The sequence below is a fragment of the Miniopterus natalensis genome, chromosome X (genome assembly GCF_054644295.1).
Source record: "Miniopterus natalensis isolate mMinNat1 chromosome X, mMinNat1.hap1, whole genome shotgun sequence".
Lineage (NCBI taxonomy): Eukaryota > Metazoa > Chordata > Mammalia > Chiroptera > Miniopteridae > Miniopterus > Miniopterus natalensis.
This window is the reverse complement of record NC_142103.1, coordinates 85,121,803-85,193,891: the sequence shown is the minus strand read 5'-3', so window position 1 is coordinate 85,193,891 and position 72,089 is coordinate 85,121,803. Positions and strand designations below refer to the sequence as shown.

General features: G+C 37.8%; 1 pseudogene; it reads right to left on the bottom strand.

The window, feature by feature from the left end:
• Positions 1-36,565: 36,565 nt before the first annotated feature.
• Positions 36,566-39,403, bottom strand: LOC107524973 (pre-mRNA-splicing regulator WTAP-like; annotated as a pseudogene).
• Positions 39,404-72,089: the final 32,686 nt, after the last annotated feature.

Here is a 72,089-nt window from a genome sequence, read left to right as displayed (position 1 = left end):
GGATTAGGATTAGCAAAGGGATGTGACAAGAATTTTTGGAGCCTGAGCCAGTGTCCACTGAGGGAAGGCCTGGATCGGGTATCATTCTATAACCCTTGGGAAGGCATCTGGAGCCAAATGAACACTGAATAACTGAAGAGGTGAGAAACCCAGAAATAGAGGTTGACCAGGAACATCTAGCATGTAGCCTGTCTCTCAGTTTTGCCCAGCCCTGGCCCTTTCTCTCCATCTCATTAGCACAATTTCTAGTCCTTTCTGTTCTCTTTTCTTAACACCCTGCAGTGATCTAAGATTTGGACCCAGATAGAAACCAATAGGTAATGGGAAATTCTTTTTAAAAATCACTCAAAACTAGTTTGGAATTATTCCTTGCACCACAGTTCAGCTTAACACCAAATGGCCATCAGCTACTAAAGCTGAGGAGGCTATTTTTTCTTTGAAATTCAGGTCTCTTTATTTGACCTTAGAAGCTGTCCTTTTTTCTTTCAAATGTCTTTGACTTTCCAATCTAAATTTCTCTTATTTCCAGAAATGGACAAATAGCCCAATAGAAGATAGAAAGACATGGACAAGATATAAAGACATGGACAGGCCTTCACAGAAGAGGAAACATAGGAGGAAAATGTGAAAAAATGTTCAGCCCCATTACTGACCAGAGAAATACAAATCAATGCCAGAATAAGATGTCATTTTGTACCCATTTTATTGGTGAAAATAAGAAATCTTATAATACCAAGTGGATAATACCAAGTGTTGGGGAACATCTGGATTGCTGTTATTTCTTTGATGTTGTGGGAGGAAGTATAAACTAGTACAGAGTCTCTGAAAAATAGTTGGCAGTGTCTTGTGGAGATGAACATTCATATACCTTATCACTTGGCAATTTCTCTACTAGTGATATACCAGAAGAAACTCCTGCACATACTACATGCCTGTCTCATTCCCAACTCCCTAAAAATGTGTTGTACCTCCCCTATAGATTTCCAGGGCCCCAGATGCCCAGGGAGATCTGTCTCATCATGCCAATCCCTGCAGGCTAAAGTAATCCAATCTATAAAGGAGTGAGTACCTTGAGCACCAAGCAGGTGCTGCCAGAGGGCAGGATATGTGATGATGTTGTTCATTTTCTCTGTCTCCTGCCTGGACAGAGAAATGTTATTGACTTGTCCCCACCACCATCCGTCTCACAGCTACACTAACCATGCCTGGACACTTACCATCTTGCCCTCCCACCTTGTCTGTCAGCTCCAAAGCTAGCAAAATAGTGGAAAACTGCATGTCTTTCTCTAACCTCAGTTCTTCTTCCAACTTTCTAACTTAAGCTTCAGCCTCTAGTTGGGCATCAGTGGCTAGCCTAGCTGTCCACGGTAAAGGCCAGTCCACTGTGCAGCCATTGTTTTCCCTTCCTTGCTGCAGTGAACTATGTGCAGTTCCTTAAACAAGTGAATTAGACTAGCTAGTGTTTTTGGAGTGTCCCTGTACTCATGCAGTGGTCCACAAGCACCTAAAATATGGGCCACCCCTCTTCATATACAGGTGTATGGCCAACTTGAAATCTCCCCTGCACATGCCTCTTTCCAAGGCCCATTTCTTCTGTCTCCTGGCTGGCTCACCAATTGTTAGCTCACAAACTGTCCCCCATACATGGAGCGCAAGAAGAAGGTGAAAGACAAGTCAGGCCACCCAAGATTGGTAAGTGGTAGGTTCAATAAATGAAGGAACTCACCAGTAGTTGGCTTTTCCTGGGCAACTGCAAGACAAGTACATCTTCATATCTGCCCACTAGAATCTTAAAGTTTATATAGAGACTTTAATGGGGCTCAGTCACATATTCAGCACAGGTGGTCTCAACAGCACCTTACTCTATCAAGGCTGTCTCCTTGGGAGAGCTTCTAATGTGGGGAAGGCAAGTGGAACACACATTCCAAGGACACGGGAAGGGATGTGGAGCTTCCTATTGCCCAGTTCCAGCTCTTGGGTCAAGAAGTAGTCATGCCCTCTGCAAGACCTCTTTCAACAGCACGTCATCTTTCAAGCAAATAACTGTCAATCCTGAATTCTAGAGCTAGTGAAACTCTCTTCAGGAATGAAGTGGAATGAAAGACTTTATCAGACTAAGGAAAACTAAAAGAATGTGTTGCTTTCAGACCAATTCTTAAAGAATATCTAAAGGGAAACTTTTTAACATAAAGGGAATAATAAAATAAGGAAATTGGAGCATCTAGCAGAATGTAAAAAAAATACAATAAAAAGAGATGAAATATGAATCTAATAGATTATTCTTCTCCTCATGGCATTTATAAATCATACTTGACTGAAGTAAAGTTATAATAACCTCTGATATTCACTGATATTTAAAAGTAAGGAAAATAAAGAGATCCAAATGAAAGCGAAATTTGCATGCTTCATGCAGAGTGGTAATATGTTTATATGAATAGTCTGTTTTAAGTCACATATATATTGCAATAAACAGAATAACAGCTAAGAAAACTACATTAAAAAATGTTATAATAAATCAAGATGAAGTCCTAAAAAAAAATGCAAGTAAACCATCAGAAAGCAAAACGTAACAATTTTAAATGTGTATGTGCCAGAAAGCCTCAAAACGCATGAAGCAAAAATGATAGATCTAAAAGAAAAAATAGACAAATCTGCATTTATAGTTAAGAATTCAACACCTCCCTCTCAGCAACTGATAAAGCTAGAAAGAATATCAGCAAATCCTATAACCACTAAAGAATTTGAATTTGTTATTTAAAGGCTCCTGAAAAAGAAATTTCCAGGCCCACATGGCTTCACTAAAGAAGTTTTCAAAAGTTTTAAAGAATAATTAACACAAACTTGATATTATTTCTTCCAGATAATAGAAAAGTGGAAACACTTAGCAAAGAACAAGATTACCCTGATACCCAAACCTGAAAAACACAGTACAAAAAACCTGCAGTCTAATATCTCTCATGATCTTAGATGCCAAAAACCTCAACAAAATATTACTAAGCTGAATCCAAAAATGTCTGAAAAGAATGACATTTAATGGTCTAGTGGATCTTATTTTAGACATGCAAGGCTGGTTGGCTCATCATTTGAACATCAACAGGCTGAAAATAAAAGCATTTGAGAGTAAGAAAGAAAAGAGGGAAGGAAGAAGGAAAGAAGGGCGAGGCATGGGGAAGGAGAGAGGAGAAAATTTTAATTACATTAATTTAAGAAGGAACATTTAAGGGAAACTTCAGATAACTTTAAACCTAAGGGTGAAAGGCTGAATGCTTTACACTCCCAAGATTGGGAATAAGGCAAGGATGTTTGCTTTCATAACTCGTTATTAAACATAATACTGGAAATTCTAGCCACTTTGATAAAGCAAGTAAAAGATATAAAAGTCTTACATATTGGAAAGGAAGAAATAAAATTATCCCTATTTGCAAGTAACCTGATTTTATATGACAAACATCCCAAGGAATCTACAAAATAAATTCTAGAACTAATAAGCATGTTCAAAAAGGTCACAGGATACTAGATCAACACACAGAAATAAGTTATATTTCTATATACTAACAATGAGTTGTGAAAACCAAAATTAAATATACAAGACCATTCATAATCACTTCAAAAAAACGAAATATTGAGTATGAAGTCAACAAAACATGTACAGAATCTGCATACTGAAAATTACTAAATGTCGATGAAAAAAATTAAAGAAAACCTAAATAAATGGAGAGACACTGTGTCCATGAATTAAAAGTCTCACATAGTAAAGATGTCAATTTTCTCCAAATTGATCTATAGGTTTAACGCAATTTTTATCAAAATCGTAACAAGTTTTTTGCAGACATAAGCAAGCTTATTTTGGAAATCAGTTTAGCAGTTTCTTAAGAACAACAAAAGACTAATCATGCAGCTACCATATGACCCAGCAATTGTACATTTAGACATTTATCCCAGAGAAATAAAAATTTATATTCACACAAAAAATCAATGGGTGAATGGTTAAATAAACTGTGGAGAATACACACCATGGAATAATACACAGTAATAAAACAGAATACACTATTGATAAATACAGTAACTTGGATGACTCTCTAGGGAATTATATTGGGTGAATTACATTGAGTGAAAAAACCAATCCTAAAAGAATACATACTGTATAATTCCATTTACATAATACTTTTTTAAAAGGTTAAATTTTAGCAATAGAGAAGAGATTACTGGTTGTTAAGGATTGGGAACCAGGGGATGGGGAGAGGTGAGCTTGATTATAAAAGTAAAAAGGCAACAAAAGGAATCCTCAGGGCAGTGGAACTGTGTTGTATCTTGTCTGTGTTGGATACATGGACCTCCACTTGACACAAAATTGCTTGGAACTAAATACACACAGAGAAATGAGTAAAACACTACAACAATCCAGTGGTTGATGGTGCATTTGAACAAGCATATAGTACAAATTACAATTCATGCAATTTTCCTAAGAAACAGAAATTCAGCACTTAGTTTTTCATTAAACACAAACTTTCTTCATCAGCTCGCTGTTGCTAAGAGAATTTATTGAAAATAAAAACACATGAATGTATTGCTGAATAGACATTTCTCCAAAGAGGACATACAAATGGCCAAGAGTCATATGAAAAATGTTCAATGTTACTAATTATCAGAGAGATGCAAATTAAAATGACAATGAGGTACCATCTCACACCTGTCAGAATGGCTCCATCAACAAACCAACAAATGGCAAGTGCTTTCCAGGGTGTGGAGAAAAAGGAACCCTAGTGCACTGCTGGTGGGAATGCAGACTGGTGCAACCACTATGGAAAACAGTGTGGAGTTTTTTCAAAAAATTAAAAATGGAAATGCCATTTGATCCAGTGATTCCACTCCTAAGAATATATTCTAAGAATCCTGAAACACTAATCAGAAAGGATATATGTACCCTTGCATTCATAACAGCGTTATTATTTACAATAGCTAAGATCTGGAAACAGCCCAAGTGCCCATCAGTAGATGAGTGGGTAAAAAGCTGTGGGACATTCACACCATGGAATACTATGCAGCTGTAAAGAAGGAGGATCTCTTACCCTTTGGCACAGCTTGGAGGGACCTGGAGAGTATTATGCTAAGTGAAATAAAGCAGTTGGAGAAAGACAAGTACCACATGATCTCGCTTATATGTGGAATCTAATGAACGAAATGAACTGATGAGCAAAAAAAAAAGATCCAGAGGCATTGAAGCATGCAACAGATTGTCATATTTCAGAGGGAAGGAGGGTGGGAAGAAATTAAACAATGAACTTATATGCATTCATGCATAACCCATGGACAAACAATAGTGCAAGGAAGGCCTGGGGAGGGGGCGGGAACAGGGTGGAGGGGGTCAATGGGGAGAAAAAAAGGAACAGGAATATCTGTAATACTTTCAACAATAAAGATAAATTAAAAGAAAAAAAGAAAAAAACTACATTATCAAACAAAGTAAATAGTTTGTAGGCTTTACAATAGATAATAACACCACTGTAACAAGAGAATTCATACAATAATCTGTATACTTCATACTAGGACTTCTCAGCCTTTATATGCTACACACATTTCATGTCTATTTGACTTGGAATTTCTTTGTGTATCACTGCCCCAATCTCCTGATGGCTTTGTAGAGTTAGACTACAACTCAGCCATAACACAAGTGGGTACACCACTGAATAGCAGCTTCGAATATTATTTCTACCAACTCCTGAGGCCTAATGGAGGCATTCATTCCCATAAAAATTCCAGTTTGGGTGCACTTTGTTTGATCAGAGAGGACTCTGTGTTCTGTCCTTGAAGGGTGGTAGGTGTTAATTATACTTTTCCTGAAAAGGCCAGCACTTACAGAAATGTTCACCCTTTCTAATTAAAAAAGAAATAAAAGAAACCAAGAAATGACCACATCAGCTGACAACATGTGGCTTTTGGCAAAAGGGTGGCAGTTGGCACATTTTTGTTTCTTGTTTGTTTGTTGTTTCCTTAATAGTGTATCTCTGACTTAAACTCCCTGACTTAAAATTTTAGTAATATTCTGACAGGTTTTAACATAAATATCAAGCCACACATATAAGAGGCCACCAAAATAGGTTCATTGAAAATATTAAAATTATATGAGGAGATTGGACTTAATGATCTCAAAATTCAGTACTAATTTTTCTACCCTCTGTCTCTAAAAATGATGATTCAATCATAAATGGATTTCTTTCCGATGTGTTTATAATCTGGCTCAGTACCCAGGTCATTTTCTAAAGTTATTTAGCATCCTATTGTATCCGAAGTACAATACCAAAAAATCCTAACATCATATGAAATATTACACTTGGAAAAATGGTTTTGGAATTCCATGTTGGAAATCCAGGCATATATCTACATCATCTACAACAGGTAGGAATTTACAAGTGATTAAGGATAAGAAAGTTTAGAACCTTGTTAGTCAAAGTGAGGTCTGCACACCAGCAGGATGAGCACCACCTGGGAGCTTGTTAGAAATGAAGAATCTCAGTCTCCACCCCAGATTTACTGAATCGGAATCTGCATTTTAAGAAGATTTTCAAGTGAATTCTATACATACTAAAGTTTGAGAAGCACTAGCATAAAAGTGGGGCCTCATCTGGTTAAACCTACTTCCCTCTCTTCTAACTGGCTTCCTAAATACCTGGTTTTTATTTCGTCAACTATTTCCAATTAATGATCTCCTGTCCCATTTCCCTGAGCCATCAGTAGTTGTACATTATAAAGTTTTTCTTCTTAACCTTGGGCCTCTATAAACAGAATATTATCTTATATTTTTTTTCTCCTCTTAAATCTAAAGGAATCATAGAGCATGTGGGAGTTTTTCTGAAGGTTTACTTTTAGCTACAGTGGAAAAGCGCAATAAAGAAGCAACTTCCTAGGTCTTCAACCCACCCTTTAATTCCTTCTTCAATTTTCATCTCCCTCCTTCCTTCCCTCTCTCTTTCCCTCTCTCTCTCTCCCTCCCTTCTTTCCTTCCTGCCTCCAAAACTTAAATTTGAAGAAGCCATTGTAAAAGCTTGACTGTTATTTGTATACTTTTGGGAATGAAAATACTGAACTATAATTCATTGACATTTAGAAAAAAAGATGGATTAATTAATTTCTAGCATTGAATTGTAAGACACACAGAACATTTTTAGAAGGGTCCTTGGGGTAAGAAATGGGAGTAGGAAGCAAGGAGAGACTCCTGAGTCTGTTGGCTGTCTCTAGACCAGCAAAACAGAACAACCCATTTCTCTCACCTCTCCCATTTCCCTTCACCATCACTACATGTTATCCTGAAGCCATCACTCTAGGCTAACCCTGAGGTGTGATAAAAAGCTGGACCTGTGAGAAAGATGGGACACTCCCTCAGGAAATAAAGGACTCGGAAGTATGAGAAATGTATAGCATCATGAAAACTGGTGCTAGCTGTGTATGAAAGGGAAAAAAGTCCCTATGAAGAGAGACTTCGAGTTATCTGTCTGTTTCCGTGTGATTTATTCAAAGTCCATCAGTTGATCTAAGAAGGTCTATTTATTACCATGAACAATAAACCTCTCCTGGCATGGAACATTTTGGAAACAGTGCTTTGCAATGGGCCGTTCAGAGGCCAGAAGTAATTTTCCAGCAGGGATCCTAAAGCATCCGCAGTTGCTGCCTGAGCGAACTTACATCTACTACAGATTCCCATCATTTAAAAATTATATTTCTAAACTAGAGACTCAAGCACAATGTGTCAGCTCTTTTTAGGTTTAGTTTGGAAATTATTTTGTTTTGTACATTTGAATAAGTATAAACAAAATACGGGTTCAAATCTAGTTAAAACGAGGTCAAGTAAACCGGTTGGCTTTTGGTTTTTGAATTTGCGGGTTTAGTACACAGTTCCAAAATATTTCCAGAGTTCAGCAAATTATTGTGGTCCGTTCCAGTTTTGATTCATGTTTCAGTACAATTATAGCTCCGGTTTAATACCCAGGGGTGGCAGTATATTGTAGAGGGTGGTTTATTTTTGTTACTTAGGTTTGGCATACATTCTAATCTCTAACATATGAAACCATGTTTTTCCTTCTTAGTAGCCTCCTGTTTAATCCAAACTGTCTAAACAGAAACCCAAAGTTCCTTGTGCTTGCCAAAACAAGGTACAATCTTACATTTGTCAGGTCTTTAAAAGGCCAAGTAACAAAATGTCAAAAATTGGCATAATGTTTGGATTTTTTTCCTTTTTGTGTCCACCCCCCTCCAACCCCCACCCATGAGATTCCATAAGGCAGACATTCCCAAATTGAAGTTGTCAGATGTTCAAAGCTTCAAATGTCATTTTTGAGTGGTGGAGACCTAAATGTGTAGAGCAAATACCTACATGTGTCTTAGTAAATACCAGTCACATAAGTGCATCTGGACCCACTTTATTGGCTTGTTATGTAGTCGCCTTTCCTCCTTTTAAACTCCTGGCAACTCTCATTTGATTTTGTCTTTAAACTCTAGTGTTTGCTTTCACCTGCTCAGACCTAATTTCTGCTGGACTTGGTTTAATGTGTTACATCAATCAGTCCTTCCCAAAGGTGTGCCTTTATCATATGCATTGCATTATGTGTGAGGTCATGGCATTCTCTTCTTTAAAAATTTATCTTTATTGTTGAAAGTATTACAGATGTCTCCTTTTTCCCCTCATTGATCCCCTCCACCCAGTATCCTTCCCTGCCTTCCCCTAGGCTTCTCCACACTATCGTATGTGTCCATAAGTCATGCCTATATGCATATAAGTTCTTTGATTAATCTCTGACCCCCCCCCACCCCCACTTTCTCCCCTGAAATTCCTCCCAGTGCTCCAGGCTTCTATAGCTCTGTATCTATTTTGTTCATCAGTTAATTTTGTTCATTAGATTCTACACTCTTAAGCTTTTTACCCTTCCCCAACGTCAGACTCAATACTTAGGTCTCTGTAGTGCTCTCTCAACAATTTTTTTTCTTACTTGACCAGCTTGCTTAATCTTCAGATCTCTACATAATTCCAACTCTTCAGAGAAGGTTTTTCTAACTCTTTCTCAACTGGATAAGGTACTTTGCTATGTGTTCCAACATTATACAGAAATATCCATACTTAGTCTCTTATAACACAGATTAATAATCACAAGTATGTCCAGCCGGCGTGGCTCAGTGGTTGAGCTTTGACCTATGAACCGGGAAGTCACAGTTCTATTCTGGGTCAGGGCACATGCTGGGGTTGCAGGTTCAATCCCCAGTAGGGGGTAGGCACGAGGCAGCTGATCAATAATTCTCTCTCATCATTGATGTTTCTCTCTCTCTCTTTCACCCTTCCTCTCTCTGAAACCAATAAAAACATATTTAAAAAATAATCACAGGTACTATGATTGCATCTGAAAGGTTCTTAAATAATGAAACTCTCATCATTTACCATCCTACCCTCAGACCATAATATAGTGGTTTTTATTATTTTATTTTATTTTTAAAAAATATATCTTTATTGATTTCAGAGAGAGGAAAGGAAAGGGAGAGAGAGAGAAGAAACATCAATGATGAGAGAGTCATTGATCTGCTGCCCCCTGCACCCCCCCCCAACGGGGGGTCGAGCCCACAACCCCAGCATGTGCCCTGACCTGGAATCGAACCCCAGTCGCTTGGATCCTAAGTCAACGCTCAACCACTGAGCCTCACCAGGCCGGGCAATATAGTGGTTTTTAAATTATGGTTCCCAGACCAATAGCAAAGCATTATTTGAAGAAATGAGAGTGAGTCATTGTTAGAAGATTAATACATTTTAGTTGAAAGACTAAAGGATGAAGTTTGGTATTAGGATGTAAAACCCCTGTTTGCTCCTGTAAATAACTGGGCAATGAGACCTGTAGCCAGTATATGAAGAGAAGCAAAGAGAGGGAGCCTTGAACAAAAGGGAAATAATAATGGTCCTCTGAATATTGTTCAAAGATACATAATAAAGAAAATATGGATTAATTAGAGGTGGAACAGGTCAATACTGGATGTGTAAAACAAAGAGAGACAAAGTTTGGCAATGATTATCCAAGCTCTATCCAAGGAAGGCACCATTTTGGCCAATGAACATGAGCCATTAAATTCCCATCGGAGAGTCTATGACATTTGCTGACTAGCTCCAAGTGATGCAAGCCATTAACTATTCATAGTATGTAACTGCCGTTTTGTGTTCTGATAATTTTCTGGTCTGATAACTTTTTATTCATCTTCTAGTGCATGTCTATGCACTGGGGACCCATCTCTCAGGCTTCTGCTTCTTCTGCCTAGACTGGGTAAACGAAAGCTTGTTCTCCCTATTCTTCTGAGTTGTACTCTTAGGAGCTTCTTTGTCATATTTATCTTCATAAAAATCCTATGAGACAAGTACTGTTATTACCTCTGTGTATGAGTACATTGAGATTCAAGAGGGTAAGTAATACGTCCAAGCTACACAGAAAAAAAGGGGGAGACTCTGGACTTGAACATAGGCCAAGAAAAAAATGGGACTCATGAGTGATGAAGAAGTGAAACGGGCAGGAATGAACATAAGTTAGAAATGTCACTGAATTTAGGAAGGTGAAACAGGAACTTAAGACATGTAAAGACAACATTAGAGCAAGAGAAACCGGTATGTTGAACAATTTGTTATATTCAAAGTGGACCATAGTCTTCTGAGATACTTTCTTGTTCAAATTTTAAACCTAAGTTGACCTTTAGTTGTCCAGAATGTCTTCATTTGAAACAAAAGGAAAGCTATATCAGCAACTTCCAATGGTAGTGCTATCACCTGGAGGAAGTGTCTGGGAAATGTTAAATGACATTTTTGTTGCCAGAGTGATTGAAAGGCACAGTTGGTATTTAGTGGGAGAAATCATCAATGCTATACACCGGGCAGCCCTATACAACAAAAGCTTCTCACTTTTTCTACATGACTTTCAATTATCTCCCTGGGTATTCTTGCAGGTAAAAATCCAGTCTCTGGCTCTGAGTATAGAACTTAATATAACTTTCATCAAAGGAATATTGTGCTCAGTGGTTCACTATTTTCAAAGAATTATGTCATCCAAAAATATAGCAATCATAATTTACTCAGCCAAACAGCACAACTGTTTCAGAAAACGTTTGTATACACAGAGATTCTCAGTCTAAGAATAAGTATCCTGCTACAGTTGTTAGGTCTTCCAGTCTGGTTGCACTAAGGAAAGAAACACAATATTTTTATTATGAGCGTATTTATCTATTTATGTTATACTTTGGGTACTAACATACATACACAATTATGATAAAAGTAGATTCTATTACCTAAGAATGCTATTTTAAGGTGAAAAAAATAAGTGTTCTAAAATTGAGACAGTAGTTCTGATGGGGCTAGAAACTTATCTGTGAGATACTCTAATAAATATCATTACATCCAGAAAATGTTTTTACATAATTTTGATTGTTCAATCATAATTTTAAACAAATAATACAAGAAAAAAGGTCACACTGAAAAATAAAACAAACATTTCTATATAAAGACATAAAGTTATATCATCTAGTATTTGTTGCTCAAAAATTCACTTTGGAATTGAGGTGTGTATTTGTGAGGATTAGAATAATTTTTCCTATATTTCAAATTCAGTCCATAAGTACTTTGAAGAAAATTTTAATCTGGCAACTCACCAATACCCAAGACTAATAGCTTTACATGAATCATATCCACTTACACTCTCAGAATTACCATGTGCATATTTCCAAAACACAGAGGTTTTCATTTTTCTGCAGGCCTCCATTTAGCAAAGTGAAGTCAAAGTAGTCTTTGGATGGTAAAAGACAAATTATGATGTGTGAGGGAGAATTCCGCTCTTTAGATCTTCAGAATCTCAAACTGCAGGCTCAAGTATGATTCTCTGATGAACTTGACAGGATAGCCTTTTTCCAGGCATCAGAAGCAAAGGGAAGATTTAGCTCATGTCTTGACTTCCTGATGAAAATGACTTAGTTTCTTTTTTGTGCATATTTATTACCCTTCAGCTCACTGCTTTGTAGTGCCAACATATGATTCTGCCACAGCACAGGGCACAGAAAATTCTTGTTCTGAAACAGATGATTAGAAAAAAATCAGACAGCCTTTGAAACAAGAACATGAAGATGAACAAGACCTTCTGAAATGACATATCACAGAAAGCAGAGAAAAATAACACCAACGCTACTGATTTCTGAGGGGGTAATTATGTCAGATAGGATGAACACCCAGGAGAAAGAAAGAAAGTGAAATGCAGCAAAACATTTCTGGGAAGTTCTGTAAGTCTGAGTTCTCAAAGCTGACTGCATGGTAGAGTCACCTGGGGACCTTTGAAAACTACGAATACCTGATCCCCAATCTGAGACTTCTGATATTAGTACTCTGATGTAGGGCTCAGCTGTCAGTATAAGCTCCTTAGGTGGCTCTAAAGTTTAGCCAGGTTTAAGAACCACTGACAAGCCAATTTATCAGTATCCTTGCCAGAATGCACCTATGGGAAATTACTACTAATTGGAGAATTTACTTTAATGCAGCTATACCTTTTGCTGCACACCTTGGAGTTATGTAAACATTTTTTCCAATAGCGATAGTATTCTCTCCCTCCCTCCTCTCTTTCCTTCCTTCCTCCCTCCCTTCCTTCCTTCCTTCCTTCCTTCCTTCCTTCCTTCCTTCCTTCCTTCCTTCCTCCCTCCCTCCCTCCCTCCCTCCCTCCCTTCCTTCCTTCCTTCCTTCCTTCCTTCCTTCCTTCCTTCCTTCCTTCCTTCCTTCCTTCCTTCCTTCCTCTAATATTTACTGAGTGTTTTGCTGTTGTTGTTACTATGTCAATCACTGTGTTAGGCACTGGGAAAATAAAATCTAACAAGCTCTCCTCTCTGTCCCTGAGCTGATCACAATTGAAAGTTCTTGGGGATGGACAAAGATGGACCAGGTTATATTGTTCAAAATCTTATTTTTTTAAATATATATTTTTATTGAGTTCTCAGAGAGAAAGGGAGAGGGAGAGAGAAAGATAGAAACATCAATGATGAGAGAGAGTCATCGATCGACTGATTCCTGCATGTACACTGCTGGGGATCGAGCCCCAAATAAGGGCATGTGCCCTGACCTGGAATCGAATCACGAACTCCTGGATCATAAGTCAATGCTCAACTGCTGAGCCACACAGGCTGGGCTCAAAACCTGATCTTAAGTCACTACAGATATTAGAGCATGCAATCAAAAATAACAAATCCAGTGGAGATTAAAGATGGCAGCAGACTGAGAGGAAGCTACACTGACACTCTCCTGGGACCAAACTGGAATTACAACTAAAACATAGAAAAACCATCCTGAATAATCAACTGCAACTGAAGAAGAACTGGAAAGCAGCCTCATTACCAAAGACGAAAAGTGGAGACCACATAGAGACTGGTAGGTAGTGTGGAGGTGTGAGCGGGCCGGCTGAGCTCCCAGAGGCAGCAGATGAAGGTCTGGAGGAATACCTCAGCTGTGGGGGTTCCCACTGAGGACTCTGGGGCCTAAACTCCAGGCTGGGCTTCCCAGCCAAGAGCACCAGAACTGAGAAAGGTGCCCACATAACATCTGACTGAAAAGCAGCATAGTTTCTGTCTGCCAGGGAGAGACAGCTACAACTGCAGGCACCCTCTTAAAGAGCCAACGCACAGTTTCGTGTGCAGCCACTCAACTTGGGTTCCAGCAGAGGGAAGGCAGAATGAACTGGAGCTGTGTGAGGAGAATCTAGGGTTGTGGGCTCTTGAGATAGAGCTCAGAGGGCAGCCCTCTGGATTCCTGTGCTGAGTCATTCCTCCACACTGCAGAGGTAGACATTTACCTTCCAAGCAGCTTTTGCCTGAAGGGGAAGCAATTGTCTCACCTTGCTGGAAAACCTCTTGCTCTACTCTGTAGAATTTCTACAGCCTGGGGCTCATTAAGAGAATCAGATTAATAAGCCTACAGGCAGAGGCAGACCTCAGAGTGCTTTAAGTCTTTGCATGAGCTGCTTCCGGACCTGGGCCTTGAAAAAGCAGACTATGGTGTGCATTTTGGTCCTGTCCAAATGTGCCCAGATCCATCAGAGAGGACCTTAAGCTGTGGGTTGCTGATAGCTCAGAACAGGGTATTCAAAGCCAGTTACAAACAGTGTCTGACATTGGTCTGCACCAGAGACATTCCAAAAAGACTGATAGTCTTAGCAGGTCTACCTAACACATAGAAACAAACCCAATTAGACAACCAAAATGGGGAGACAAAAAACAAGGCCCAAAAGAAAGAACAAGAGAAGTCTCCAGAAAAAAAACTAAATGAAATGGAGATAAGTAATCTATCAGATATAGAGTTCAGAATACTAATTGTAAGGATACTCAACAGCATGAAAAAAGATATGGAAACTATGAAAAATTATCAGTCAGCAATGAAGAATGACATAGCAGAAATAAAGAATACATTGGAAGGAAGAAATAGCAGATTAGGGGAACCTGAGGATCAGAGCAATGAATTAGAAGACAGGGCAGAAAAAAACTACTCAATTAGAGATCAAAAAAGAAAAAAAACAATTTAAAAACAGGAGGACAGTCTAAGGGAGCTGTGGGGCATCATGAAACAACAATTTTTGCATCATAGGAGTGCCAGAGGAGGTCGAAAGTAAGCAAGGGTTAGAGAACCTGTTTGAAGAAATAATGGCAGAAAACTTCCCTACCCAGGTGAAGGAAAATGTCCCTCAAGTCCAGGAGGCACAGAGAGTCCCAAGCAAGAAGAATCCAAAGAGGCCCACACCCAGAAACATCATAATTAAAATGCCAAAAATCCAAGACAGAGATAATCTTAAAGGCAACAAGATAAAAGCAAGCTGTTACCTACAAAGGAGCTCCCATAAGGCTGTCAGATGATTTCTCATCAGAAACTCTACAGGCCAGAAGGGAATGGCATGAAGTATTCAAGGTAATGCAAAACAAGGGTCTGAAACCAAGACTACTCTATCCAGCAAAATAGATGGTGAAATAAAGAGCTTTCCCGAAAAAAAACAACAAAAAAAACGCTAAAGGAGTTTATCACCACCAAACTATTGCAGGAAATGTTAAAGGGACTGCTGTAATGGTAAGAAATAGAGAGAGAAACATAGGCATAAAGAATTAAAATGGCAATAAATAAGAACCTATCAATAATAATTTTAAAGACTTTAAGGGAGAGATCAAGAGCAATACAGTCACAGTCATGGACTTTAACACCCCACTGACTTCACTGGGTAGACCTTCCAGACAAAAAGTCAACACATAAGCAGTGACTCTAAATGGCACACTAGATCTGATGGATTTAATTGATATTTACAGAACATTTCACCCCCAAACTGCAAAATATACATTCTTGTCAAGTGTACATGGGTCATGCTCAAAGATAGACCACATATGAGGACACAAAACAAGTCTCTACAAGTTCAAGAAGATTGAAATCATATTAAGCATCTCAGATCACAATGTCATGAAATTAGAAATCAACTACAGTAAAAACACTCATGAATATTCAAACACATGGAGGCTAAATAGCATGGCATTAAACAGTGGATGGGTTACCAAAAAGATCAACAAAGAAATCAAAAGCTTCCTGGAAACAAATGAAAATGAACACACAACAGCCAAAATCTATGGGACACAGCAAAAGCAGTCCGGAGAGGGAAGTTCATAGCACTACAGGCCTACCTCAAAAAGCAAGAAAAATTTTTAATAAACTGTCTAACCCTACAAATTAAAGAATTAGAAAGCTCCCTTGTGAAGCCCTCCAGACCAGGGCTTTTGTTTGCTGGGAGTTTTTAAATTATTATTTTGACTTCATGAGTTGTTATTAGCCTCTTCAGGTTTTCTGATTCTTCCTCATTCAGTTTTACATGACCTCACTCATATGTGGAATCTAATAAACAAAATAGATTGAAGAATAAAATATACCCAGAGACACACAAGCATGGAACAGACTGATGAATCTCAGTGGGAAGGCGGGGATTGGGGGGTGTTTGGGGAGAGATTAAACAAAGAGTTTACGTGCATATATGCATATATGCATAACCCATGGACACAGACAATAGTGTGGTGAACGCCTGGTGGGGGTGAATGCAGGATGGAGGAGATCAATGGGGGGAAAAGGGGCAGATATCTGTAATACTTTCAACAATAAAGATAAATTAAAAAATAAAAATTTAAAAATTTAAAATCCATATGCTCACCACATTTTGTCAGAAAAACTATGTTTCTGTATCCTATCTCTTCATATCTTCATAATATATCTTTATTGATATTCTCTTATTTTTAAACTGAATTTATGATATTTCATGATAAAGAAGGAAATATCTCAGACATAATATAAAGGAAACTTAGAGTCCGTATCTGTGATTTTAGGAAGTAATTTAGTGGTATCTCAAGATTTTCATAGGTAGATGCATACTCACCCAATCAATTTGAGATTGAACATTGTGTTATATGCTATTAAAAAGAAAATTTTCTTAAATATTTACTGAGGCTATATTCCAGATATTAGTTAATTGTCCACATCATTTAGAAATAGTTATTTTAGTTCATAAATGGGCACTTGTACTTCTTTTCTCAGTCCTTTCAATTTTTATTACTTATTAATTTTTGCCCTCCTAATTTTCATGATTTTCGCAAATGTGGAAGTTCTTTGAAATTAAAAACAGAAGACATTTCTATTGCCTTTATTGTAGTGATGGTATCATGGCTGTTTGCATATATCTAAATGTACCGAAACTATCAAACTATACATATTAAATATGTGCAGTTTTTTTATATCAATTAAACCTCAATAAAGCTGTTAAAAATCAACCAACCAACCAACCAACAAAACCAAAGACAGTAAAAACGATAGTGATGCCAACAAAAATAAGAGAAAAATGAGTTTAGTGTAGAGTAGAAACAGAGGTGTAACATGATGAGATGCTGGAAATAAATTTCTGCAGAACCACTTTAAGAGCAATAAAGAAAGTTGAGTACTACCAGGCCTTGAAACTGCACTTCCTTTCATTTGCTCCAGGGATTAGGATAAATGTTTCTACCTGGGACCACTGTTCTGATATATTTTCATATACTGCGACAGAGCTAAGCTCAATAGGCAGGGGAGTTGGAATTGCTGACTCAGTTGTTCCCAGCCATCCCCTAAATGAAATTCTACAATAAGAAGAATCTAAGTACCCTGCTAAGTGCCCTGCAAACTTTAAAAATTATCTCATCAGTTAAAAATGCTTGAACATTCCCCTTAATATATTTTATTTATATGTACATTCACACACACATATACAGGGTATACCAAAAAATGTATACATGATTATTATGCATTATTAATTACAATGGTTAAATCTGAAAAGAAAGAAACATCAATTGAGCTGTCAGGTGTTAAAGTGTGTATACATTTTTGGGACACCTTGTGTAATAAAGAATACAAAGTATAAACATTTATATAGAAATGTAAAAGAATGAGGTAAAAACTTAATATAAGGAGCGTTTTATTATTTTCTTTCTGAACTCCAATAGATATTCTTTTGCAGACGCTGCTTTGGATACCATTATTCTAAATTACTCTATATCTGAGGTCACAATGGTTAGGCTCAGACGGAAAGAGCTAACAATAACTAACTCCTTCCTTTGTAAACAAAAACTATATTTTTAAATTTTAAGGAAACTATTTTATCAATATTCCAAAGACTTCATAAATACAGGACAAACTTAACTTCCTGCTACCAATACTTACTATAGCCTAATCCTGTTTTGCCTTTGTGTTTTCATTTTTACCTGCATATGTTACACTTAATATAACACTCTTAGTATGAAAACAAAATGACATTTGTTCAATCTCAGTAAAGAGAGAGATTTTTTATTGCTAGAAAAGGAAAGAGTTTTGACAATAATATCCTATATAGTGGAAGTCCTCAAATACCATCCAATCATTGGATAATTGAGAAGGCTGGGTGGGGTTGTTCATATGTAGATGAATCGCTAATATTAAAGTCATAAATATTTAGCTAAATGTTTAAACATTTTCTTTCATAAGACATTTTCATAGCCAGATTTATAACAATTTTTACAGCAGAGTCTTGTCTTCAAATACTCTCTTATATCCTACAAGAGAAGTTAAAGCCACATTATTCAATACAGCAAAAGCATAAATTCTTTGATTTTTTTTGTTTTATTGCAACTTCAGTTGTGGAAAGTGGAATTACCAATACATTAAAATTATGGTATACTACACTATCATTTGTCCACGTAAGCAGCATTTTCCTCTCCTTTTGCTTCCTTGAACTCCAGAGCTCATTCCCATTTCCCCCCCTTAAACAAATATTCACTCTACTTTGTTTGACATCTTGAATCTCTTTATAAAACACATACTGCTGTTTGTGCTTGTGTGTATTTTCTTTTGTAAATTCCATGTAGAGTCTAGCTTTCTTTTTCCTAAAAGACTGAACCAAGTCTTGCCCGGCCGGGCGTGGCTCAGCGGTTGAGCGTCATCAACCTGGGATCCAGGCGATCGGGGTGGTTCGATTCCCGGTCAGGGCACATGCCCGGGTTGTGGGCTCAATCAATGACTCTCTCATCAGTGATGTTTCTATCTCTCTCTCTCCCTCTCCTGTCCTCTCTCTGAAATCAATAAAGATATATTTAAAAAAAAAAATGACTGAACCAAGTCTCCAACTAAGCAATGCATCACTATGCAAGTGGTTCTCAAAAATTTTGGTCTCAGCAAGTCCCAATAATTTTTAATTGAAGAAACTAAAAATCATTCGACCATGTGGGTTTTCTCTATAAATATTTATAGTATAATATAAAACTGAAAATCATATAATTATTTATTTATAAATTTATATAGAAAAGTATCTGGCCTTGCAGACCTACTGAAGAAGTACAAGAGACTGCCATGTTATGTAGACCAACATTAAGAATTGCTCAACTAAATGATCAATGCTATCTCCACTTGTCATATCCCACATTTTGACATGCAAGTCTAGTTCTAAGCTCTTCTTACTATTTTACTGGTCTTTTTATTTCTTTTATTATTATTATTTTTGGTTGTTCAAAATATTACAGATGTCCCTTTTTCTCCCCATTGACCCCTTCCTTCCACCCAGACCCCAACCCCATCCCCAGTCCCTCACCACACTATTGTCAGTGTCCTTGGGTTATGCATATATGCATATAAATTGTGGTTAATCTCTCCCCGCCAACCCGCCCACTCCCACCTTCCCTCTGAGATTCATCAGTCTGATCCATGCGTCCATGTCACTGAATCTATTTTGTTCATCAGTTTATTAAGTTCTTTAGATTCTACATGTAAGTGAGACCATGTGATGTTTCTCTTTTCCTGCCTGCCTTATTATGCTTAGCGTAATATTCTCCAGGTCCATCCATACTGTCCCAAACAGCGTGAGATCCTTCTTCTTTATAGTTGCATAATATTCCATAGTGTAAATGTCCCACAGCTTTTTTTTGTATGCTGATTTTGGTTCTCCATGGAGGTACTTGTGTATCAGCCAATGTGAGGAGCTGTCTAGGTTTGGCTCTGGGGTCCTTAGGTATTTGGCTGATCTGTGATCTGAGGCTCTCTGCGGCCCACCTCCACTTGTCAGCTCCTTTGCTTTCCTCTTGTGGTTGCCTGGTCTTACTCCAGAGTCTTATGAAAAGTCTTTGGGGTGCAGGTCGGCTAGTGTAGTTCGGGATATTGCTCCCTTTACTTAGAGGTTTAGCTGTGACACACTCACTATGGGGAAGTTAATCTCCGCTTCAAAACCAGCCCCTCAGCCCCTACCTTGTCCCTCAATTCTAGTTCCCCATACAGTGGCCTGCTGTAGGTTCAGCTTGACTTCAGCCTGTTGCCTTTTCTGTCTGGGCCGTTTCAGCAGCCTGGGCTCAGCGGGTTTGATTAAAAAAATTCCAGTGAGCACTTTGCCTGCCCAGCCCCCAGCAGGGGTTTTCAGCTTTTCCTCCGGTTCCCAAACAACAGTCCCCGAGAGTCTTATTTTTGTATTGTCCTCCTGTGAGCTGTTCTCCCTTCCCCCTCAGGACTGTGCCCTGCGAGGGTATCCGGGGGATTCAGTGAGCTGAACGAGCCCCTTCCTTGTTGGGGGTGGTGCTCCTAGCCTGCAGGAGAGGTAGGGGTGCTCCACCCCTCTTTCCCAGATCTGGTTTGCTGATCAAATGGGGCTCTTATTTCAAAGTCTCCATTATGCAGACACAAATCCCAGCTTTAGTTGGTCTGTCTCCCCAGTGCAATCCAGGGACGTGGACACCTGTTCAGCAATCAAAAACTCAAAAATGCACCAAGCGACACACAGGCAGAGAACCCACCCTGGGAGTTTCCATTTCCCCTGAGCTTTGGAACCAAGCAGGGGGTGGGGTGGGGTCACAAAGTCAACCTCACTCAGGTGCCCTGCACAGCTGATTTGAACAAAGCTGGGGAAATTTCTTGCACGCTATTCCATCTCCCCTCAGAGTGGCTTAAAAACCCCCAATTCACAGCATGGCAGCTCTGGCATGTGGAGACCTGACCTTCCCCACCAGCAGCACTGGCAGCTGGAGTTTCCCATCCGCCCTTCTGGGGCCTCCGGACCCTTTCTGGAGGCAGGAGGGCTCTCTTTCCCCTTCCTGCACCACACAGTTCAAATGCTTTCTGTGGTTCAACACAATGTCTTACAGGAAAGCAGAGGGTCTCTCTATGTGGCTGCTCAGTGCAGTCCTCCGGCCCCTTTTTATTTGGGAACCACACACTGTGGGCAGCCTTTACTATGGCCAGCACCCGGTGTGAAAGACACCTGTCCTGGCTACTATTAAAAGCTTTGATTCACTGGGAAGGTGTGGTCCCTTCCTTGCAAGCACACTGTTCCCCTGGGTCCCTCTGCCCGCCCTGCACGGGCTCTCCTTCCCTTCTTTTCCCCTCCGGGTGTGAGATCCCAGCTTTTGGATACCTGTCTACACTCCCAAGGGGAGGGAGCTTTGCAGCCTCTAACCCTCAGGCCTTGCAACCAAGCACTGGCTTCAGGGGTGACTCCCCCTTTCTATGCTCCCCCCCTTACAGGACTCTATGATGTTTCTTCAGTGCTCCCTACTCGAAATATGTCCACTCAGGTATATTTCTCTGGTTTTTCCAAGCTGGTTACACAGTAATTTAGTGGTAAATCAAGTCCATGGCTGGGAGCAAGGGCACTCTGCTTCTTGTCACAGTGCCGCCAGCTTCCTGGCTCTCTATTTATTTCTTGACCTTTGGTTGTATAAATGAGATGAGAGAAGCAATAAGTTATGTAAAAGTTACAACAGTGTACCACAATTGAGCCCTGTGTTTCAGAAATTTTATGTGATCATTTGAGATTTACCTCTCACCTGTGGGCATCAATTCATTCACCTGTAAATTAGGAGATGAAGAAGATGTTTTTTAAATACCTTCCTGCTCTATCATTTTTTTGGTATAAATAAAGTCCAGCATTAACCAACAACATAACTCACTAAACACTGAGCAAAATATTCATTTTGTCTTTTACCCACTAGTTGCTGTTTCCTCATGAATATTAATTCGTGTTCAGCATTATTGGTAATTTGCATAGATGAGTGTTCTGAGGATTAAACAAATTAAGACATAAAACACTTAGAACAGTAGATAGCAAAATATGTGGAATCTAAAAATGCCAAAATCTTAGAATCAAAGCATAGAATAGTGGTTGCCAGGGCCTGGGGTTAGGGAATATGGGGAAATGTTGATCAAAATGTACAAACTTCCAGTTAAATGATGAGATGAGTAAGTTCTGGGCATCTAATGTAGAGCATGGTGATTACAGTTAAGAATACTATATCATATACTTGAAATTTGCTAAGAGAGTAGATCTTAAAAGTGTTCTCACCACACATACAAAACAAATGACAATTATGTGAGGTGACAGATGTGTTTAATTATGAATTACAAAAATTCACAGCTGTCACCAACTAAATATTAGAAAAAACTCTAGCTTTCCTTTCTTATGTGTCTTTCTCCTTTGCTTTCACATTACTCCCACACTCACACAGAACATTTCTGACATTTCTAATCACCAAAAATGGGTGTGTGTGTTTTCTCACACCAAACAGTTCTCTGTGACACCAGCTGGGTGTCCTACAATTTAACTCAATTTTAACACTATCTACCTGGAGATAAAGTCAGATCCAACAGGTTAAGGGTTCAGTCCCACAAGACTGAGCCCCCCCTTTTCCTATGTCAATCACAACTCTAGGGTATCACCTACGCTTCTGACCCAACTGCTATAAATTTGAGTTTCTCATGAACCCTTTCTTGAGTTCAATTAATTTGTTAGAGAGGCTCACAGAACTCAGGAAAACTGTTTACTTACGGTTTACAGTTCATTATAAAAGGACATGTATAATAAAGGATACAGCTGAACATTAAGATGGAAGAGGTGTTTATGGAAAGCTCTGGGGGGAGGAGTGCTGAGCTTCCATGCCCTCTCTAGGCATACCACTCTTGCTAAGCCTCTACCTGTTCACCAACCTGGAAGCTCTCCTAACCCCCTTGGGGTTTTTATGAAGGCTTCTTTACCTAGTCATGATTGATTAAATCATTGGCCATTGGCATTGATTCAACCTCCAGCCCCTCTTACCTTCTTGGAGGTCATTCATTAGTCCAACACTCCATATACTTGGGTACCTACTGTGTCTAAGCAAGGGGATAGGTGCTGGGACTCAGTGGTGAACAGACTTAGCCACTGCCCTCATAGAGCTTTCAGTGTAGTTTGTGAATGGGGTAGAGAGAGGGACTGGTACAGATCATAATGGGCCTAATTGCAATTATGATAAAGGCTATGAATGATAATAACTGGGGGATCTAGCCTGGGGACAGGAGGGCTTCCTTGAGGAAGTGGCATTGAAACTGAGATATAAAAAACAACCTATGTATTATAGCAACTTTTCTCAAGTAGGGTTTCTTAACATAATTAAGCCTTACTGTCCTAAGGCTTAATTATCACCAGGTGTTATGGACTTAATTGTGTCCCACCCCCAAATTCATATGTTGAAGTCCTAACACCCAGTACCTTATAAGATGACTGTATTTGGAGATAAGGTCTTTAAAGAGGTGATGAGTCCCTTAAGGTGGGCCTTAATCCAATCTGACTGGTGTCTTTATAAAAAGAGGAAATTTAGACACACAGAGAGTCATCAGGGATGTGAACATATAGAAGAGAGACCATGTGAGGACACAAGAAGGAGGCAACCTGCACCCCAAAGAGAGAGGTCTCAGAAGAAACCAAAACTGCAAACACCTTGATACTGGACTTCTAGCCTCCAGAAATGTGAGAAAATTAATTTCTGTCGTTTAAGCTAAAAAAATTAAAATGAAACAAAAACACAGAGTTTCACTTATTATGATCTGGGACAATTTTTAAAATACAGATTCCTAGGACTTATATCAAACCTAATAAATTAGAAACTCATCAGTGGGGTCTTAGAACCTTAGTTTCAAAGATTCTCAGATGTTGCTTTTCTTTATCAAAGTCTCAGAACTGTCATCCAACAGCCTTTCCTAACCAGGATTGCTTAAGGGAATTAAGTCCTACAGAAAATTATTTCAGTTACTCTTTTATCAAGTCTCCCAAAGAGGATACAGCACCATTCCAGACATATAGAGGATAATTTTATCCATTACATGCAATAGATGTCCTAGGACAGTAAGGCTTAATTATGTTAATAAACCCTACTTGAGAAAAGTTGCTATAATGCAAAATAAATGGCACAATAATAATTTACCATGAATTACCCAAACAGTAGCACTATTAAAGTTATTAGCCAGCATTTTTATCTTAACTTTACTATTAACCAACCATGTATCATTTTGACAACTCACCTAACCACTTTTAACCTATTTCCTCAACTGAAATATCAGTGGAATTAACAAATGATCATTAATAAATTTAGTAACTGTGACCATTTGTAAAAGGGACAGATAATCTTACTGTCTAAAGGTGGTGTGAGTTCTAAATAAATAATGCATAAGAGTTTGATAATAGTTTTGTTTTCTTGCTGTGTCTATTATCTATATAAGATGTCCTGAAAAACATATACACACACACTTTGAGTAATTATAAAGGCAGTGTTTATTAAAATACATTTCATTTTCAAAATTGAGCTATCAGCTATTTAAAGTATACATTTTTGAAGACACCCCGTAGTGTGCACCTGCAAATGATATTTGATAACTCAAATATGCCCAGAAGTGAATATTACATACTATAGGGGAGGAAAAATAATTTTTCTTCTACCCATTTAAGTTCTCCTGGCTGGTCTAATAATAAAATTGACATGAAACAGATTAACAGGAGAAAAGAACCAAATTTACAACCTATGTACATATGGGGGTAAACATATGGGTCAAGAGGACAAATTGAGCAGATGAGGCTTACGTGCCATCTTGAGCTAAGAAGAAGAGGGGTGAGTAGTGGTTTGAACTTTGAAGGGAAGGTGAGATGAGACAGAACAAGCATGTGGTAAACAAATTCTTGCTGGGCCACCCAGACAATGGGGCTCAGAGGGGAGAAAGGAGTCCAGCAAAGAGACTTTGCTAGGTTCTTCTCTGCCTGCTCCACTTAATTTATATGATACTAAGAAGATCTTCCTTCCTTTAAGCAGATTTTTCTATCTGAATTCCCTTTAGGTAGGTAAAGGGAGAGTAAAAGGCTCTTCTTGAGTCTTTTGTTTCTTGAAAATAACCAGTTTAAAATAATCAATATCCCCCCAAAAAGCATATCTGAGGGTGGTAAAACTCTGTTTCCTCTCAATGGCAAACCAGAAAATTCTCCTAAGAAGCAGTAACTAAGTGTTGTTTTTCAGAATAGATATACCTGCATGTTTCTGTTTCTATTCTTGAGCTCGGTCTAGACAAAAAAAAAGAAAAAAAAAGTAGAAGATTCCCAGGTAGTAATATACTTCTGTATTGAGTTCAAAATTCTCAAAATAGGTTAAAATTACTCCCTCCTCACTTATTTACCATAGCACTCAAAGAGCTTTGTTCTTTAATAAGCATATTCACTGTTGATGTTTTGTAATTTTTTTTTTTCCTCTCATGGTAGTGCAAATATTTTTATCCCCAAGTGAGTGGGGCCTATTTTCAGTAAAAGAAAAAAACTCATGTTTTGTCATTGATGTATGCCTGGGGTCTCACAGCAGCATAGAAGACAGCTTACTTCAAAGCACATCATCAGAGCTTTGAAAATTAAGTAGAAAATATTAAATAAATTTAACCTTCCATCTATTTTGTTGGGTTGACCTGTTTTGAACCTTCATATGGTGTATTAATCAGGGTTCCCCAGAAAAACAGAACCAACAGGGTCTGTATATGCATAGAAAGAAATTTATTATAAGGAAATGGTTCATGTGAGTATGGAGATTGGTAAATCCAAATCTGCACTGTGGGATGCCAGGACTGAGACTCAGGAGAGCCAGTGGTGCAAACGTAGTCTGAATGCAGTTTGCTGGAGAATTCTCTCTTACCCGGGGAGGTCAGTCGTCTTCTATTCAGGCCTTGAACTGAATGGATGACACTCATCACATTTTGGAGGATGATCTGCTTATTCAAAGTTCACCTACCTAAATGTTAATCTCATCTAAAACCACCCTCCAAGTTGACACCTTCCAAATAGTATGTAGTAGGAAATAAAATTTGCAACATTTATTTTAAAGGAATATGCAACACAGAATTTTATAATGTATAGATTGCAGTTATTAATTCTTAATTCATAATCTATTGTTGACTTGTTTCATGATGACAATAAAATCATATGCACATTTGAGGATCTTCAGATATAGATGTGCATTTAAAGTTAGATTAAATGAGAAGTAACTAGGAAGTTACCCTCCCAGACCAAACCAACCCCTCTGTCTCTCCATTCTTCACAAATGTATGTATTCTTTGTCTAAAAGGTATAAAGATTTCCTGCTCTGGTCACTTCTCCAGATCTTCACTCTCTTGAGAAGGTTCCTATGTACATGTAAACATTAAGGAAAAACGGTATGCTTTTCAAAAATAAATAAAGTATTGAATGAGGTTTGCAAGGGATAAACACAGAGGAAAGAACAAATCTGATACCTGAGTTCTGAGACTTTTCAACATTTAGAGGTGAAGGAATTCCAAACAAGGTGACAGGAGCAGCACAAATGAGGTATTAGGATGAAATATGACTGTTCTATGACGTGGTTGCCAAATTAAGTTTCAAGAAGGAGGTGATCAATAGTACCAAATGCTACAAGAGAAAAGATGGAAACTGAGTAACAGTCACCAGATTTAATGATGTGGGCATAATATATATAACCTTACAAATGCAGTTTATGTGAGTGATAGAAATAGAATTGTGCAACCATCCAATTCTGAGACAGTTGGCCTCCCTATCCTTATTTGGTGTTCTCATATTTATTTTTTGACCATTTGGCATATAAGAAGTTCCTTGATAAAGAGGTTGATCACTCAGACATGTTTAGAAACACTGCATACCACATCTCTCCTTAGAGAGTTATAAAGCAAATTAACTAAGAATTCCAAAAATAAACCTGTTTACCTGTATTTCACCTAGAAAACATTTTTTCCCATAAAGCTTATGTGTGTGTATTTATGCGCGTATGTATCAGGTTCATGATTTCTGTCTTATGCATCTGAACTAAAAGTCAAAAAACAGTCATTTTTGGAGTAAAATATCAATATGAGCATTTGTTAAGTAGCATTTTAAAATTTTAACAGTTGATGTTACACCCAAAGGATGTATGAATTCACGCCACAAGAAAATGATATAGGTGCATGCTTTATAAAATCATTCCAAATACAATGTTTGTCTTACTTAATTTGTATATAGATTTTATTTTTTAGAGCAGGCTTAGTTTCACAACAAAATTGAATGGAAAGTACAGAGAATTCCCATATATTCCCTACCCATCTCCTATGCACAGATTCCTCCACTACCAACACTCTACTCCAGAGTAGTAATTGATCAACCAATATTGATTCATCCTTATCACTCAAAACTACATTAAGATTCACTTGTAGCATTGTAAGTTCTGTGGGTTTGGACAAATGTATCATGACATGTACCCACCATTACAACGTCATGCAGAATAGTTTCACTACCTACATGTATTTTCATGACTTGATAGCTTATTTCTTTTTAGCAATGGAAAATATTCTATTCTCTGTATGTACCACAGTTTATTTAACTATTCACGTAATGACATCTTTGCTTCCAAATTTTTGCAATTATAACTAAAGTTGTTATAATCACTTATGTGTAGATTTTTGTGTGGACATATGTTTTCAACTCATTTGGGTTAATACCAAAGAGTATGACTGCTGGATCCTAAGGTAAGAGTATATTTAGATTTGCAAGAAACAGCCAAGCTGTCTTCCAAATTGGCTGTAAAAATTTGCATTCCCACCAGCAGCGAATGAGAGTTCCTGTTGCTTTAAGTCTTTGCCAACATTTGGTATTGTCAGGGTTTTGGATTTTGGCCATTCTAATAGGTGTACAGTGGTATCGCATTGTTTTAATTTGCAATTCCCTAATGAAATACAATGTCAAACATCTTTTCATATGATTATATTCCATCTGTATATCTTCTTTGGTAAGATGTTATCTTCTGTATTATAAAAATGAAAACTGAAAGTAATTAAAGTAACAGAAAAATACTAAAAAATAATTTTGAAGGCAAAGGTGCTTCCTCATAAAACAAAGACTTAAAATTTATAAACAATTATCATATGCTATTTCTTACAACACTATATTTAGTGTTATGGGAGATAGCAAAATAAATCAATAAAATAGCTGTTATGGCTTCTTTGGAGACTGTAGTTAATGGAATATTCATTACCTTTTAAACTAACCAGAGTAGAGCTCTCAGAGCTCCAGGTAAGAAAAGACCTTGTCCTAGGAAAACCAGTGCCAATCTATTTATGTAAACCATCTTCCCTTAGGCTATTGACTTTATTCAAGTGAATCAGTCAAAAATGAAAACAGTGAGGCCAGTGTGGCTCAGTAGTTGAGAGTTGACCCATGCACCAGTTCCATTCTTGGTAAGGGCACATGCCTGGGTTGTGGGTTTGATCTTCAGCAGGGGGCGTGCAGGAGGCAGGCGATAAATGTTGATGTTTCCCTCTCATTGATGTTTCTATCTCTCCCTCTCTCTCTCTCTCTCTCAAATCAATAAAAATATATAAAAAATAAAAACAAAAAAATCCTTGCCCTTTTATAAACTGTCTCTCTAGCTACTATAAGAAATTTCCCACTCAAATGTAATGAATTGTCTTTACATTACAATGAGATTCAACAGATGCATTCAAAATTTCTTCACTAACCAAGACCTAACAGAGGGAAATTCCACCGGAATTTGTGGTAGCTTTGGAAATGGCAGTTCAAATAACTTAGTCTCCCTTAGTGGACATGTGGCCCCTGGGAATGGTAGAGAGATTCAGGATGGGACTTCAAAGGGAGAAATGAGAGCCTCTAATTCCAAAATGAAATACACATATACACGCATGAAATGACGTGAAGTGCAGTGAAGTGCAATGGGGCCCTCAGCAAACAGAAAACACACTCCAGAGAGGGTGTCTCCCTCAGGCCTTAGAACATGGGGGGGGGGGGCAGAATGTCATCCCTTTGTCTTCTCCTCACTCATTATATTTGCTATTGTGGTCACACAGCTTTCAGATCCCTTCCACACTTACTCATTCTGCGTGCTCTGGTGGATGCTCGTGGGCACAATTAATAACTAGTTTGTTGAAAGTTAAATGAGTTGTGATTGGCTCAGGGAAACTGCAGGGCTCTCAGGGTGCGAGGCGGAAGGTGGGGTTGTGAGCGGTTCCAGTTCCTGCAAAGCCCGGGTGTGAATGAGCCCCCACGTGCCATCAGCGTGCTGGCTTTGAAGAAATAATCTGACATCACACTTTCCTCAGAGGAAGAAGGTACGGAAATGCCATGCTAAAAACTAAAAAGGCCACACAGCTTGAGAAATGCTTTGGCCAACAACATGCCCTGCAGGGTAATGACGAATCTTAATGCTGAGCTGAACTGCGTGTGCAGGTGGGCGCTGGCTGATGGGAGAAAGCCTCTGCAAGGACACTGGCGAGGCTCCTTTGCCCTGTTCTGTATTGTCCTCTCCTGTCTCAGGATGCAGCACATCTGAGTCATCCGTAGAAGACGTGGAAGCTTCATGAAAACAGTCTTGTGCGAACTGTCTGAATCACATCCTGTCTTTCCTGGAGAACATCAGGAAAGGAATAGATCTAAGAACCAGATATAGCTAATTATCTGTGAGACATACTCACTATGGAAATCAACTCTGATAAGTAACGAGCAGCTGGGGGCAAGAATGACACATCTGCCAGCCTCCCTGATTCACCCAGTGTCAGTGGCACCAGGATGGGCGCTGAGATGGAAGATGAGGGCAGCGGGCGGAGGAAGGAAGACCTGCCCCTCTCCCTGAAACCCCAGGACAGACAAGAGTCCTTTGGCTTCACAAGATATCCTGCCAGTTGATTCTTAACGTTATGATTCCAAGAGGCCACCTTCAAGGCTGTATTTTCTTAGGTTATGTGAGAAATGCCCTATCGTTCACTTTGGGTTTCTTGGGAGTCAAGGAACTTAAGGGGACACTAGACCGAAACCTGTCAGACAAGGGCTGACAGCTTGTTTCCCATCTGGCTTCTGAGGAGTTGGGTGGTGCTGTGGGAAGAGTGTGGTCCTCGGAGGAGGAGATGTGCTGTGAGAACTTGGTCCACTGTGCACTAGACCCCTGTGACTTGGACAGTCTCAGCCCTTGCTAAGAATTAGCTTTCTCATCTGTAAAGTGAGAGCATTTCCCATTCCTGTCCCACAGAATCATTGTGAGAAACGCATGAGACAGTGTGAGAGAAAGCCATTTGTACAAATACTCATTGGAATTTATTTAAAATTTTGTGATAAAGCAGGACAAAGATTTGACCAGAATACAGATCTAATCCTCCCAGGAGAAAAAAAAAAATGAAAAAATGAAATTTAAACACTTGGGGTACTTGTTTTGTATTTTTGTATTATCTCCTCCCTTCAAGGGCAAACTGGTGACTTTCTTTGAATACTATACTCATTCTCTTTGCTGATCTTTAATTCACATTCTTTCAGGGATTCTAACCTCTGGAACTCATTGTCTAGACATCTGAATGACTTTCTTTCATCCTTGGTTTTCTAATACTATCAGTAAAATGTAATTGATATGCAGGATCTCGAGAAACAGTCAATGATAACTGATACCGATATTCACTCCCATTGTGTAAGGGCAAGGTGGTGCTTGGCCAAAATGCCTTGAAAGGGAAGGGGTGCAAGGTTAGAAGGTACTTCAAGGATTCTCTCTACTGCTACTTCGGCCTTCAGTCAAGAAAATATTTAAATCAGTCTGCAACACAGATTGTAATTTAATTTTTATAAATCAGTTAAATAACAGAAATTCAACTGAATAAATTGTAAAGATTTAATTTGTTTTATTGAATGATTCATGAATTGAACACCTTCCCATCTAGCAAGTAGAAAGGAGCTCCAAAGAGCTAAAGAAAGTGATAAGATTTTAAAGGCAAAGAGGGAGTGGAACAATGAAGTCATAAACAATAACCAAAAAAGAATTATTTTAAGCAAGGTCACCTTCCTTTGGGGGACAATGTGGTTTATTAGGAGGATTACCTCATTGGTGCTGACCAAGAAATTCCAGACTGACAGGTTAAGATTACATTCCTGGGGAAAATTGAAACCACAAATAGGTTAGGTATTAAACCTTGGTTTGCTGATATGGGGCTTAACACAAGTGACACCATTTGGGGCCTTTTACTTATTTTTAACAGAACCATAGGAAAATAGATTACACACACACACACACACACTTTTCAGTAATTAAAAATTCTAAAGATAAAAATTATAATGTTCATGTCTAAATAATAAGAAAATGATAAGACCGTGCATATCACTATGCTTAATAAATTATGTTGATTTTATTATACTTTATTTCTAGAGCAGTTTTAGATTTGTAGCAAAATTAAGTGGAAGGTACAGAGATTTGCCATATAACCCCTGCCCACACACGTGCATAGCCTCCCCCCACTGTCAACATCTACATGAAACTTTTTATGAACATATTAAAAGCAATATGTTAGATAGAAATGATGGTTTTGAGAAGGGGAGATAGATCACAGAAGGACAATTTGGAGGAGAAAATGACTGAAGGGAAATAAAATAAATAAGGGAGAAACATTTTATATAATATCAGAATGAGAAATGAGCAAGGGCATAGAGAGGCAGGACTTTCTGTTTTTCCTCCTTTTACACATGATGTCTTGGGCTTTAATGGTTCTTATCTGAGGATTCACATCCTCTCTGAGAATGTGAGAGATGCCAGATACTAAATATACTAACTAGATTTGTTTTGGTCCAGGCCCAGTTCACCAGTGCTGGCAATACTGCTTCTACCTGTATCATAGAACTTTAGTTATATTTGTCTTATATTTACATGCTCATATTTATGCATCCTTGTGGAGGCTCTACAGTGTGTCTAATTCTTTTTATTTGGCCAATTACACTAATTCAGCCTTCTAAATAAAGAATGCAGTCCTCTCCCCCGGCAACTACCAATCTGTTCTCTGTATCTCCTCTTTTTTTCCTACATAATTTTCCTAAATCATCTATCCTCATGACTTCCATACTACCATACTCATTTCATAAACTCTTTGAAACTCATTTTCCGCTCCCATAAAATGGGGAAAGTTATGTCCTCCATAAAAGTTTTCTTGTAATAATTACATGAGACAATAAAATGTTTGGCATGCTTAGAAAAATTAATGCCTAACACATGGTTCTCAGCTAATACTTGGGACTTTTATTACTGTTAAGCACCAGCTATGTATTGCTGGGGGAGAAAAAAGAATGCACCTAGAAATTTCCTGGGGAAATAGCATTGAGACTAGATAGATGTGTAAGTTGTAGAGGCTTGGAGGTCATCTCAGCAGAAATGAAGGAGTCCAGAATTCAAAGGGAAGGCTGCAGAGAGCCATCAGGGTTGAGAAAGGATGCTGGCCCTTCTTGGTGCATCTTATCCTGAAGAGGTGCAGGAAGGCAGAATGTATCATTCCTGGCCATGCTAACCTTGATCTGTTGGTTAAAGTGGTGCCTGTCAGGTTCTTTCAGTGTGAAGTTACCATTTTCCCCTTTTCATTAATATGTATCGTGTGTGGAGATACTTTGAGACTAGGCAAGTATCCTGTTTCTTGTTATGCTTTCTCCTACTAATTTTAGCATCCAATAATAATTTCTGGGATTTACTTACTGGATATTTTCTACTTCCACCATTCCTTAGCCAATCATTAATTAGAATTCTACTGTTAGAAGGGGCTGTCTCCTCTTCACACTTTATTTTATGGTTTGGTTTCAAAGAAGGTGAAACATTAGAATTTATCAGACATGTCAGAAATAGCAATTTATGGAAGTAGTATGTCAAATATTTTCTAATAACTGATTCTCTCTGATTTCCACATGTGGGTCCGTGTGTGTGGAAGAAGGTGTGTGATGCACATGTCTTGGACATATAGGCTCATTTGCTCTTAAAGTCATAACTGACAAAGAAGAAATGAATGCCACAGGTTTGACATATCCAAGGGGAAGTACAACCCAGCAATGCAAGCCTTCTATTGTGTGACATCATACAACATGATGAAAGACACAAGTCCAGCATATTGTACCCCAATACAGTCAGAAGGAAAATTGAAAAAAATGAAAAAGAAAATTTTCTTTTGGGAAAAAATGGAATAAAGTAAACTGAAGAACCGCAGAACAGTGGTTTTTTAAATTCATTATTTTTATTACATCTCTAAAGTAATGAACGACATTTAATCTAGGCCTTTCTTCCAAAGTAACCATATTCTGAAAGTGTGAATCCATGTTCCAAAATCTTACTCTAAGACAGAAAGTCTTAAGTGACCTCCAAATTTCAAATGATCTTTGCTTCATTGAAAAAAGGGACATTACGGGACTTGGTCTGCACCTTAGGTTAGTTAAGAAACAAAAATATACACTTTCTTATGGTACAAATTGCCTTAGTATAAAGTCTGACAGAAATTGGGCATTGAGCCAGAAAATTTTCTCACATTTCTGCCTCACAAGGGAAGCAAAATACTATAAGGATCCTTTCCTGGCCAAGATCACACAGCACATTCTAAAGATTATGTTATTGTATAATTTTCCCAAAGGCATTAGTCTTTCTCAAGGTATTTCTTCAGATGCCAAAACAACTAATTTATTTGTTTTTACAGCCAAACCTACTATCGATTATGAAAATCATCAAGTTTGGTTCATTGTTTCAATTTATTCAGAGTGCTTTGAACTTGCTGTCTAACAGGTAAATGCACAGCTGCAGATATTGTGGGTTGGCTGCTCAAAAACTATTACAATCCTTCTCCCTTGCCTTCCTCTACTAAGAGACTGGAAAGCTAAATTAGTCCCTGGTCCAGGCTCTGAAGTCTACACATACAGCTCACACAATGCAGCAATTACAATCTTGGGCATATATCCCAGGTAAATTAAAACATGTTTACACAAAGACCTGTATATATTGTTTAGAGCATACTTATTTGTAATAATCATAAACTCAAAACAGTCATAATATCCCTCAATAGGTGAATGGCTATGCAAACTGTGGTACATTCACACCATGAAATACTACTCAGCAATGAAAAGAAGGGGACTTTTGATATATACAACAGCTTGGATGGATCTCATGGGTATTATTTTGAATTTAAAAAAAAAAAAAGCTAGTCTCAAAAGGTCTCATACCATATGATTCCATTTATTATAACATTCTCAAAATGGTAAAATTATAGAGATGGAGAACAAGGCACCAGTAGTTAGGGATTCTGGTGTGGGAGGTGCAATTATAAAGGAGTAGCATCAGGAAGATCTTTGCCATGATGAAATATTTCTGTATCTTAACTATGGTGGTGGTTACACAGTTCTACATATGTCATAAATTGACATAAAATTACACACAAATATTTTATTAATATCAAATTCCTGTTTTTGACATTGTATTCTAATTTTGCAATATTTAACAATTTGCAAAAATGGAATGAAGTGTATACAGTTATTTTAAAAAATGTTAAAAAGTGGAAAATATAAATGGTCCAAGTACTTAAATTAAAAACTGAAAATTATCAGTTTGGATACAAAAGCAAGATGTAAGTATATACTGCCTACCAGAAATATACTTTGATCCTAAAGATATGAATCAATTAAAGCAAAAGATGAAGAAAGTTATTTGATGGCAACATTAGTTAAAAGGAAATTTGAGTGGTGATATTAATAGATAGGATTTCAGACCAAAGAATATTCAGGAATAAACAAAGTGCTTTCACAATAATGAAGGATTCAATTTATTAAGACTATATAACAATCTTATATGTTCATGCATCTAATAACAGAGCTTCAAAATACATGGTGCCAGAACTGATAGAACTACAAGGAGAATTTAGATCATCCAAAATGATAGAGCTTTCAAAGCCCCTTTTTCAATAATTGATGCAGCAAGTCTGACAAAACCAGTAGAGATATAGGAAAAACAGCATTATCAACAATTTGACTTCACTGATATTTACAGAACACTCCACTCAATAGCAGAATACGCATTCTTTTCAAGTACATAGTGAGCATTTACCCAGAAAGATGATATTCTGGGCCATAAAACAAATCTTGATAAATTTGAAAATATTCAGATAATAGAAAGTATGTTTTTTCCACAGTACCTGAAGTCAAGACTTATATATAGCTACAGTAATCAACATAAAGTGGGCTTGGCATAAAGGTTGACAAATAGATGAATGAAAGTGCATGGAGATTCCAGAAATATACTCACACAAATTTCAAAACATGATTTATGATAAAGGAACAAAGGCAATGTTGTGGAGGAAAAAATCTATTCAGTACATGGTGTTAGCACAAATGTATATCCATATGCCCAAAATGGAATTTGATCCATACTTTGTACTATACACACAAAAAATAATTCAAAATGCATCATAGACCTAAATGTAAAACCTAAAACGACAAAACATCTACATGAAAATCATTATGACCTTGGGTTAGGCAAAGATGTATTAGATATCACACCAAAAGCATGAACCCCAATAGAACAAATTTACAAATGGATTTCATCAAAATAAAAAATTTGTGCTCTGTGAAATATTCCATTAAGAGAGAAAAAGTCGAGCTACAGACTTGGAGAATTTATTTGCAAGCCATATATCCACCAAAGGGCTTGTGTCTACAATATATAAATAACTCTTAATAGTCATTGATAATAAATTTAAAAACTCAATAAAAATGGGCACAGATCTGTACAGACACCTGACTCAAGAAGATATACAGAGGGCAAACAGGCAAAGGAATATATGTTCATCTTCACTAGTCATTCCACAAGTACAAGATGAAATCACAACAGTGTAACATTACTTAACTTTAAGAATAGCTAAAATATTTATTTTAAAATGATAATACCAAATGTCAGTGAGTATGTGCAAGAACTATAACTCTAATATACTACTGGTGGAGGTGTAAAATGACAATCACTTTGGAAAATAGTTTGGCAGTTAAAAATGAACAGATAACTATCATATCTGTTCCACTCCCAGATATTTAGTCAAAAGGAATAAAATTATATAGACATAAAAATACTAATTCATGAAGTTTTATAGCAGCTTTATTTATAATAACCCCCAAACTGAAACAATTGCAGGGTCTGTCAATAGGTGAAGAAATAAACAAATTGTTGCATGTCTATACAATAGAATACTACTCAAAAATAAAATGAATGGTTTTTGCTGTTGTTTTTGTTTTCAGGAGTTACAACAGAAATCTTCATTTAGATTTGGTCAGTACAAGGAAGATATACTGGAGTCACAGAGCAATACGCATTAACAGGATACAGCAGGCCATAAAAACTGAGTAACTATGCACACAAATCTCTTAAACATTCAGTCACCTAAAGAGAAAATGCACAGATGTATGGTGAAAAAAACTGTATCTAACGCTGAAACTACCAGAGGACTCCATCAACAAGTCCAACTTTTAGTGATAAAACTCCTGCCCTGGGCAAACTTGGCAGTCATAGGCCCACACCTACTCTGACGAGTCTGAATGGTGCATGAACATAGTAACGGCATGAAGGGGGAAGCCCTACACAGCACAGGTTCCAGAGAGACACAGATTTACAGGCATCATTGTGTTATACTTGAAGGAAAGATTTCCATTTACAACCTCACATTAACCCCTATAAAAAGAACCTGACCCTACACAAAATGTCCTTTTAGCAGCAAAGTAATTAACTGCTACAATTTCCAAAGTGACAGAGGTATTGAAGCAAAGGAAAAGAGAGGAAAAAAAAAAAAACACCAAAAAACACCAAAAAAGGCAAATTGTGACAAAAGTAGGAGGTGATTTTCTAGGTAGTGCCCCCTCCCAAATTAAATGACACTGTATAAAAAATTGCTGGAAAAATATTACAAAACTGAACTCTGCACGTTTACACTTGAGCCCAAGCCATTCTGAATGGGGGGGGAGGGAATCCTCAGTTTGGTTACCTTTCCCACTCACTGTTTTCTCCTCTTGAGGGTCAGGATTGGAGCCTGTGTCATTTGAGTGGTGAGAGAGATCTCACTGCCCGTGGGACAGTCTACACTTTCACACCCCATATGAAGTGTAGTCCACACAGTCATACACTTTCATGTAACTCCTACCTCCTTTGCCAGTTCTCTCCTCTGAGCTGCTGGAGGCCTTATTACCATTCCCTGGAGAAGAAGGAAAGCCATCTTCAGTTGTCTCCCCCACCCTGTGACACCCAGACCCAGATGTCCTCGGCTGGGAAGAACTGCCATTGCTTGGTCCTTTGGCCAGTTGACTGCAGTCTTTACCTGGGGCCTCTGCCTGTCCCACAGGCTGGGAAGACCTAGTCCTGTTGGTACTTGGGGCTGGGGCTTGAGGCTGCTGCTGTTGGTACTGAGCCACCTGTTGGCATGTCTCCTTCAGTTGTTGCAGAAGAACCAGAATGACACTCACTCTGCATGCCCTCTGCTTCTTCATCAAGTTGAACGATGGTCATTGGGTTCATCCAGACTGCTTTTAAGCTCCTCGCTATATTTCCTCTGTAAAGCCTACTCTGCTTCAAGTCATGCAATATGTCCCTGGGACAGCTGCCTTCCAAGCTCTTGATTCTCTGGGATAAGCATTCGACACTTCGCCATTAACTTTTTGCCTGTTTGGAACTGATTTGAATGATGAAGAGAGAACTTCAGTCACCCTTGTTCATACTGCACCTAAACGTTGGGACAATCTGGAACATTTATCTTCACTCATCTTAAACTCCATTATAGCCAAAAGAAAATTCGAATTAGTGACTTACAGAATGATCTGAAGAAAAAGAATTCACCTCCAGGACTGGATGGAAGCATGAAGAAAATGCTTCATTTATCTAAATGGTCAAGTGAATTTGCTACACATGATTCACAAAAGGTCTCACTTAGGCCAGTCCACAGTTCCAATACATTATTTCCCCAACCTTCTGGCAGGCACCCTGTGAAGCTGTCCCACATTAATTTCCACTTCAATATCCTGGGACAAGGCATCAAAAAGTAACAAGTGTCAAGTTTCCTTGTCTTTTATGATACCAGCTGGAAAACAGAGGCATAGCCTTTTCCTTTCCTTTGAAGAGCACAGCAACAATTTTCCCCAAATCAATCTGCTCTCCACAGCCCCCCAAAATCAAAACTTTAAAAGTACACCAAAATCGTCATAGTATTCCTTGAACTTAAAAAAAACACACAAACCCAACTATTTCAATGCACACTTAATTTAATATCAAGAGTGTGATACAAAAGGCCCAAAATATGATGAAGGCACACATTCCCCCATTAACACCAATGACAATGCTCTTTTAACATGTGCCTGTTGAATGAAATGGGGATTTAATAAATTTCACTACTAAAAAAATAATGCAGTGAGTCTCATCACAGCCAATATCCTTATACAATCTAGTTGTGAAATGAATGTTTATAATGCTTCAAACAATTTAAACCAGTTTGATACCACACCTTCATGTTTGTACAGTCCTCAGTAAGACTATTAGCAACCATTCAAAGAACAAACCATTGATTAAAACCACATTGATTTAAGTCTCAGTTAGGTAATAAAGCCCCAAACTAAATGGTTAAATATATCAACTACTTGTACTGATATCTATTATTTGGTTCTTTTGTAACTATTAAGTTGTTTCTTAGCAAAAAAAAAAAAAAAAAAAATCCTTTAAATGCAAAATTCACCTCATTTGAGTTTTGACCAAGAAGTTCAACAACAATCATGAAGTCCACAGTCTTATTGGCAAAACTGATATAGTGTCTCTAAGTCACTATGCTCAAGGGTAAGAGCAATGCATATTCCATTTTTACATTTGACTGGAATTTTACATGTTCAATTCATGATTTTAAATCTCTAGGTTTTCATTCCTCCAGAGTGACTGAAGACACAGTGTGCCATAGACTTAAGACTTCTGTGTCTCCCTCAATTTTCTTCAAACAGAAACATTTCTCAAGTGTCTACATGTTCTAGAAACGGAATTGTTCGGAGGTGGCCACTTCTTCAGAATAGTCCGAGGCCATCAGGCCTCTGAAGCACGGGGAGGGGGACGAGAAGCTGAAACACAAGGTTCATCTGGTAAGTTTTACATTAACCAATACAAGTTGGATAGTATAAGAATGTGGCTTTTCTGGCTCAAAAAGTCTGAGTCTTGGAGTGGAAACGAGGACTTGACTGTCCCATCACAGCTTTGTGGCAGTGGGACTGTCAGGGAAGTCTTGACTGGGGAGTATGATTTGTTTACCTATCAGGCATAAACTTCCAGGCATTCAGTTCATTTGGGGCTTGTTCCAGTTCGTCTTTAGTCTGTTCCAGTTCACCTTTCATTTTTAGGAAAAACAAGTTGATGGCGGGGTCTACCATTGTTGATCTCAGTAGGGCAACTCTGGGCTGCTGGACTTGCTTGCGGTGCTGGATTCGAGTCGTACACTCTTGCATCTCTTGCTCCTTGGTTGCTAGCCGCATTGCAAGGATGTTTCCCTTCCTGCAGACTCTTGCTGTTGTTGCTTTAGTTTTTCCTCCAGCTCCCTTAAGCAAGTTACATCATTAGAGTCCAGATCCCTGTACTTGCCCTCCAACGCTTGCATATATGCTTCATACTGTTTCCATCTTAAAATTAACTCATCTAGTGCCATAACTTTGAAGTCTGTCTCACTCAGTCGAGCCTTTTTGGGAAGAGGCTCCTCGTTGGTCATCCTGAATCTTCTCCAGACCAAGGTCGCTGCCCAGTCACATCGGCTGAGGCCGCACTGCCCCATCACCTCCCAGGCCTTCCCAATTACCAAAATGAATGCTTTTTGAAATAATTTTAGATTTATTATTAAAAATTGCAAAAATAGTTCCCATATATCTTATGCCCTATCTCTTCTAATGTGTTTTTTTAACAGCTTTATGGAGGTATAATTGACATTTTATTATTTGCTTATTTATTTTTATTAAATTTATTGGGGCGACATTGGTGAGTTTGGCAATATTCATACACATGTGGAACTATCACCACAATCAAGATAAAGAACATGTCCATCACTTCCATGAATAGTAGAAAGAATAAACAAATTGTCATATATCTATATGATGGATTACTGCTTGACGATAAAATGAATGGATTATTGATACATGCCACACATGGGTAAATCTCAAAATAATAGTGATGAGTGAAGAAAGCCAGACAAAAAAGATTTCCTACTGTATGATTCCATTTATATAACCTGATAAGAATTGCAAACTAATATACACTGAAAGACAGGTCAGTGGTTACCTGGCAAGAGGAGTGGGCTGGGAAATTACAAAAGGGAACAGGAATGAGGAAGAAATTTTAAAACATGAGAAAACTTTGAGAGGTGATGGATACTTTCTTTATCTCGACCATGGTGATATTTTCACAGTTATATGTCAAAACTTATAAAATTGTACAGTTTAAATATTTCAAGCCTACAGTATGTCATTTATACCTTAATGAACCTACTTAAAAAATAGCATTAAAAAAATTAAACAAATACCACAATTTGGAGGAGCTTGGTCAACAAAGTTGGCAATGCAGACATCTGAAAATGCAAGAGACTCAACAAAAACCATGAATCTAGAGGCTGATTCTTCTGCCCCCAGGAAATAAAAATGTTAATTAACCTTATTGGGTAATTAGACATATGGGTTCCTCATTGACAGTCTCCTTTGAAAAGTGAACTACATACCCTCTTATGATTTAAAACTTGCAACATATAAGATAGCCATTTCCTGGAAACCTGAATTTTAGCAGGAGCAAAAAGGAATGAATGCTTATATTTGGAATAATGATGGAATCTAAGAAAAAGTAAATTCAAAATGGATAAAAGACTTAAATATAAGACATGAAACCATAAAAATCCTAGAAGAAAACATAGACAGCAAAATCTCATACATCTCTCCTAGCAATATGTTTGCTGGTACATCTCCTAGGGCAAGAGAAACTAAGGAGAAAATAAACAAATGGGACTGCATCAAAATAAAAAGCTTCTGCACAGCAAAAGAAACCATCAACAAAACTAAAAGGGAGCCCACTGTATGGGAGAACATATTTGACAATGACACATTTGATAAAGGGTTAATATCCAAAAAATATAAGGAACTCATACAACTTAACAAAAGAAAAACAATCCAATTAAAAAATGAGCAGAGGACCTAAACAGACACTTCTCCAAAGAGGACATGCAGATGGCCAAGAGACATATGAAAAAATGCTCAAGGTCACTAATCATCAGAGATGCAAATTAAAACCACAATGAGGTATCACTTCACCCCTGTCAGAATGGCTCCATCAACAAATCAGTGTACAAGTGCTGGCGAGGGTGTGGGGAAAGAGGACCCTGGTGCACTGCTGGTGGGAATGCAGACTGGGGCAGCCACTGTGGAAAGCAGTATGGAGGTTCCACAAAAAATTAAAAATTGAATTTCCATGTGACCCAGTGATCCCACTTCTAAGAAACCCAAAACACCAATCAGAAAGAATCTATGCACCCCTATGTTCATAGCAGCACAATTTACAATAGCTAAGATCTGGAAATAGCCCAAGTGCCCATCAGTGGATGAGTGGATAAAAAAGCTGTGGGACATTCACACCATGGAATACTACGCAGCTGTAAAGAAGAAGGATCTCATACCCTTTGGGACAGTATGAATGGACCTGCAGAATATTATGCTAAGCAAAATAAGCCAGGCAGAGAAAGACAAGTACCACATGATTTCACTTACATGTAGAATGTAATAAACAAAATAAACTGATGAACAAAGTGGATCTAGAGACATAGAGGCATGGAACAGACTGAGGGATCTCAGAGGGAAGGCGGGGGTGGGAGGGAGAGATCAATCAAAGAACCTATATATTTATGAGCATAACCCAGGGACACAGACACTGTTCTGGGGAAGGCCTGGGGTTGGGGTGAATGGAAGTGGAAGGGATTAATGGGGGTAAAAAGGGGACATGTGTAATATTTTCAATGATAAAGATAAAGAAACTTAAAAAACAACAGTGCTTATAGCTGGAATAATGATGGAATCTAAGAAGTGAGACCATGCAGAAAAAAGAGACACTGCACATTTAAATTGTCTTTTCATTTATTTATAAAACAATGTTTCCTAAATGGGAATTATCTGGGCACAACAGTGTGAAATGAGAAAAAAAAAACCAAAAAAAAACCTTTTGCTTAAGTGTAAGAAATTAGAGAAAAAGAGGAGGAAGAAAAGAAAAAAAAATGGGTATCAGGTAGAATTTTAGAATTTTAATACCAGGTTTCCCAAAAATATATATATATTTTGATGTCTGTTTGAGTTATTGACAAAGATAAATATGCTTTAAACTAAAAGGCTGCATAACCGAATAACAAATAGTAGACTGGAAAGTTTTTTAATGCATAGCTAGTTATATCAAGTCATAAAGATGTATTAGCCCAACAGAAAAAAAACTAGCTAATGTTTCACTTTGCTTCATGGGAGCGACTAAGTGTACCTATGATATTCCAAGGATATTAAGATGAAGAAACTTATACTAAATATCCTTTCTCTATATATTCTGATACTTGCTCAAAGTGGATATTCTACCATAAGAGAGAGTTAATGTATTTATCAATTATGATCACAGAGAAAATGTTCTAATTGACTGAACTGACCACTAATTGATCACTCAAAATGAATTTAGGCACAAACAAGAATTTATCTGGGAGAGGGAAGCTGGTGGCACTGTGACAAGAAGCAGAGCACCCTTGCTCCCAGCCACGGACTGGATTTACCGCTAAAATACTGCATAACCTGCTTGGAAAAACCAGAGAAACATAACTGAGTAGACATATTTTGAGTAAGGAGTACCAAAGAAACATCATAGAGTCTGGTAAAAGAGTGAGGCACTGAAAGGGGGAGCCCCCCTGAAGCCTGTGCTGGGCTGTGAGGCCAGGCAGTTAGAGGCTGCAAAGCTCCCTCCCCTTGGGGGTGCAGACTGGCATCCAAAAGCTGGGATCTCACACCCAGAGCCAAGGAAAAGGGGAGGAGGGCCCTTGCAGAGCTGGCAGAGGGAGCCAGGGGAACCTTGTGCCACTGAGGATGGGGCAGCACATTCCCAGTGAAACAAGGCACCTAATGGTGGCAGCAGGGGCTGGAGACTTTCACCCCGGGGACTGACAGGCAGGGAAAGCTGTCCTGCAGGGTGTGGCTTCCAAATAGAAAGGGGTGAGAGGGCTGCACTCAGCAGTGACCTACAGGGACCCTCTGCTTTCCTGTAAGTTATTGTGTAGAACCCCAGAAAGCATTTGAACAGTGTGGGACAGGGAAGAGGAGAGCCCTCCTGCCACCAGAGAGGGACCGGAGCCCCCAGTGGGGCAGATCAGGACTCCAGCTGCTGGAGCTGCTGGTGGGGTGAATTGGGGACTTTTGACCTGCTCTGGGGGGAGCTGGGATAGTGCACAAGGAGTTGCCTCAGCTTTACTGAGATCAGCAGTGCAGGAGACCTGCTTGGGGGGGACTTTGTGACCCCTCCTGCTTGGTTCTGAGGCGCTGGGGCACTGAGTCCTTGAAGGGCAAGTTCTCTGCCTGTTTCTTGCTTTGTGCATTTTTTCTTGCTGAATGGGCGTCCATCTTCCTAGCTTGCCATGGGGGGCGACAGGCCAGTGGAAGGTGGGATTTGTGTCTGCATTGTGGAGAGTTTGAACCGAAAGCCCTGTGAGATTAGACAACCAGAGCTGGGAAGGGAGGGGCAGAGCACAGCTACCTCGCCTGCAGACTAAGAGCAATACCTCCAACAGGAAAGGGGCTGGTTCCGCTCACTGAAGCCCCAGATACCCCCTCAGGGCACAGACCTGAGGGGGAAGGGAGAGCAGCTCACAATATAACAATACAAGAATGAGACTCTCAGGGACTATTGTTTGGGAGCTGGAGGAAAAGCTGAAAGCCCCTTCTGGGGACAGGGCAAGCAAAGAGCTCACTAGAACTGTTTTTGGGTTTTTTTGATCAAACCCACTGAGCCCAGGCTGCTGAAATGGCCCAGACAGAAAAGGCAACAGACTGAAGTCAATCTGAACCTGCAGCAGGCCATTGTATGAGGACCTAGAATCAGAGGACAGGGTAGGGACTGAGGAGCTGGCTTTGCAGCAGAGACTAACTCCCGCAGAGTGAGTGCCTCACAGCTAAACCTCTAAGTAAGGGGAGCGATATCCCGAGCTACACTAGCCAGCCTGCACCCTAAAGACTCTTTACAAGACTCTGGAGTGAGACCAGGCAACCACAAGGGGGAGGGAAAATAGCTGGCAAGTGGAGGTGGGCCTCAGAGAGCCTCAGGTCAGCCAACTACCTAAGGCCACCAGGGCCACCCCTAAACAGCCCCTGACATTGGCTGACACAAAAGGAACTCCCAGGAGACCCAAAATCAGCATACAAAACAGTGGGCCTCAGACAACATAAGGTGCCCAGAGGAAACACCTGATTTGCCTTTTTTTTTTTTGAAAAAATAGAGAAAGGAAAAAAAATTTTTCTTTTTAATTTTTTAATTGTTTTAAATTTTTAATTTTTTTTTTCTAAATATACCTTTATTGATTTCAGAGAGAGGAAAGGAGAGGGAGAGAGAGAGATAGAAACATCAATGATGAGAGAGTCATTGATCGGCTGCAGCCCGCAACCCGGGCATGTGCCCTGACCGGGAATCGAACCCTGATCGCCTGAATCCTAGGTCGACGCTTAACCACTGAGCCACGCCCAGCCGGGCTAAATTTTTAATTTTTTAAAATAATTTGATTGGGGGTTTTTTGCTTTGTTTTTTATTCTATTATCAAGATTTTCTTGATATTCTCTGATTTATTGCTGGGGTAGTATAATTATAATAAATAAGTTTATTGTTTTTTTCTATTGTTTCCCCCATATCTCTTCTTGGACTCCTTCTCTGGTCTTGCTTGACCTCTCTCTCTTCTTGTTCCATTGGCATAACATTCTTTCTTTTTTCTTTTCTTTTTTACCCCTTTTATTCTCTGCCTTCCTGTCTTTTTGTTTGTTTGTTTGTCACTTTAGTTAAATTTTATTTTTTATTTTTCAACCATTTTCTTATTCCTACTCCCTAACTTTCACTTTTTGCTCACCCTTCTTTCCTTTCAGAATCTTTTCTCTGCTCCTTTTATCTCCCAGTAGCTTTTCTATTTTTTACTTTTTATTTTATTATTATTTTTTATTTTTATTTTTTATAATTATCGATAATATCCTTCTCTCTCTCTGTCTCTCTCTCTTTCTTTAGCATTTGTGTTCTCACTTCTCTCTCTCAATTCTACTTTCTCTTAGAATGTTTTCATTGTGACTGTCAGGATATTTTGTAAGTTACTGTTTATTTCCTGGCAGTTTGGTTGTGCTTTGTTTTGCTGGGGAGGCAGAAAGCCACATGACTTCAGGAAGCACAGAGGGTTCCAAACAAGAAGGACCCAAAGAGACCCACTCCGAGACACGTTATAATTAAAATGGCAAATGTTAAAGAAAAAGAGAGAATATTAAGGGCTGCAAGAGAGAGATCAGCAGTGACCTACAAGGGAGCCCCCATAAGGCTAACAGCAGATTTCACCACAGAAAGATTTCAGGACAGAAGGGAGTGGCATGAAGTTCTCAAACTAATGAAAAGCAAGAACCTGTAACCAAGACTGCTTTATCCAGAAAGGTTTTCATTTAAAATTGAAGATGAAATAAAGAGTTTCCCAGAAAAAAGAAGGCTAAAGGGGTTCAGTACCACTAAACCAGTATTGCAAGGAATGCTAAATGGACTGCTTTAAGAAAAAGAAGAAATATTGAGAGAAAGATACATTGGCATAAAGATTAAAAATGGCATTAAATAAGTATATATCAATAACAACCTTAAATGTAAATGGAATAAATGTTCCAATCAAAAGGCATAGGGTAGCCAAATAGATAAGAAAACAGGACCCACATATATGCTGTCTACAAGAGACCCCCATGAAAGCAAAAGGTTCACACAAGCTGAAAGTGAAGGGATGGAATAAAATAAAATATTCCATGCAAATGGAAATGAAAAAAAGGTGGAGTAGCTGTACTTATTTCTGACAAAATAAACTTCAAAATAAAAACCATAACAGAGACAAAGAAGATCACTACATAATACTAAAGGGATCAATACAACAGGAGGAAATAGCCCTTATAATTATATATGCACTCAATACAGGAACACTTAAATATATAAAAAATTTCTTGGTGGACTTTAAGGGAGAGATAGACAGCAACACAATCACAGCGGGCAGTTTAACACCCCACTGTCATCATTGAACAGATCATCAAGACAAAAAATCAAAAGGGAAACAGAGAATTTAAATGACACACTAGATCTAATTCATTTAATTGAGATTTACAGAACATTTCATCCAAAGTAACAGAATACACATTCTTCTCAAGTGCACATGGAACATTGTCAAAAATAGACCACATGTAAGGGGGCAAAGCAAGTCTTTACAAATTCAAGATGATTGCAATCATATCAAGCACCTTCTTGGATCACAATGCCATGAAACTTGAAATCAACTACTATGAAAAAACTCAAAAATATTCAAACACATGGCAGCTAAATAACATGTTATTAAACAATGAATGGGCTACCAATGAAATCAAGGAAGAAATCAAGGAGTTCATGGGGGAAAAAAATGAAAATGAGCAGACAACAACCCAAAATCTATGGGACACAGCAAAAGCAGTCCTGAGAGGAAAGTTCATAGCAGTACAGGCATACCTTGAGAAACAAGAAAAAGATCTAATAAACCATCTAACACAACAACTAGAAGAACTAGAATGAGAACAGCAAGAAAAGCCCCGAAGAAGTAGAAGGAAGGAAATAATAAAGATGAGAGCAGAAATTAGTGACACAGAGACTAAAAAAACAATACAAAAAAATCAATGAAACCAAGAGCTGCTTCTTTGAAAAGGTAAATAAGATTGATGCACCGTTAGCCAGGCTCACCAAGAAACAAAGAGAGGACCAAAATAAATAAAATCAGAAATGAAAGAGGAGATATAACAACTGATCCAACAGAAATACAAAGGATTGTAAGAAAATAGTATGAGCAACTATATGCCAACAAACTGGGCAACCTGGTTGAAATGGGCAAATTCCTAGAAACATACAATCTTCTAAAGCTGAATCTGGAAGAGTCATAAAACCTGAATAGGCCAATAACAACTAATGAAATTGAAGCAGTAATCAAAAGGTTCCCAGCTAACAAAAATCCTGGACTAGATGGATTTACCAGTGAGTTTTACCAAACATTCCTAAAAGAATTAACACCTGTTCTCCTCAAACTATTCCAGAAAATTTAAGAGGGAAAATTCCAAAGCTCTTTTTATGAGGCCAGCATCGTCCTAATCCCAAAACCAGATAAAGACACCACAAAGATAGAAAATTACAGGCCAATGTCCCTGATGAACATAGATGCTAAAATCCTCAACAAAATACTAGCAAATCGGATCCAGCAATACATTAAAAAGATCATACATCATGACCAAGTGGGGTTTATTCCAGGGATGTAAGGCTGGTATAATATCCGCAAATCAATAAACGTGATACATCTCATAAACAAAATGAAGGACAAAAATCATATTATCATTTCAGTAGTTGCAGAAAAGGCATTTGAAAAAATCCAGCACCAGTTTTTGATAAAAACTCTCAGCAAAGTGGTAATAGAAGAAACAAATGTCAACATAGTAAAGGTGATATATGACAAACCTACAGCCAACATCATACTCAATGGTAAAAACTAAAACCAATACCCTTAAAAACAGGAACAGGACAGGGTTGCCTGCTTTCACCTGTTTTATTCAAGATAGTACTGGAAGTCCTTGCCACAACCATCGGACAGGAAGAAAACATAAAATGTATCCAAATTGGAAAGGAGGAAGTAAAACTGTCATTAATTGCAGATGACATGATAATGCACATAGAAAACTCTAAATACTCCACCAAAGCACTACTAGATTTGATAAATGAATTCAGCAAGGTAGCTGTATACAAAATTAACATCTGGAAATCGACAGCATTTTTTTAAATTTATTTTTTACTTTAATTTTAATCCTCACCTGAGGATATTTCTTCCATTGCCATAGAAATAGCCATAGGAATCTTGAGAAACAAGAACAGAGTTGGAAGGATCACTTCACCAGATATCAAACTATACTACAAAGCCATTGTAATCAAAACAGCCCGGTATTGTTAAAACAACAGACATATAGATCAATGGAACAGGACAGAGACCCCAGAAATCAACCCACTCCATTATGGTAGGTTAATATTTGACGAAGGAAGCAACAGCATACAATGGAGTAAAGACAGTCTCTTCAATAAATGGTGCTGGGGAAACTGGACAGGTACATGCCAAAAAATGAAACTTGATCACCAACTTACTCCTTATACAAGAAGAAATTCAAAATGGATAAAAGACTTAAATGTAAGTCTCAAAACCATAAAAATCCTGAGAAGAAAACATAAGCAGTAAAGTCACAGATATCTCAGGTAGTAGAATTTTCACTGATACATCTGCTAGGACAAGAGAAACAAAAGGAAAAATGAACAAATGGGACTACATCAAACTAAAAAGCTACTGCACAGCAAAAAAAATCAGCCTCAAAATACAAAGGAACTCCACCGTAAGGGAGAACATAGTTGCCAAGGATGCATCTGATAAGGGGCTAATTTCCAAAGTGTACAAAGAATTCATACAACTCAACAAGAGGAAAACAGACAATCCAATTAAAAAACGGGCAAAGGACCTGAATAGACACTTCTCCAAAGAAGACATACAGATGGCCAAGAGACATATGAAAAAATGCTCAATGTAGCTAATCATCAGAGATGCAAATTAAAACCACAATGAGGTATCACTTCACACCTGTCAGAATGGCTCCATCAACAAATCAACAAAAGACATGTGCTGGTGAGGATGTGGAGAAATGGAAACCTTGGTACACTGCTGGTGGGAATGCAGACTGGTGCAGCCACTATGGAAAACAATATGGAATTTCCTCAAAAAAATTAAAAATGAAGCTACCTTTTTACCCAATGATCCCACTTCTAGGAATATAGCCTAAGAAACCCAAAACACCAATCACAAAGAATCTATGCACCCCTATGTTCATAGCAGCACAGTTTATAATAGCTAAGATCTGGAAACAGCCCAAGTGCCCATCAGTAGATGAGTGGGTAAAAAAGTTGTGGGACATTCACACCATGGAGTACTATGCAGCTGTAAAGAGGAGCGATCTCGTACCCTTTGGCTCAGTAAGAATGGACCTGCAGAATATTATGCTAAGCGAAATAAGCCAGGCAGAGAAAGACAAATATCACATGATCTCACTTATATGTGGAATCTAAAGAACCTAATAAACTGTGAACAAAATAAATTCAGTGACAAGGAAGCATGGATCAGACTTATGACTATTAGAGGGAAGGTGAGGGTCTATGGGTGCGTGAGTGGGGAGAGATTAATCAAAGAATTTATATGCATATATGCATAACCCATGGACACAGGCAATTGTGTGGTGAAGGCTTGGAGAGGGGAGTAGGTGTGGGGTGGAAGGCGTCTGGGGAAAAAAGGAGACATGTGTAATATTTTGAACAATAAAAAAAGAATTTATCTGTAAGTTTAACAGGAATTTTATATGAATCTTTGCAGTATATAATGTATAATTGATATAGAAGAGAGAATTGAAAGAGAAAAAGTGTGCAAAATTTTCATAAATAAGAGATAAAAGTGGTATTCTTTTTCTCTTTTCACAAGCGAGGTGCTCTTAAAGTATTTAAACTGTGTTCCCCATAGTACTTATAAACCGAATATCTGTCCAAACCGAAATATCAATATTCCCTCTTCATGTAAAGAAAGACCACAAAGCACCAGGGGAACAGAACAAAACAAAGAGAAGTGAGGTTCAGCGAGGTCTCTAAGCAACTGTTCACACCAATATTTATTGTGTTATCCAAATAAAAGAATCCTCCTATGTATCCTTTAAAAAGCCATATTGCTTGTGTATTTAAAAAATCTGCTTTCTCTGAGGCACATACATGCTTCTCAGTTCTTTTCATATTTCCCTTCGAGGAAAATTTATTACTTTTGTAGTATAGTTTGAGTCACTATTTATTATTTTTAAAAATGTATTATTTAAGGAAAGGGTAAAGGGTAAGCAACCAATGGAAACTGAGTAAGAATAATAGTGAGGCCCCACATTTTTGGCTAGGCAGATTCTGCTCATCACAGAGAGTCCTACTGCAAATGACCCTCAAAGAAACCAAGAATATAACTTCAGAATCCACTCTTTACAGTTGCTTTCCTTCAACTGTCCTTTAGTGTCTTAATTTGCCTATTTATCGTCCCTCAGGGCAGCACCTGCTTCACAAATATAAAAGGTCTCTCTGTCACCACCACATTCCTTTTTTAGTTAATTATTGAATCATGTGCACCTTTTAACATTTGTTGCACGTCTCTTATGAGCCTGAGCCAGGCCCAGCATCATGTTAAGTGATGGGGAAATAAAGATGAAGGCAACACCGAACCCCATCCCTTCCCTCTGAGTTCACAGCCTTAATCACGTTAATTGTGGAGTCACAAAATTAATATCAGTGACATTAATTGTGGAGTCCCACAATGGGCTAACTTTTATTGAGCACTTCCAATGTGCTGCTTACTATGGTAACTGTTCTCTGCATTAACTCGGTTGATCCAGCCTGTGGACTGTGGGGTAGGTATGATCCCTGGCCTCATTTTACAGATTCAATAATTGACATTTAAATAAAGGACTTTGTGCAAAGAGCAGATAAACTGTGGAGCTCACACTGCGACCTCAGCACTCTGGCTTCCAGATCCTTCTTTCCCAGCTCCTGGCTCAGAGGAAAGAGCTCGTGCCACCTCCAATCCCCGTGTCACCTAGAACTTCACTGAGCAGTCACTACAGATGAATCTAGAAGTAAGAGGAGAGATGTGTAAAAGGGGTTCAAGGGCCACTTAGGTGGCTCTGAGGGCCTTCCTGGCAGAGGAAGGAATCAAACTAAAAGGAACGAAACTGGCAGCCTTGAAGGACAGAAGAAGTGACAAAAATTGTGGGATGAAGGTGATCCCTGGGATGGGGAGCAGTCTGCTTGGGGGAAAATGAAACCAGAAGAGGAAGTTTGAGAACCAATAAGTGGGTGCTTAAGAACAGGGTCTTTGGCCACTTAACTGTCACCCTGTCCTCACCTGTCCTCAGGTGAGTCCCCTACAGAAGTTGGGGTGGGCACCGCTATTGCAGGATTCCTGCGTCCACTGCTTGGTATCTTTGCCCCTTCTTCTGGGCCCCGTGGCTCTAATCAGAGCCCATCCTGCCTCAGCTGGTTGTCACCGCCCCTGAGGTGCCACATCTCCATTCTGCAAAGAATTTAATCATCATTTCTCTTCCCTTCTATGTTATGCACGGTAGGTAGGGCAGGAGGAGTGCAAGTCAGGGAATGCAAAGACCCCACTGCATCCTGCTTTTATTTCATAAAGAGGTTTTAGCGAAATTAACTCTCTGAGAGTGTAGTCACATTTTTCCCCCCTCAAGCTCAGACATGAGTTCATAAAGGGCTGGCTGCCCGATAAACACATCTGACCGCCATCCGACACTGCAGTTAGAGTTTTCCTCCGCTAACAGATAAAGGCTTAGCTCGCCCGCCTGATTGAGGCTTCCTTTAGAAAGATTATCTCCAAGAAATTTTCTGCGTCTTTCTTGTAATCAGGGCTCTGGTAGCTCCTGTGATTGCCTGGGCAGGCATAAAGCTTTTCATGCACAAAGCCCAGCTTAAACCTCCCCTACTACCTCCACAAGCCATGCACTGAGACCTGAAATAAAGAACGCGTTGCAGTCCTGAGAGGAAAGACCTTACAAACATAAGAGGGGACCAAAACCAATTGTGATAAAACCTAAAATGCTACGTATGCACTGAGGAGAGTATTAGCACTAAAGCAGAGCTAATCAAATGCCTGAAGAGAGGAACGTGAACAAATAGGAAAAGCAAATGTGCTATTTAACCAGAGCCTTGAAGGACGGGTCAGAGATCATCAGGACATGGGGTGGGGGTGGCAGTGGGTAGGGCTAGGGCAGGAAGAAGAATTGTCAGAGGTCTAAGAGACAAAAGAGAAGGTCCAAAGGCACATAGATACTCAATAAATACTGAATGGGGAAGGAAAGTGTGAATGGGTAATCATAAACTATATTTTTATAACACTTTACTGCGTCCACAATGCTTGCATAATTACTTTATTTTCTCTTCACAAAACTCATGTAAAAAGGCAGGCTTTTAGGTCATACTTCACAGGTGATGAATTTGAGGTCCTAAGAGATGTAAATGGCTTACTCAGTGGCACAACTAAAATGTTACCCAGGCCCCATAACCGTGCCATTGCCTCTTCAATGACCACAGCATGTCCATCAGAGCAGCAATGGGGTGGAGATGGTCCCCTGACTCTTCTCTCTCTGTGTGTTAGCTTCTGCTTCCAGTTCAGCCCCAGTTTAGATATAAAACAGTGAAGGCTTTGTCTGGAATGCTCTTTGCCGTTAAGACTCCTAACATCACACCCAGCCACCTGAGAAACCAGAATATGTGTGGACATTTAACTTTGAGGAAATCCTCATGGCCACATCTGTATTCTGAAATGCTACTATGAAGCCAACGTGCTATAATAGTAAGCCCAATTCTGATATCAAAATTTGATGTGCTGAAACAGATTACCACCTCTACATAAACTGTCAATGCACAACATTGTTTATCTTACTAAAAGGTGTCAATATTAATTGCCTTCTGGGTGAGAACAATCCCCCTTGTCCTCTAACAGGTACCACTTTCTTTCCACTGATAAATCTTGTGGATATTACCAATGATTATGGTTGATGTGGATGTCAGCAATAATGTCAGCAATAGTTGGCAACAAAGCCAACATCTGGAAATGTGTTTGCAGAAAGGGAGCAACCGAAGTCAAGAAAGAAAAGCAGAGTAATTTGTTGTGCATGTCAAAATTCGCATCAAAGACTGATGTAATACAAAAAGAAATGAATGGAACCTGGGGGGACATTATTAATCAAAGGAGTTATCAGATTGCCACCCCAAACCCTCATTACCAGCTTTGCCAGAAAAATACACATATCATAGAGGAAACACTGATAAAAATGCTGTATGATCTTTGTCTCAGTATGTGTAGGATATATCATGAAGCCAGAAAATGTAAAAGTTAACCCAAAAGTCATTGCAGGGAAAAGGCTCACTCAGACTACTAAGTGGAATGGCAAAATGATCTATGTGACAATGGAACAGAAAGGACTGACTTTATGGGGAAAGATTGATGGCAGGATTACTTTGAAATATCTCTATCTCTTTTCTAGAAATCAATGCTTACAGCTTCATAAAGTGTTTTACTTATCCTGAATATATAAATTGCAAAATTATGCTCTTCTTTTAGTTTTTCTGATGTTAAAATAACATTTATCCCATACCAATTCCATGCTCCACTGAATCTATGGAGTATTGAAGCTTTCTGCAAAGGAGTTTTCATCAAAAAGAACAGGTCACCCGCCTTCTAGAACTGAAAGTATTTCCAGACCCATACAAAGCAAGTTTAAAGGAAATATCACCTTTTAAATTGGCTAATAGAATCAAGGAATTATTTTTGGTGGAAAGGCCATTCACAATGCTCTTCAAATTTCACTATGTCAGCAACCACAATCATTTATCTCTAGAAGACTGAATCTAATTAATTTGAAATTGATGATAATGACAATAGCAATGGCTATGAAGTAATGAGTCTTGGCCTAGTCTTTGAAATGAGAAAAATTAAGACAATGGCAATTCATTCACTCAAAAAACATTTATTGAATATTTATCTTTTTTGGGTCCTGAGGGCAAAAGGAAATAAGGTATGTCTCACTCTAGTAAGAGCAGAGCAGGACTGAGAAAAATGGGCACCCTGTAGACTTGAAATATTAGCATCATTTCATTAGAAATGGGTGAAGCCAATTTTTTTTTTGGCTACAAGCTTTTATTCTCACATCTTTATATGTAAAATGAGAGATTTAATATTGCTTGTATATATTTTAATTTATTTGGAATTATATTTTATTACTGATACAACTGGATAGTATTAGTTATTTTCACTGGGGATAAAATTATCTTACACGGATATAGTTGCCAAATCTGGATCAAAGTCTGCTTAAAACATCCTCCCTCTGATTTTCAATTTGACAATATAGTTCCAAGTTTTACATAGGCTTTCTGATTTCTATTTCTCCATTTTTATTTCTATTTTTCAGCTTTATTGACACCTTAAAAACACGTTAAAATATTTTAATAAGGTAAGAAAATAAATCACTCATTCCAAGAAGAAAAAAAAAAAGACTTTATATTTGCATTACTTGATTTCAGAATTTCAGTGGCTGTAGCTGTTGACTGCACTCACCCACTACTCAGTTAGTATCAGGGATGGTAAGAAGTCAAGCAGCTGCACCATGAAATGACATGTGAATGACACTAAATATAAGAATTGCAAACTGACAAAAAGTTGCTCTATTTTCTGTTTCTTCCCTTCCTCCCTCCCTTCCCTTGTCTCCTCCCCCCTCCCTTCCTCCCATCTCCCGTCTTTCATTTCTTCCTTTTATCATTTCACTTGTAATCTTCACTCTGGAGTTCAGTCTGTATTAGTTTCTATCCCATCATTTGTGCAAGTGGCTTTGGTCAAGCCTGAATTACCTAGCAATTCAATTCTAATTTATTACAGAGGTGCTTTATTACACCCTCACACCTCACTCTTCAGGAATGTGCTTGGATGGCTCAATCCTTGATCAAATTCTGAGAAATGAGAAGCACATAAATAAAAGACTAATTATTATGCAGCATGTGAGTGCTCTAAAGGAGCTATGTGCAAAAATAAAAATTAAAAAATGCCATTGATCCTGAGAGAATTTGGGAGAGTTCCTATAAGAGGTGACATTTTATATCTAACATGGAAGAATAAAGAGAAATTTGCCAAACAGACAAGATGGCAAGGCCGGGTATTCCATTCAGAATCAAGTAGGGAGAAACATCCAATCAAAACAAATTAGTCGATTGATTATTTTTGTGAAATATTATTTTAAATTATGTATTTCTATAACCAGAGTGAAATCGTACTTGGCCCCCGATGGAGGTGAGACATATAAAAGCTCATGTTAAGACCACATTCAAATGATGCTATACTTAGTCTGAAAGGACAAGAGGGTGCTGTTGACAATCTCATAACCTTGTTCACATGGTGTTTTCAATGTCAGGGTGACCTGAATTGCCTTCAAAATAAGCAAAGGGGAGCCTGGAAATGCCAGTGAGTCAGGATGGCAAGATGTTGGGGAAGCATTCTGAAAACCAGCATTCATAAATGTGTGTACTCTGATTTGTGACATTTCTCAGAAATCTGAAACTGCTTTATCTCTGTTATAATTTCAAATGGTTGTTTTGGGCATTATTAGAGACATTTGTATATTTTGTCACATCTCCAATAATTTTGATGAAAACCCTCAATCATATGTGGTATATTTAGGATCAAGGAAGAGGTATTCTTCATGTTTATATCACATGCTTTATTTCCTAGAATATTGGTATCCATACCTGCATATTTTACATACCTCCCAGGTTGCATACATTATGAGTTCTTTTTTTTGTGTACATGCATTTTTATATACTATGGATTACCTACTTTTTAATCTTTCTATATATAGACATTGAAGCTCTATTCACAGAACAGGTGTGTAGGTACATAAAATTGTGGAAAAGTGTTATTTATTGCAATATTTCCTTTTTATTATTGACATAAAAATTGAAAATCATAAACTCAGAAGTAAAGTGATCCAAAATCATCTGAATACAATGAGATCCAAATGTTTTAAAGTCATACCATTTTATAGCTGAATGTCATCTTAGAAATGCTTTACTCCAATGTCTTAATATTTAACATAGGAAATTGAGGTTAAATGATTCTATAACTTCCTCTAGATTCCACAGTTATTGTAAAAACCCTGGGAGTAGAATATCAGTTTTCTGACTCCCAGACTCATAGTTCTTACTCAGATCTTTGTTGGTACCTCTACATTAACTCTCTTTTCTTTAAATATAATCACAAAATAAATGTTTGGAAGGGCCCTCAAAATCACTTAGTACTCCTGTTCTTCCAATGGGTAGAATTCTTGTTTTCTGCACAGACTTCAAGCTATTAACTTCTAAAGACATAGGTAATTATAAATTAGAGTATAATTCAAGTGTCATCCCCAAATTGCCTTATTTCCCTTAAATAAATGAGGGAGTTTTGTTCTTAAATGGAATATTATTATATCTTGACACAAATATTACTCTGGCATTATACTAAATTCATTAAAATGGGGTATAATGCACAGAAATGATACAGGGAAGTTTGTCAGCAACATAATCATTTTAAGTAAAGGAACTTCATTACTATCCTGGAAAGAGCTGTATCATTAAAGGAAGCTTATAAATTATCTCAGTTGCCAAGGATTCATCTAATCCAAATGAGTCATTATGTTGTAGGAGTTTTCTCCCCCAGGAATTTTGCTGTGAAAAATCAGTCTAGATATTCCCTGCAAAAAAACACACGAGCAGGCTGCACAGTAATCTGGAGCCATCAGTTCCTTACAATTCGTATGTCAGCTCACGAAGGCACTGGAACCGATTTCACCCATGTAATCAGACATTCGCCAGATAACCTGAAAGTCTGCTAGAGATGAATTTTGGTCGAATGCACAAAGCTAACATTGCTGCATTATTCAACAAATATCTACTAGAAGCACTGGGCGATGCATACTCTTTGACAAACTGGGCTTTGCTTTCTATGGGCTTCATGCTGTCTTGGGTCACCTTCCCCTGCATCTCAGACAGAGGATTTTGGAGGCAAGGTCTCTAGATTCTAGTCCCTGCTCTAGCACAAGCTAGTTCAGCAACTCCATTCTAATCCTCAGGGACATTATCTGTAAAAGAAAAATATGAATAGCCATCTCATAAGGTTTAGGGAAGGTAAAATAAGATACTTCTAAAATACGAAGTATACTTCTATTCTAATTAGAATATATTAGAATATAGTCCAATACCTAGAATATAATGTGGAATTGGAAATGCCTAAGCACCAAACATTGTGATTCACTTTGGTTAAAATAAAACCATAAGCCAAATATCTTAAGAGTATTTAATGAGAAAACTTTAAGGGAAATAATTGTTTTTCATACAAGTGCTTTTGAGTATCCAGGATACAGAGCACTTCATTAATCCTTATTGAAAAGATAATAGAAAAGTTTGGAAAATATTTACGGATCAATTACCACAAAGGCACAAAGTATAAAGAGCATTAGGTGGGTACTGATTTAACTAAATCTGTACATATTTATCCTGTCACTGTAAAATTGATTCGGGGGCAAGTCTGTTGCAAATGAAAGAAATTCTTCTGTAACATTCTGTTTGCATTTTCAGAGTTTTATTTTTATGTTTAGAGCAATGTAGTCCTTAACCTCAAGACTACAATGACTAGGATCTTGTTGTACGTGCTTTTTTTAAAATAGAAAATGTTATCTGTTAAAGTACTCATCGCAGGAAATTAAATTTACTCCCCAAAATTATAAAGCACACACTAGCCTTCTGATATTTAGCTCAATGTCTATGTTTGGCCTTGCTAAAAGTGGTAACACATCAACTATAATGTGAAATTGATTTACTTATCCATCAGAAAACCTTTTAGTTTAAAATTTTCCTTTCGAAACTCTTTGTAAGAGTAAATTTGTGACTCTTAACACATTCATGTCTAAATAAAACAGAGATTCTTTCCTCTACAGTGAATGGCAAATACAAAACCAATGTTGGCCGTGGCTAGTAAGATGAATACTCTCATTACCTTTTCTCTCTTTGACCATTTGACAACTGCCCTGAGATTTATAGGATAATGAAAGCAGATTAATTATGCCTTCTTTTAGAGAAAATAAAGTTTGACATACCACTGCTCAGAAGTGAATGAACTCTCCAGCTAGCACCTGAGTTTCTGTGTTACCCTTGTCCCTACCTTCCTATAATAATTGCATACAAATACCGAGGGCCCCTTAGAATTTGGGACCATATCTACTCTTGCTGTGTCCCTTACTAAATACTAGTGTCCTGACCAAACCCAAGATTATGGGTGGTGTCCAGCACCTGCTGAGAGTTCTCCCCAAGTCCCAGTGACTGTTGGTCTACCTGCATCTCTGAACAAGATCTTCCCCAAGATTTCCTGAGCACTTGCCTGTCAAAGAAATGACAACCAAACACTGGCTTTGGTTATATTGTGCCTTGATTGTACCCCACCATGAATAAAAGCAAATGTAAAATCCTGCAGTTTGACTCATGCGTGTGGTCTTGCTTTTCTTGTGAAGTGTAAGGATCATCCTAATGAATGGCGTCAAGACAGAGGCATCAGGATTGAATTATTGGGAGGGTCACTTGGTAAATTATATAATTGTCTAACCACTATGCTGGACACCTGAAACTGATATAAAAGGATATTGAATGTCAACGGTAATTGAAAAATAAAATTTAAAAAAAAGGCAGAAGGTGTCAGGTTAGTAATTGGTTAGCCTTGGGAACAGAAAGGTACAGAGAAAATCAATACTGGTGAACTTACTATTTCCTCTCATCCTCACTAGTGAAAGCAGCCAGGGTTTAATTGTGATGGGGTTCAGGGCAGGTTGCCCCCAAAAATGCCACTTTGGCATATTGATTATTTTGAATTAAAGTTACTTGAAAAGAGGCTGGTGCAAAAAGGACACTGTGACCCTCTTATGTTCTCCCTGAAAGCAAGAACTGAGTCTCCCTTATAAAAGGTATCTTCCCTGAACCAGGAGGTAAAGCTACTTCCTTTTTGCCAGAAACTGGGAATTCAGGGCCTAGAAAACTGTAAACAAACTCTGTTTAGCTTCTTCACTAATTAAGTACCCAAACCAAAGTTTCTTTGTCCTGGGAATTCCTCATAAATTTATTGTTTCTTTGTCTAAAAAGTATAAAAGCTGCCTGCTTGGCCACTTCTTAGGTCCTATATCTATGAGACCCCTGGAGATATGAATTAAAGTTTTTTAAAAATTTTCTCCTGTTAATATGTTTTGTGTCCATTTAATTATTAGACCAGCCACAATAAGTTAGAAGGGAAAAGGAAATTTTTTCCCTCCTCAGGAATTGTCACATGTATAAACTATAATTAAAGAGCAAACAGTCTAACAAATATAACAGAGACAAACCTATAACATAACTTCGATGTCATACTTCACCAAAGAAGGCTGAATTACCGAAAACGTTAAGCTTTGACCACTAATTTTAGAAGCTGATTTCTTTTTTATTTTTCCCTAAATATTGATTTATAAAAACACTTTATAATTTCTAATATATTTTTGGGAAAACACAATATTCATTATCGTGCAAATTATGAAAATAAAATCACATAAAAAATAATCACCTTACGTTTTGAATGATAAGCCGAAAGCTAATCTATGCATTTACTCTTTGCTTCAATGCTGCAATCATAGACTATATCACAGTGGTTTGTGCCCTAGCTGCCTAAATTCTCACAAGTTGTAGAATCACTTTGATCCTCGGTCAGCCCATCTGTAAAATGCTACTTTAAAAAATAGGATGCTTGAGGGACCAGAAAACAAAAACATGCATCTGCCCTGCAGGTGTTAGGCACATGGAAAATAGTGCATGAAGTCACTGTTACTGACCCCAGAGCTGTCACACGCATCTGCTCTCTGTGTGTCATACCCATGTACTCGCTGACCCTTAAGCTCCAAGGCTCCAAATTTGCTCTCTTCTCTACTGTGGGCAGCCCCAGGTTTCACCATCCATTATGTTCCCTAATTTTTACTGGACACATCCCAAGGAACCTAAATTTGTACTATGGGGTCTTCTCCCCTATAATAGGGGAGGCTGCAGCCTCGGCAAGCTGGAAGTGACGCTAGTGTGAACTGTTGGGGCTCACACCTCCTCTTGGTCTCACTCATCAATCAGTCTGCTTCCTTGACAGGCAGCCTTTGAGTAGCTCAGTGGGAAGATGAAGAAAACACACTCCTGCAGTCTTTCAGTTTGTTTGGTTTTTGGTTTTGACAATGTTGACTTTTATCTGAACCCTGTGCTCCTGGAAAACAATAGTTAAAGAAATCCACCCGCTCCCAAGCTTGTGTTCAAGGGATGGCTTACTACAAAGAACCATCCTCGCCCATAAGACTTTGATAAGACTCACAGTTGCTTTCCTTATATCCCACAGAGGCATATTTTGGGGTGGCAAACTCTGCTACCCTTATTACTAGGACAATTAAGTACATCAACTTTATCACCAATATTTGTAAATATTCTATGTGTTAATAAATGTGTATTGTGCTGTTGTTGGGTGAAGTGATTTACACATACACATGCATAACCATTAGGCCATATCGGTTAATGGTATTCAAATCTATACCCTAATTGATTTTTGGTCTGATTGTCACAAAAAAGAGGAGTGTGTTAAAATCTCCCACAATCACTATGGGGTTTATCCACTTCTCGTTGTAATTTTGTATATTTTTGCATGTGTGTGCATGTGCATGCATTGAGGCTATGCTATAATTTTATCTTCCTGATGAAATGAATCATTTATCTTTATGAACTAACTCTATCACTTGTAATGCTTTTTCCCTTAGCAAATCTACAGTAGTGCTATTTATGGCCATATATAATTGATTTTTTAATTTCTCTTTCTTTTCTCCCACTCTGCTCAGCACCAAGATGACTTTTCTGCCTCCTCTGGGGATAAGTGTAGTTCTGATTTTCTCTGATACTAAGGAAGTAGACCTTTTAGATCACAGACTTCCCTCCTTGGGCAGGCCTTGACTCTTGACTTCTGCACCCATATTCCCTCTTTCCTTCACCCTTGCTTGAGCCAGAGAATCTCACTCCCAAAATAAAGGAGGCTCAAAGTCTCTCATGGTTGAAGAAGCAGTGAGGTGAAACTAATTTATCTGCTTTCTGCTAAGCTTCATGAGTTCTCACTTTATGGTACACACTTGGTCTAGAAATTTTCCATAATCTTACCTGCTCCTTGATGTTTTTAAAATAATGACTTACAAATTTTATCAGATGTTTTTAGTTACTTTTAGTGGGAGAGTTTATCTAAAAAATCTATCTCTCCTTAACCAGAAGTAAAAATTAAATAAATGCAGCATGTTAGTATAGTGGTTCAGAATGACTCATCCCAAGATGTGTCTCTGCGGTAAGTGGATTGTTTTGAGCTAAAGGCAACCAAGACCCTGCTGCCTCAAAAGAAAATTCTGCTCCTTCTTAACTACTTATAAAAAAATTGAATTAATGACTTTGCCCATAAAAAGAGATTATCAGAGAGAACCATTTTTTTAACCTATCCATAGAGCAGGGCACACTTCTAATTACTGAACATCTGCTCTTCTTATGCAATGACCTTCCTCTCCTCTGAAGCCCCAAGGTGATCCTTAGCTCAGAATGTCATATATGACACATTTTCTCTTTCTGTCCCTGAACCTCTTATGTATGTGGGGTTCCCATATATATGTAGGTAATTAAATTTGGTTATTTTTCTCTTATTAATCTACTGCATGTCAATTTAATTATTAGACCAGTTAGAAAAACTTTGAAGAGTAGATGAAAGTTTCTTTCTCCCCCACGATGCCAACATGTGCAGCCTCACAGTAGAAATGATCACAGGAAAGGTGTAATTGTATAGAAATTCTGTCTCAAGTTGCTTGCATCCCCAAATTTCTTGCAGTATAGTTGGACGTTTGAGAATGAGGCAGATTTTGAGCATCCAGATTCTCAAAGTCCCAGAAAAAAGGTAGTTTGAGGAAGGCTCATTGGATTTGAAGGGATTCAGTGTTTTAGATGAGGAGGATGACACAATCTCTTATAGATCTGGCATCAGAGATCTGGACAGAGAGCAGAGAACAGATGGGATTGATGACAAAGTCAGAGGCATCTCAGCAGAGGCCATAGTGAACAGAAAGATGTTGTGGAACCAATACAAACCCCAATGTGACAAATGTGCACAGTATATGTATCCCAGAGAAAAACAGATGGTAAAGACAAAAATTCAGAATTCCCTTCCTAAATAATACTGAGGGGGAAAAATCTAAAAATTGCTGTTTACCATAAATGTTAAAATTTATGTGTCCTTTGTTCTGCAAATTGGAAAATAAAGAATATTATTTGGTACTTTAACTATTTGGTAGCACAAGTTACATCTCTGGCTATTTGGAGCCCCATGCAATTCCATATGAGTTTGAGGGTTTGCTTTTCCATTTATGCAAAAAGAAAAAGAAAAAAACATTGGAATTTTTATGATAAAGACATTGGCTTTATAGGTTGCTTTAGATAGTTTTACCATTTCAACAATATTAAGTCTTCTAAATCATGAACACAGGATATGTTCCCATTCCTGTAGGTCTTCATTAATTTCTTTAGCTCTTCTTGATGAATGAACTTATTTGTCACAGTATAAAATATTTTTTTGAACCCTGTAACAATTTGTACAAAATTTTTAAGTCTAATTCTGTCTGATTTTAGTATATCCACTCCAACTACCTTTTGGGTATTATTTATATGTATTATTTTTTCATTCTTTTAATTTGAACCTATTTGTGTCTTTGGATCTAAAGTGAGTCTCTTGTAGAGAATATATATATTTATAAAATCCATTGTGCAAATTTCTGTTTATTGCTGAGCTTAAGCCACTTATATGTAAAGTAATTACTGATGAGAAAGAATTTATTTGTGCCATTTTGCTATTTCTTTATGAATTTCTTACTTTTTTCCCCTTATTTCTTTAAATTCTGCCTTTTGTGTTAAATTTTTGAAGTACATCACTTTGGTTTTTATTTCATATCCTTGTGTGTACATCTATAAAATATTTTCTTAGGGGTTATATGGGAATTGCAATTACTATACTAAACTTATAACCATATAGTTTGATTTAATACCAACTTACCTTCAATAGCATACATAAACTCTGTTCCTACACAAATCCTCTCACTTTTATTTTATTTTTGTCACAAATTACATCTTTATTCATTATATGCACATTAACATCTATGTATAATTATTGCTTTATATTTGCATTTTAAATCAGGTAAGAAATAAAAAAGAGGAGTTATAAACAAAAAATTCAATTATACTGTGTGAGTTGTTTTGCATAAAATAGTCACTATTTTGGGATACTAAATTCTGGACAGAAACATAATTGACATATTCATCAAAGGGTTAGAGACATCTGATAACGAGTAAATAATTTTTTTCACCAGGAAAGCAAAATTGTTCTAGGTAAAGCAATATTTATCGAGTATAGTCACCAACCACAAAAGGACAAGTATGTCCTTATCTTTTTGTCTCTTTAATTGAACTAAAATTAGATTTGAGCTTTTATTTCATCTCAGCAGTGAAAAATTTAATCATTCAAATTAAAGGTAAATTCTAGTTTGAAACTCAACCTTTTTAAGTCTCTAAATTCAGGAATTTCCGGTGTTCCTTTTCTTTCTATTTGTCCTCGAGGTGATCTATGTTTCAGGGGAATTTATAAATAAGCTGGCATTTGGGGATATATGTAACTTATTATATATAGCTGAACACTAGAACCAACTAAAAGCTGTCTTTGGGTCAAATAAGTAATTTTAAATGGTGTTGTTGTTTGGCATCTATCCACTAACTCTGTGGCTCAAAAGTCCATGCCCCTCTGTTCTGTGGTGCCCAGTTTATTGGAGATCAATATATGTCTTCATTTTTCTTCATTTTGAGGTCCCTCCAAGTCTCCAGTGCACTTTTAGCCATTTTTATTTCCCTCTGAAGGGTGTAAGCCACTATTGGATGTTCTTCCAACCACCACATTGAGTACATACACTCACAACTTGATACTCTAAATTGAGTTGCCAAAGTAGCCTTGGGACTTCTCCAAGAACCTTACACTAACCCCTTTTTATGTTTGGGTCCCACTAAACCTGTCTGGGTTCCTATCACACAAGCCCTAGGAAACAAGTCAGGGACATGTAATCCACAATTTAATGTCGTTGATCACTTCTGTCAAATATTTTTCTTTTCTTAAAGCAAAGGCATGGATTCTTTATCAGGATAAAGCAGGAGACTATATATTGTATATATCCTTATACAATATTTTTAGAACAGTACATATAGCATAATCTCTAGGTCTGCTTCCTTCAAGGCTGAGTTTCCTGGAATGCCAGGTTTTCATAATTCTAGTGTGTTTATCAGTTTAAAAAATCTACTCAAAAATGCACTTAATGGATCCAAGATGGCAATGGATTGAGTGGAAGCTATACTGACACTCTCCCAGACCAAACTGGAATTACAACTAAAATAGAGAAAAACGATCCTGAATGATCAATTGCAACTGAAGACTAGCTGGGGAGCACCTTCATAACCAAGGATAAAAAATGGAGACTGCATAAAGACTGGTAGGAAGTGAAAAGGAGCAAGAGGGCTGTCTGGACTCCCACAGGCACCAGCTGAAGTTCTGGAGGAATATCTCAGTTGGGGTGTGGGTGCCACTGAGAATTCTGGGGTCTAAACCTCAAGCTGGGCTCCCCAGCCCAGAGCACCAGAACTGAGGAAGGTGCCCACATAACATATGGCTGTGAAAAGCAGCCAGGTTTTTGTATGCCAGGGAGAGATAGCTGGAAATACAGGCACCCCCTTAAAGGGCCAATTCACAAAGTTTCATGTGCAGCTATTCACCTTGGGTTCTGGGGAGGGGAGGGAGGACAGAGTGGACTAGAGCAGTGTGAAGAGAATCCAGGAAGGCTGGCTGGGGGAATAGATCTCAGAGGACACCCATCTGAACCCCAGTGCTGGGTTATTCCCCCATATGGCAGAAGACATTTTTCTCAGACAGACATTTACCTTCTAAGCAGCTTTTGCCTGGGGGGTAAAGCAATTATCCCACCCTGCTAGAAAACCTATGGCCCCACCCTGTGGAGTTGCTACAGCCTGAGGCTCCTTAAGAGACTGAATAATAGCCTCTGGGTGCTTTGAGTCTTTGCCTGATTTGCTTCTGGACCCAGGGCTTGGAAAATAAGACCTTGGTGCACATCTTTGTCCTGTCCAAACACACCCAGCCCCAGCTGAGGAAACCAAAAACTGTGGAGTGTCGAAAACTTCAAACAAGGTACTCAAGGCCAGTCACAAACAGCATCTGACATTGGCCTGCACCAGAGACCATCTAAAAGACTGGGAGTCCTAGAAGATCTACCTAATTCATAGATACAAATCCAAACAGGCAGCCAAAATGGGGAGACAAAAAAATAAGCCTCAAATGAAGGAACAAAAGAATTCTCCCTAAAAAGAGCTAAATGAAATACAGATAAACAATCTATCAGATATAGAGTTCAGAATACTGATCATAAAGATGCTCAACAGCATGAAAAAATATGTGAAAACTATGAAGGAAATTAAAAATGACATGGTAGAAATAATAATTAAAAAAAAAAAAACATTGGAAGGAATGAACAGCAGGTTAGGGGAAGCTGAAGATCAGATCAGTGAATTAGAATACAAGGTAGAAAAAAATCACTGAATCAGAGAACCAAAAAGAAAAAACAATTAAAAATCAGGAGGACAGTCTAAGGGAGCTGTGAGACAACATGAAACATAACAATATTTGCATCATAGGACTGCCAGAAGAGGTCGAAGGTAAGCAAGGGTTAGAGAGCCTGTTTGAATGGCAGAAAACTTCCCTAACCTGGTCAAGGAAAAAGTCCCACAAGTTCAAGAGGGATAGTGAGTCCCAAGCATGAAAAACCCAAAGAGGTCCAAGCTCAGAAACATAATTAAAATGCCAAAAATTAAAGACAAAGAGAGAATCTTAAAGGCAGTAAGAGAAAAGCAAGCTGTTACCTACAAAGAAGCTCTCATAAGGCTGGCAACTGGTTTCTCATCAGAAACTCTACAGGCCAGAACGGAATGGCATGAAGTATTCAAGGTAATGCAAAACAAGGATCTGAAACCAAGACTTCTCTATCCAGCAAGGCTATCATTCAAAATAGATGGTGAAATAGTTTTCCAGACCAAAAAAAAAAAAAGCTAAAGGATTTATCACCACCAAACCAGCATTGCAAGAAATGTTAATGGAATTGCTGTTACAAGAAGTTGAAATAGAGAGAATGAGAAACATAGGCATAAAGAAATAAAATGGCAATAGATAATTACCTATCAATAATAACCTTAAATATAAATGGATTAAATGTCTCTATCAAAAGACATAATGTAGCTGAATAGATTAGAAAACAAGAAAACAAGACCCGAATATATGCTGTCTACAAGGGACCCACCTCAGAACAAAAGACTCATACAGGCTGGGAAATAAACCAACCTTCTGAAGTACTTTAAATGAGATATCAACAGCAATACAGTTATACTAGGGGACTTTAATACCCCATTGACTTTACTGGGCAGATCTTTCAGACAAAAAATCAACAAGGAAACAGTGACTCTAAATGACACACTAGACCAGATGGATTTAATTGACATTTACACAACATTCCACTCCAAAGCTGCAGAATAGGCATTCTCCTCAAGTGCACATGGGACATTCTCAAAGATAGACCACATGTTAGGACACAAATCAAGTCTCTACAAGTTCAAGAAGATTGAAAGCACATCAAGCATCTTCCCTGACACTTACACAATGGAATACTATGCAGCTGTAAAGAAGAAGGATCTTGTACCCTTTGGGACAATATGGATTGACCTGGAGACTATTATGCTAAGTGAAAAAAGCCAGTCAGAGAAAGACAAGTGTCACATGATCTTACTCATGTATGGAATCTAATGAACAAAATAAATTGATAAACAAAATAGATCCAGAGACATAGAAACATGGAACAGACTGATGTATCTCAGAGGGAATGCAGGGATGGGTGGGTAGAGATTAACATAAGAATTTATATGTATATATGCATAACCAATGGACAAACAATAGTTGGGTAAAGGCCTTGGGTGAGGGGTACAGGGTGGAGGATATCAATGGGGGTAAAAGGGGGACATTTGTAATACTTTCAACAATAAAGAAAATTTTTTAAAAAACTCACTTAACTTCTTCATTCTCAGGTGCATTAGCCTTTTTCTGAATCAACTAATACCAATGACCCAATGGGTGAAGGATTCCAGATTATCAAAAAATAGGAGAAAGAAAATCATTGGTTATGATGAAAATATAGTATTCTGTCACACCTGTAACAAAAACTTGTGACTAATTGAATGACTGGACTCAGGACAACATTTTGTATATTTGAAGCATTTTCTTATGAGAAAACTGAAGCTCTGATATGTTAAATTACTTGCCTGAGAACTCAGTGCTAATTAATACCAATTCTGGATATAGAAAAGCACAATATTTTTCTATTGCTGGAAGCTCTAGAACTGGAGCAGGAGAAACAGAAACGGGCTTCCAGCTAGCTGAATATCAATGATTCACAAACATGACTGTGCATTAGAATCAACCATAGAGTTTTTGAAAAATATATATGACTTTCCCAAAGCAATCATGCAGATTCAGTATGTCTGGGGTAGGTTCCACATCCCTGTATTTAAAAATAATCTCCACAGATAATTTCTATGCTTTATAAAATAAACAAAGCTGAAGAGCATGTGTAATGCACTTCCAATCTGTCTCAAATATTACCTGGGCTTCCTTCCAGCAGCTCTTTCCTGGTTTCTTTCAGCTCCCAAAAACCATCTGGGAGGCAACTAGGGCAGTCATCAGCTCTGATAGATGCACAACTTGAGGCAGTGTTTTTCACACTTTTGTGGTCTGCAGGATCATCTAGGATGCTTGTCAAAAATGCAATTATCAAGTGCCACTTCCAAGTTGCATGAACTGCTTTTTGGGTAATTAATAAATGGATATATGCTCAAATTTGATCCAAAGCCTGCTTTTATTATCACTTGGAAGTGAGGCTGTGGGCCCTTTTCAACCCTCAGTCACATCACATCTTTGGCTGATTGTGTTATATCTATGCCAAAAAGAACTAAAGTATAGCATAGGGAATATAGTTAATAATATTATCATAATTATCTGTGGTGCCCAACGGGGACTCGACTTAGTGTTGTCACTTCATAGGGTATATAAATGTGTAATGACTATGTTGTATACCAGAAACTAATGTAATATTATATGTCAACTATAATCGAAAAATTAAATAAATAAATAAAATTACATGGAGAAACAAAAATAAAAAGAACTTTATAGATATTTTTTACCAAGTTTGTTTAGGTCTTAAGGATTTATTTATCCAAGAAAGTGTCTCCAATAGTTGAACCTTCCTTCCTTTAGAGGCAGCAAACAGTCTGTCTCCTGGTCCTGGCTTTGGAACATAGCTTGGCGGTGAGTAATAAGAGAGCATATTTGTCTGTTGGAGGATTTGGCAGGTTGGCATGTAAAAACATTTCCCAAAGTATTTCTGAGCCTGCCCCCTGGAAACATGAAATGTTTTTCAAGTCTGGAAAATGAGCTGTTTGCTCAGTGGAGAGTTTGAAATCACTGAATTTGCTGATTGATAAATGCCTGTTTGGAGAATGGAGAATGCTTTCCAAGCACAGTCTGTCTCTCAGTAATCCTCAGGCAACACAGATGGCCAGAAAGTTTGGTCCTCAAAAGCTCTGGCATCCCAGGGGTTTGTATAGAGTTTAATTACTGCACAGGTAAAACGGGGAGCAGATGTATAACACCAGGTCCAGCAGTAGGGTGAACCTCTGTATCAGCCCAAACCATCACTTCTTGGCTCCTTGGATGAATCCCGTAAATATGTAGACAGAGGCCCAAATTTTGTGTGGTGAGCTCCAAGGCCTGTACTGCCAGACGAGGTAGGTGAGAACCATTAGAAGAAATGCCTGTTCGGAATAATTACTAGGCCAGCCTCCTGAGGACCAGCAATCTACGTATCTGTGTGTCTCTATTATGTGTACACGGTGTGTGAGGGTGGGGTAAGAAATCTTAGGGACTATTTTTAAGTTTGGAAGTAAGAATGCATTTTGAAATAATTTTAGGTTTATTGCAGAGAATTTCTGTATGCCCCACCACCTAGTTTATCCTATTGTTAACATCTTAAAAACCATGATACATCTGTCAAAACTAAAAAATCAACACTGGCACATTACTAATAACTAAATTACATACTTCGTTTGGATTTCATTAGTTTTTCCCCTAATGCAATTTTTTTTTTTTTTTTCTCTTCCAGGATCTAATCCAGGATATCACATTATATTTTGTTGTTATGTCTCCCTGTCCTCCTCTGGACTGTGACAGTTTCTCAGATTTTTCTCATTTTCCGTAACCTTGACAGTTTTGAGGAGGACTAGTCAAGTGTCTTGGAGATTGTCCCTCAGCTTGAATTTGTGTGATGATTTCTCATGATTAGACTGGGTTATGGGTTTTTGTAAAGAATATCAAAAAGGTGAAATGTAATTATAATGACATTATATAAATGTGTGCATACTATCAACATGACTTATCACTGGAGATTTTAACCTTGATCCTGGACCAACTAAGCATTTGCCAGGTTTCTCCACTGCTAAGTTATTCAACCTCCCATCCATACCCTTTTCTTTGCAATCATGTCACTAACTCCAGCCCACACTCAAGGGGAGTCAGGAGAGCTTAGATGTACTTCCTGGGAAGTACCAACACAAATTATTTGGATTTATTCTGTAAGAAAGATTTATATTCCTTCCCCTAATTTATTTATTCATGTATTTATTCAATCACTTATTTACTATATCAGTATAGACTTAGGCACTCTTACATATGTTACATATTTTACATACATAATGTATGTGTGTGTGTATGATTGTTTTTGAGTTAAATTTTGGATTTCTTTCATCAGTGTTTTGTAGTTTTTCACAGAAAATTCCTGCACATATTTTGTTAGATTTGCTCCCAAGTAGTTCATTTTTGGGGTACAATGGTAAGTGGCATTATCATTTTTTAATTTTAAATTCTAATTATTTTTGTTGATATATAAAAATACAATTTACACTTGTCTATTGACCTTATATTATGTGACCTTGCTACACTCACTAACTAGTTGTAGGAGCTTTGTAGTAGATTTTTGGGGATTTTCTACATGACAATCATGTTATTTGAGAATAAAAAAAGTTTTATTTCTTCCTTCCCAATCTGTATGTCTTGTATTTTCTTGCCTTACTAATCTAGATAGTACTTCTAATAAATATTGAATAGCAGTGGTCAGAGAAGGCAACCTTGGCTTATTCCAAATCTTAAGGTGAAACCATTCAATCTCATAACATTTGCATAATGTTAACTGTAGGGTTTTTTGTAGATACTTCAGTTAGGCTAAGAAAATTCTTTTCTCTTACTACTTTTTGAGTGCTTTTATCATGGATGGATGTGGAATTATGTCGAATGATTTCCTGCATCTATTAATATGATCATATTTTTAATTTAGTGTGTTAATATGCTGAATTATATTAATTGATTTTTATATATTGAATCGGCCTTGTATTCCTATGATAAACCTGACTTGGTTGTGATGTGTTTCCATCTTTATATGTTGATGGACTCAATTTGATGATATTTTCTTATGGATTTTTGCATCTATATTAATAAGAGATACTGGTATGTAGTTTCATTTTATTTTAATACCTTTGTTATACCTTATAAAATGAGTTTGAAAATGCTCTTTTTTTGTTTTCTGGAAAAGGTTGTATAAAAATGGACTTATTTCTTCCTTAAATTTTGCTAAAGATTCTACAGTGAAACTACTCAGACTGTACTTTTCTGTTTTGGAGGAGTTTTAACTACATATTGCATTCCTTTAATAGATTTGGGAGTATTCAGGTTACCTATTTCTCCTTGAGTGATTTTTGGTACTTTGTGACTTTCAGGGAATTGGTCTCTTTCATTTAAGTTATTGAATTTTTGGGCAGGGAGCTGTTAACAGCATTCCCTTATTGTCACTGTAATGCCAGTGGAATCAGACTGTGTGTGTGTGTGTGTGTGTGTGTGTGTGTGTGTGTGTGTGTGTAACCATTCCCTTTTTGATAGACATCTAGATTCTCTTTTTCTTTTCTGTCATTACAAATAATGCAGCAGTGAGCATCTTAGTACTTATATCTTTGTAAATGTGTGTATTTGTCAAAGGATAATTGCTGGGCCAAAACATATGTGTGTTTAACATTTTGATAGATGTTGCAAAAATTATCTTTTAAAAATGTTCCAATAACAGTATATGAGAGCACTCTTTTCTCTACAGCTTCGCCAACAATTGATGATAAGTTTTACAACATTATTATAAATCTTATTGGTGAAAAATATTTTACCTTTCTTTGATTTTGATTTCATATGGCAATCTAACATTTATAATTGATTTTTTTAAATTCTGTGTTTACATTTTTTATGATATTTCTATTGAATTGTTTGGCTTTTCTACTTAATTTGAAAGTATTGTGTATTCTAGATATCCATCCCTGTGTGTTGAATATGATAAAAATATTCTCCCAGTCTTTTATCTTCAACCTTTATTAGTTATTTTGTCATACAAATGTTTATTTTAATAAGGAAAAATCTGTCAATCTTTTTTATGGATTTTAGATATTGTGTTTTGCTTTAAAAATAAATATGTGCTGCCTGGCCAGCGTGGTGCAGTGTTTGAGCATAGACCCATGAATGAGGAGGTCATGGTTTGATTCCTGGGTCAGGGCACATGCCTGGGTTGTGGGTTCGATGCCCAGTAGGGGGGATGCGGGAGGCAGCCGATCAGTGATCAATGACTCTCTCATCATTGATGTTTCTCTCTTCCTCTCCTTTCCTTTCTCTGAAATCAATAAAAACGTATTTAAAAACAAATAAATAAATACTTAATATACATGTTAACATGAAGTTACAATAAATAAAATAGAAGGTTACACATCAATTTGCTGAACAACAGTTACATCTAAGGAGGAAAATATAGACAGAGGTATAAAAGGGGTTTTTAAGTTTGCTTTGTGTATAATTGTGATGCAATGCATAGATATTTTATAAAATACTGTATCTATGGATTAGTTGTATAACAAAAACCTTTAAAAGCTAGATGCAGAAATAAATCTTGCCTTTTCCTATTTTTTAACTTCTCACTCTAATTATTTTTATCTTCATCAGTCCATTGGAACTGCTCTTGCCAATATTATCAATGATCTCATAATTCTCAATGCAGTGAACACAGCTGTCATATGTCCTGACTTTACTCCGCATTTGACTCCAGAATTCCCTTTTTGAACGTTACTGACTTGATTTTTTGCAATACCATTTTAATTCCAGGTCTTTTCCAGCTTCTCGAATCACTTTTGAGTTTTCA